We start from the raw sequence: 72089 nt of genomic DNA, 5'->3' as shown, positions 1-72089 counted from the left end.
GTCAGCTAGAGATTTATTGCATGGCGGTTGTTTAGGGTTTCTGGCCGTGGTGGTGGACACCACTCGGCCAGATACCATTCGGCCAGAGGACATCAAGGTGGTTCGGGAATTTTTGGATGTTTTTCTCGAAGAACTTCCATGATTACCACCTCAACGGGAGATTGACTTCGTGATAGATTTGGCACCAGGGGTGGAACCGGTTTCCAAAGCCCCATATAGAATGGCTCCAGCTGAACTTAAGGAATTAAAGATTCAGCTCCAAGGGTTGCTTTACATAGGGTTTATTCGGCCCAGTGTGTCACCCTGGGGAGCCCCGGTTTTATTCGTCAAGAAGAAAGATGGATCTATGAGGATGTGCATCAACTACAGAGAATTGAACAAGCTGGCGATGAAGAATAAATATCCATTACCTAGGATCGATGATTTGTTCGATCAGCTTCAGGGGAAGACGGTCTTTTCTAAGATTGATCTCCGTTCGGGTTATCATCAGTTGAGAATCTAAGAGGAGGACATTCCGAAGACGGCTTTCCGCACTAGGTATGGACACTACAAATTCCTGGTTATGTCGTTCGGACTAACCAATGCTCCTGCAGCATTTATGGACTTGATGAATAGAGTATTCAAGGATTTCCTCGATATCTGTGTGATTGTGTTTATCGACGACATCCTAGTGTACTCTCAATCAGAAGAGGAGCATGAACTACATCTTCAGATGGTACTGCAACGGCTTTGGGAACACAAGCCTTATGCCAAGTTCAAGAAATGTGAATTCTGGCTATCTCAGGTGTCCTTCCTATGGCACATTGTGAGCAAAGAGGGGATCAAGGTAGATCCCGGGAAGATCGAATCCGTCAGGGATTGGCCAAGACCGAAGACAGTGACAGAGATCAGAAGCTTCTTGGGTTTAGCTGAGTACTACCGTAGGTTCGTGGAAGGGTTCTCTAAAATTTCAATGCCCCTAACCGAACTTACAAAGAAGAATCAACGGTTTGTCTGGTCAGACAAGTGCGAAGCTAGTTTTCAGGAGCTGAAACAGAGGTTGATTACTGCTCCAGTGCTAGCTTTGCCTTCAGACAGCGAGAAGTTTGTAGTTTATTGTGATGCATCCAAACAAGGTTTGGGGTGTGTGTTGATGCAAGCCGATCGGGTCATCGCTTATGCCTCTCGTCAGTTAAAGGATTATGAACAGTGATACCCGACTCATGATCTAGAGTTGGCCGCAGTGGTTTTCGCATTGAAGATTTGGCGGCATTACCTTTACGGAGAAAGGTGTGAAATCTATACCGACCATAAAAGTCTCAAGTATTTCTTTACTCATAAGGATTTGAATATGAGACAAAGGCATTGGTTGGAATTAGTGAAAGATTACGACTGTGAGATCCTCTATCATCCTGGGAAGGCCAATGTAGTGGCTGATGCCCTGAGCAGAAAGGGTCCCGGGCAGGTAGCTAGTATGGTTCAGATCTCACCTCAGCTAGCAGAGGATATGGTTAGATCCAGCATTGAGTTTGTGGTAGGTCAGCTTCACAACTTAACGCTGCAATCTGATCTGTTGGAAAGAATAAAAGTCGCTCAGATGACGGATCCAGAGTTAGTGAAGATCAGAGATGAGGTGTTGGCTGGTCAAGCCAAGGACTTTTCAGTGTCAGACAGCGGGATGCTCCTGTATAAAGCTAGGGTTTGTGTTCCGAATAGTATGGAACTCAGGAATGAGATCTTTGAGGAGGCTCATTCTACCCCGTATTCCCTGCATCCCGGCACCACTAAGATGTACCAAGATCTGAAACCGTACTTCTGGTGAAGCGGTATGAAGAAGAATTTGGTAGAATTCGTATCGAGATGCCTCACTTGTCAGCAGATTAAGGCTGAACATCAGAGACCAGCAGGGTTGTTGCAGCCTCTAACCCTGCCAGAATGGAAGTGGGAAGATATCACGATGGATTTTGTGGTCGGGTTACCTAGGACCACGGGTTTGTTTGATTCCATCTGGGTAGTGGTGGATCGATTCACGAAATCTGCTCATTTTCTGCCGGTTAGAACAACATTTACAGTGGATCAGTTGGCAGAGTTGTATGTCAGAGAGATCGTAAGACTTCACGGGGTACCGAAGTCTATAGTTTCGGACAGGGATCCGAAGTTCACCTCCAAATTTTGGCAGAGTTTGCAGCGAGCAATGGGTACAAAGCTGAAATTTAGTACAGCATTCCATCCTCAGACAGATGGTCAGTCCGAAAGGACAATTCAGATATTGGAGGACATGTTGCGAGCCTGTGTTATGGATTTTGAAGGCTCATGGAATAAGTATCTACCGTTGATAGAATTTTCTTACAACAACAGTTATCAGAGTACGATAGGGATGGCTCCCTATGAACTGTTATACGGTAGGAAATGTAGATCTCCCATTCACTGGGATGAGACAGGGGAGAGGAAATACCTAGGTCCAAAGTCAGTGCAACGGACCAATGAGGCAATAGAGAAGATAAAAGCTAGAATGCTTGCCTCACAGAGTAGACAGAAGAGTTACGCAGATCCGAAACGCAGAGATGTTGAGTTCCAAGTAGGGGACCATGTGTTTTTACGGGTATCTCCGATGAAGGGGATCAAACGTTTCGGGAAAAGAGGCAAGTTATGCCCTAGATTTACAGGACCTTTCGAGATTCTCGAGAAGATAGGTCAAGTGGCATACCGGTTAGCATTGCCTCCAGCTTTATCAGCAGTTCACAACGTATTCCATGTCTTGATGTTGAGAAAATACGTTTCAGATCCCTCTCATATACTCAGTTATGAGAGCCTTGAGCTAACGACGGACGACTTATGAAGAACAGCCAGTGCAGATCCTGGATAAAAAGGATAAAGTCCTTCGGAATAAGACCATAGCATTGGTCAAAGTTCTCTGGAGAAACAGCAAGGTGGAGGAAGCCACCTGGGAGCTAGAGTCAGATATGAGAGCTCAATATCCAGAGTTATTCAGGTTAGATTTCGGGGACGAAATCCTTTTAAGGAGGGATAGTTGTAAAGACCGCTTAGTTTAATTTGGAAATTAGCAGTTAATCACGTTTAATTATGAAATTATTTTTAGCTATTTAAATAATTTATTATACTATTATTATTGAATTCAGAGATGCATTTTTATGTCATGTAGTAGTTTGCATAATTTTGCATTCTGGTGCCCGGTATTTTGGAACTCGATGTTTGACTCAATAAAAATCACAACTTAGTATGTTAGTAGTTTGGGACGGTTTATTAGACATTGGGAATGTCGGGAATGGCCGGGAATTTAGAATTTCCCAAAAGTACCCCTTTAGTGTTATTTATGTTATTTTAGTGTGGAGGGGCAAAATGGTCTTTTTGCCCCAATGAGATTTTGTCCTTTAGTGGGCTTTATTTTATTGAATTAAGTGTTTATTTTATTTATGTGTTGGCTGAAATAGATTTTTGCTTAAGTATTCAATTTATCTCATTTTCATGCAAAGCTTAGAAAATAAAAAAAAATTTTAAAAAACCATTCTCTCTTTTCCTCTCTCTCTCGGCTGGTTGTGTGTGTGCAAGAAGCTGGATTTTTCCTTTGATTTTCAAGCCATTTCTCTTCCAATCTAAGTATTCTTCAAGCTTTGGTAAGGTCCCTAATTTCTTCCTCTTGTATTTTATGAAGAAAATGTTTAAAAGATGATTGTTGCATGTGAATTGTTGTGATACTTGCTGCTGTGTTTTGTTGTTGTTTTCAAAGGTTTAATCTTGCTATTTTAAGTAGCTTAGAGTTAGTGTATGCATGATGGTTGCTTGGATTCAAGCTTTGAAGTTTTTAGCTCTAGAACATGAAAATTGTATGTTCTGTTGCTGTGATGTTGTTGATGTTTGTAGTTGTTTCCAGAGGCTATTTTATGCATGATTATGTAGGTTTAATCTAGTATGGATGCATGTTAGTTGATTCTAACCAAGTTTGAGTTTTGGAACTCAAAGCTTGGTCTTTAATGGTGTTTTGTGATTCTGTGAGTTCTGGGTGATTTTATTGCCTTTGAATGGTTATTTGGGTTATATGGAGTAGGTCTGGAAGGTTTGAGATGATTTGGAGTTGATTTGTTTGAGTTATGAATTTTTGATGTTGCTGCCTGCGAGGAACCGGAATTCCGGTTGTGCATTCGGAATTCCGGATGAGGTTCTGAAATTTCCCAGAACCAGAATTCCGGTTGGGCAACCGGTCTACCGGTTGGAGAAATTTCAGGAACCCTAGATTTCCTCGATTTTATGTTTTAGGGGGTATTGCCATGCTTTTTATCGATAGGGAAACTTTTAGTTCCTAGTTTAAGTCCCCGGGAAGTGATTTAGCGTGTCACTTATAGTGTTGTGATTTTTATGGTTTAGGAGCCTGTAATCCGTCGCGCAGATAAGTTCCAGTCAGGTTGACCGGCACACCTAAATTCAGAATCCAGGTAAGATTAGTATAACAGTATGCATATGTAGATTACATGTTTAGCGTGCATGTAGGAAGCCTGTTAGATTACATTAGTTATGTATGTTGGCTTCGAACCATCCAACCATGTCACGTCGGTACAGCGGAGTATGACCAAGAACCTGAGTATGACCGGTTCGACCGATCAGGCTGACACTTAGGTTGGTGGTTCCGTACTATTGACGTATCCCGTCGGTACAGGCTGGAGTATGACCAGCAGCCGGAGTATGACCGGTTCGACCGATCAGGCGGATACTGTAACACGTCGGTACAGGCTGGAGTATGACCAGCAGCCGGAGTATGACCGGTTCGACCGATCAGGCTGTTACTTGTCAATAGTACGGTCCCTATGAACGTTCAGAACTCAATACCGTGTTGGACACGGCAGTTAGGGGGACTCAGTATCGTGTTGGACACGGCAGTTAGGGTTATGATCAGGGGTATGGGCGTCTGATCATGACCGGGATTTATGTATGAGTATTATTATGCTTTTCTTACTGAGTCTGTCGACTCACAGTGCTACGTTTATGTGTAGGTAAAGGCAAGGCTAAAGCTGATGGACCCTGAACGAGCTTATGAAGATTGTACATGTCGGGGCGGTTAGGCCTGGAGCGTACGATCCTCGGGACAGCAAGGCTAATTTTTGTAACTAGTCGCTAGGCGACAATTATTTTGTATGAACAGTAAACTTTTGTAAATGATTTTGTAATCGGGATCCCGAGTCTTTTGTATAAATATTTTATAAGTTTAATTAAAAAGCAAAAATTTTAATTAATCACGTTTTCCATAAACCTCGTTGATTAGCAACGAGCTGCACAGTATGTTTAAAAATCACGTAGTACGCCTATGTTAGTTAGGGTGTTACAATAAACGACCTTGAATTTAAACTATGCGACCATCATGGTCTTTTATGTTCTTCGATAAAAACATAACTTTGCTCTTAACGACCATGAACAACCTTGAATTTATACTTGTATATTGTGTACTCTAATTCCTTAAATAGTTAAAAATTTTCTTATACCATGTAATTCAATGATTGAGTTATGTTAAATATGTAAGTATATAGTCACCAAGACTTATACAATGTACTTTAATGGTGAAATCTCTATACAATTATAAAATATACTTTAATTATAATCTATAGATTATACTTAAATGGTTATACATACATATTTTATAAAATAATCTTATTTATATATTGAATCTCAAATATATAATGTAATTAAATAGTCATCTAGACTTATACAATGTACTTTAATGGTGAATCACTATACAACTATAAAATATACTTTATTTATAATCTATAGATTATACTTAAATGGTTATACATACATAATTTATAAAATAATTTAATTTATATATTGAATCTCATATATATATAATGTAATTAAATAATCACATAGACTTATATAATTATATAATATACTTTAATTATAATTTATAAATTATACTAACTGATTATACTCGTAGATACTTAATGAAATAACTTAGAAAATATAGTTAAATAATTTATTGTCATATATATATAATGTATTAAATGATTATATTGAAATATACTATGGTCGCACATAGTCGCATAGACCAATATTAGGATATATTTTGAAATATATTATGGTCGTACATAGTCGCACATGGTCGCACAGAAGCGCATAGACTAATATTAGGATATATTTTAAAATATACTATGGTCGCACATAGTCGCACATGGTCGCATAGGGTCGCATAGACCAATATTAGGATATATTTTGAAATATACTATGGTCGCATATAGTCGCACATGGTCGCATATAGTCGCACATGGTCGCATAGACCAATATCAAAATAAAGTTTTAAATATACTATGGTCGCACATGGTCGCACATGGTCGCACAGGATCGCACAGACCAATATTAGAATACAGTTTTAAATATACTTGGTCGCACAGAGTCGCACAAGACCAATATTAGAATACAGTTTTAAATATACTTGGTCGCACAGAGTCGCACAAGATCCATAATAAGTACTTTAATTAGCATAAATTTTACAAATAGATATAAATAAAAGTTTGCATATATCAAACACAAGAAACATTAAATATATAATTTAGAGAACTAAATAATAATAAATCACACATGAGTTGTGCTTCTACCATCTGATGGCACTTGTGGACATGTTTGCGAATTATGTCCTGACTGTCCACATGCTCCACAATTATATTGTTTCTTAAGAAATTCACCTTTGGAAGGTATGCGATTGGTTCTTGGTCTTCCTATAGTCTTGTCTTCAGGAGGTTCTATCACTTGTATTGCAAGAATATCTTCAGGAATCAGTGGCGGAACTAGACAAAGACCCAAGGAGGGGCCAAACATGAAGGTCAAGAAAATTGTAATTTTACCTTTTTTCTTTTTAGAAAATAATAATAAAATTAGGCTATTTAAAAATTTTATAACCTTGAATTATTACAATGATCAATGATCGTATCATACCCCTTAAAAAATTTTCTACTAAAACATGTCAATGTATTTGATATATTATTGTCAGTGTCACATATTTAATTTAAAATTTTAAAAAATATTTTCTTATTACCTATAAATTATAGGATAAATACTATTTCGGACCCTATGTTTGTTAAATGACAAAATAGACCCTATATTTTCTAAAATGGTAAAATAGGACCTGAACTCTTTTAACAATTTTATTTTTTAATATAATTAACTTTAAGATAATTTCTAACACAAACAGATACAAAAAATGTAACTAGATTTGTTATAACATATTTAGATTAGATTATTATTAAGTTTTATTTTGACAAAAAATCAATTCAGGGTTCTATTTGTACATTTTTCAAAAAATATAGGGTCCATTTTATCATTTAATAAAATAGAAAGTCCAATTAGTAACTTTTTACAAAATACAAGATCCAAAATAGTATTTACCCTAAATTATATGAATAAAAATAAATTAATCTTAAATTTTCTTAAAAATTATTGATAAGAAAATAAATTTCTTAAATTTTAAATTATTTTTTATTTAAATTATACTTCTGGCACTTATGTGACAATAACACACAATTCTCATTACTATTTTATTAGCAACATTGGATAAAACTTATTAGAAGACTTATATTTCAGCATTGTGACATAGTTCAAAGGGAATAGTAAAAAAATTTAAAAGACGATTTGATAACCGTATTAATTCGAGGGACAAATTCTACACATAGCCTTTAAATTAATATAAGAAATAAAATACACCTATACAACCCTATATAATAATACACCATCTATTTATGTACATTGAGGTAAACTAAACTAATTGTATTTCTTTAATAACTAAATTTAATTTTTATAAATTATAAATATATAAAAAATGATTCCCCAAAATATTAGGGGGGGCCATGGCCACCCCATACAATAACATAGTTCTGCCACTGTCAGGAATGTCAGTCCATTGTGAGTTTGGAGGTACAGGATAAATAGTTTCAGCATATGCTAACAACCAATAGTCTGATGTGTAGTACTGTGAACCCATAGAATATATGAGTTCCCCAATATTTTGGGATTGTGCCTTTCGTGCTGCTGCTATTGCATGGATACATGGAAGTTTCTCAATATCAAAAACTTTGCACGTGCAACTCTTTGACCTTAAATTTACTATTGCATCGAGTTCTCCACACATCACATTGTACTCATTCTCATTTAACTGGAGAGTTATCAATGAACCGGCTTCATCCCATCTCTTGTGTAATATTTCTTCCCTCTTTGGTGTTAATGGAGTTGTAACTACACATGCTTCTCGTCGATGTTCAAAAAACCATTGTCCCATCGTGCTAATGATAAAATTAATCATAGTAATAATTGGATACTCTCTGGCCTTTCGCATCTTATTGTTCACTGACTCAACTATGTTAGTGGTCATGACTTCATATCGGTTACCAACAAAATGTGCTCTAGACCACTTTCTGAACTCGACATCATTCTCAAGATACTTAGCGACACGTGGATATGTTTTGCGAAGTTGGTCGAAGTGTTTATTAAACTCTTTGATACGGTATGCTATTGCAGCTTTCTTATACAATTTAGTCCTAGCAGCACTTTTGAAACGGTATTTTATATTTTGCTTTACATGCCAATAACATGCCCCATGAGAAGCCATAACATAAACACGATGAACTGCATGTTCAATACTTTGATGTCTATCAGAAACAAGACATAAGTCTGAGCTATCAGGTATCAAGTCCATGAAGTGTTATTCTCACTATCAACCAAACCCCATCCAATGGGGTAACTATGGTATTCACTATCTTGTGTAGTTGCTACTGATAACACACCTTTATGCTTAGTCTTGATCAAGCTGCATCTATACCAATTACTTTTCTCATGTAAGTGAACCCTCTTATGGCAACACCTAAAGCCATAAAAAAATACTTGAATTTATTTTCTAAATCAAGTTCAATGTGGGTAATTGTACCTGGATTTGCCCGCTTCAACATGTAACAATACGAAGGGAGCAATGCAAAATTTTCTTTAGCTGTTCCTCTAATCAAATTTTAAGCCCATTGTTTTCCTTTCCATGCTTTCCAATAACTGACTTGAACTTTCATTTCCTCACGCATGAATCCTGCAAGGCTTCTTGGGTTAAGTGGGTCCTTACTATTCTTAAAGTGTCCCTGTACACGAGAACCAATAACGCGACTGGATGCTTGTCTATGATTGGCATTTCGGTTCATTAATGAGCAACTGTGAAGACTATGGTATTGTCGAATGACAAAGAAATGTGAATCTTTCATCTTTGTAGCACGCACTCTCCGTGAGCAATTTTCACTGACATAACGAACCTCCTTTATAGACTTGTTTGATTTGGTTGTTCGCATTTCATATCTCCCATTAATGACAATGATGCTAAGATAATAACTCAATTCATCCTTACTCACAAAGTGTTGACCCACTTTCAAATTCGATCCATGTTTGCCACTATTCTGACTTGCTTCTCTATTACATTGTGCAACATTTCCCATAAACATATCATAATGTTGATAAGGGATAATTTGACCTCCTCCGACTACAATGTCATTCTCAATTACATCATTATTTTCTTCAACTGCTTTATCACATTCCTGAAGTTCATTATCACCGCTCTCATGTACAATATCATCTGGTGTGAGATTGGAACCAATGATGCCTTCACCACTCTCTCTGAGGTATATCTTCATTCAGGACATAACTTGGATCATTCGGAACTTGATCTATTATATGACACTCAAAATAGTTATCGTAAAAGCTTCCATTATCAAAAACATCATCATCACAATCAAATTCAACATCATTACCAGTGAGTTCATTACCATCACCATCATCATCATTGACAAACTTTGTCTTTCCTTTATCATTATTCTTTTTTACGCACACATATAAAGGAATAACTTCTTTAACTTTGTACAACTCCTTCAATAGATCCTCCACATCAGAATCACCACAAATCTTACTTGGTGCCATCTTGTTGAATGTTTCACCTACCACCTTATAAGTTATTTCAATTTCATACAAATTTCGATCAACACCTATTTTTTCATAGACTTTATTCACTAGTTGGTGAAACTTGATACTACGATCAACCACAAATCCCTTGTTGCAACCAGTACCAAATCATTCCCAAATACGATTATCGGTAATCTTCCACTCACCATTATAGTCCATGCATATAAAGATATGATCCATACCTGTCATAAAGTTAAAGTTTCAAATTAACAAGTGTAAAGTAAGAATATTGAATCACTTAGCTTATAGTTATTTTGAAGCCATTTAGATGCATTTAGAAATACATGTTGGAATCCAAAAATTAGTAGAAAGCGACCATGTTAGACCATGTGCGACCATGTACGACCTACATGGTCGCATAGTATAATTTTCTAGTTACATCGAGCGACCATGTACGACCATGTACCACCTACATGGTCGCATAGTGTAGTTTTCTAGTTACACTGAGCGACCATGTGCGACCTACATGGTCGCGCATGGTCGCATAGTATTTTTTTTTGTTTTCACTAAACGACCATATGCGACCAAAGGCGACCAAAATTGGTCGCACATGGTCGCATATCACAGGTCATCTTCAACCTCGAACTGGAGTTATTTTCACACCAATTTTTTTTTTAGAATAACCTAAATTTATGCTTTATATTGTTATATAACTGTAAAATAACAAATACCCAATCATTAACTTGCGAGTAAAGTTAGTTACTTACATTTACAATTGTTGGATGGAATTCTCACTTCTTCTTTAAGGGTTTCTTGAATTTTTTAGGTCAAATGTGCATGAAAACCATTGAAGAAGAAATACTTGAGTAGTGCTATGAAGATGAAGATAAAAACTCATATGGTAATGAAGAACTCAATTGAAGATGAAGATGAAGATGAAGATGATGAGAGGTTATGGGAGTCCAACCAAATCTATATTTTTAATGATAAAAAAAAAATTAATATTAATTGTATTTATTAGATTAATTATTATATCAATTTTTAAAAAAAAAAGCTATTTTGCTAATTAAAATATTTGAAAAGTCATTTTCCTAATAAAAGTTTTCACAAAGCCTATTTTGCCAATTCACTCCAAATTGGAGGGTGATTATATTAGCTGATTCATTTTACTTCAATTTCCAAAAATTACAAATGACAATAAATATGAATTTTATTATAGATAACATAATATAATTTTGTGTATAAATTATAAATGTGTAGATTTTGTAATCAATGTGAGGTGGAGACATTAATAGTGAATTGGGAATATTTTGTTTGTTTTATAATTGGAAAATATTGAAATAAATGGGCAGTTACTAAAGGCTAATGAAATATTGAATTTTTTGTTTTTTAGTTGAATAGGAAGATACAAATTTAAATGGTTTTTATAATAAATCGAATGAATTTAATATTTAGGAGATTTGCCAACCCATCTATTTAAATAATAAATAAGGAATTATTATGTCAAAAAACCGAATTGGATTATGATTTATTAATTAATATTAATTTAGTTTGTATTGACTATAAATAAGATTTTTACTAAAATCAATATCTTTATATATTAAAAGTGCCTATTTAACGAAAATTCTTGGTTTAACGGCAATTCTTGGTTTAACGATTATTTTAACGATTCTTTTTTTTTTTTATTTTGAAAAGTTAACGTGAAGTTAACGGAACATCAAAACAAAATCTATTTCTTTAGCCCTAACCGATTTACTAAAATTATGGGATCTAGAGAAAAATCAACCGAACTGTTAACTTAAAGGAAAACAAAATCTATTTTTTTAGCCCTAACCGATTTTACTAAAATTATGGGATCCAGAGAAAAATTAGAGTTTAATTAATCAACGCCAACGATTAAGAAGCTTCTCCTTCGCAACAATTTTGAGTTAATCAGTGCGGGAACAAAGTTAAGAAAATAAAGGGCGAGGACTCTCCATCTGAACATGAACACGATGATGCACAGGGCAAGAGGTCTGGATTCTATTTGATAGCTTATTACATAGTTAATTGTCTTTAATTAAGAAGTTTCTTTCTGTTTGAGGCTTACATTCTTCTCCAATATTAATTTAACAGTGAGAGCAAGAAATTAGATACCTCATTGAAGAAGATGGCCAAGAAACATAATATGGATGTGAAAACATGCCAACAGAAAACGTACTCAATTAAGAAGAAATCGGATGAAACAGTTGGAGAATGGCCAAAAAGAAGGAGGTGTGAAAAGAAATATACAACAAAGAGTGCGTGATATATCTTCTTTGCTTTCTGTCTTTTTTCTGTAAAAACATTTTTTCTTTCTGACACTGTTTACGAAACAGAGAATGTATTATGAGCCGAAGATGGAGAAACGAATTGTACGCACCAGCCCTTTGGGTAAAGACAAATATTATAAAAGATTATAATAGGTATTGGTGGTTTCAGCGTGAAGAGAGAATAATATCTGTGGAGAGTTCTGATTCCAAGTAGTGGGGATACTACAGTAGCAAGGATGAGGTATTAAGGGTATTAAAATATGTTGTGATTTGTTTATGTATTTATGATCCTTACTGCACTTGATATTTTTGGAACAGCTTGATGCATTGATGCATGGGTTTGCTAAATTGTAAGGGCGAGAGAGAGTGTGTGCTAAAAATTGAAGGATTTGATGAGGCTCTTAAGGCGCGATGACCCACAAAATGGAGATGTGTTTAAGCAATACCTATAATCAGAGAAGAGAAGAAAAAGTATCTCCGGCTAGAAAATTGACAAAATGGAGTTGATTCTGTTCAATCACCGGTGGCGAAAGCAGTTGGAATGGTTGTTGCACTGTGTAAATTTCAACTTCTTCTTCTTATAATAATAATAATAATTCTCATGGGGCGGCTATTTTGATTGCTGTGCTACCGCCGGCGGGAGCCATACAGCAACCACCACCACCGCAACAACAACCTCCTCTGCGGTCTCAAACATCCACAGTACAATCTCTTCCTATTGCTACTACTACTACTACTTCCTCCTCCAATCTTTGCTCAATGATGTCTACTAAATAATATATTGTTATTTATTTATTGTACAATTTAAAGTAATGATTTCTTGAAAAATTTAGTTCATTTTCCATTAGTTCACATGTAATACATACACAGTAGTTTAAGCATTACACGCAAGCCTATTTTCACCTGGTAGTGATATATATATATGTTATATAATTTTTTGCAAGCTTATGATATATTCATCAACACTAAAAACACACACATATATATTATATATATGTATATAAATTGCATATTTCAGAGTTTTTTTTTTTCCTTTTGCTTCCCTGTTATTTTACTTTTGAAATTATGTTAGTAGTGTGTAATAATGCTTATTAATTTCTACAAAGTTTGGGTTTTGAGTTAGGGAGGACAGGAAAATTAATAGGGTTATCAGTTGGTCCTATTCCCATGTGGCCTTATTTGGAATAGAGCTTCTTTGAAATCGGTATTGCCAATTTGGGAGTCAGATGCATTGTGGTATTGGGATGAAATGATGTTTGTATTGGGATGATACAAAAATAGTTAGTTTCGCAATTTTTTATTTTAAATTTTATTGAATTGTCGATTATTTAAACTCATAATAATTTTTTTCTCTTTTTTTTGTTAATTTTTTTTATGAAGCTACTGCATATTGAAGAAATTCTCGTCTTTTCTTCCTTCTCTAGCATTGAATATAAGCTTTTAACTAATATATAACTAAATATATGTGATTGCACGTAACTTCAAACTAGTATATTTATATATATATATAAAGGAAAGTTTAAAGAGAGTGAAGTGACTAATTTAAGAGCTTTTTTCTATTTTTTTTTATTTTATCATTTTTTTCACAATTATATCAATTTTTGTTATTATTTTATTATTTAAATCACTTAATTAATAATAATAATGTAAAACATTCAAAAACAAACTTTTAACATGTAATAATTTAATAATAATCACTTTCTAACTCTTTGCATTCTATACAAATTATTCATAAATTACTTTGTAAAAAATCTCAATTAGAAAAGTTACTAGGAATATTAAAAAATTTAATTTGGTTATTTAAAAAGACAATTCAATTATAGATTTTGTAACTTTTCATCTTTCAATTTTTTTTTATCTAAACATCTCTCAACCTTTCAAAAGTCTCTACTCTATATAAATATTATTCACTCTCCATTTAATTTCCCAGCACCTCACTCTCTCAATCATTTTTCATCCTCTCATTTTTTTAAAAAAAAAAACAAAACAAGTTGCTGTAACAATGGCATTGCACAATGAAAAAAAGGATCAAGTATCTTCTCCTTCATCTTATATAATTCATATTAATATTTATTTTGAACAAAGAATATATCTTATATAATTTAATTTCTCATTTAATTTCAAGATATTTATATATTTTTTTTGAAGGGACTATGACAAAGTAGCCCCAAATTATGAAAATATATTTATATATATTTATATAAAATTGTGATAGTTAGGAACGAAAACAGGTGACCATGCAAACTAAAGACCAACAAAGATGGTGTTAATCGACGATGAACGATGCTGTTATGATAGATTTTGGGAAGCGGGCAATGAAAAATAATTTTAGAGAGTAACATTGACTAGCAAACGACAACCAACGACTACAAACAATGAACAGTGATGTGATTGGTAGATTTAAATTTTCTAATTTTAGTTTTATTTTTTTTCTTTTCCTTTTTATGTTTTTTATTCATTTATTTTTCCAGTTTAATTTATTTTTATTAACTATTTACTTACTTCAATTTTATTATTAATAATTAAAAATAAAAGTGATATAGTATATGTTCCTTAGATCTAATATCCTTTAATATAAAGTGCAAAATTAACGGTTTACCATCATTGAATTGTTTATTTAATTTTTTTTTTGTCATTGTTACCAATAAAATAATATTTTCGTATTACCTAATTATAAGAATATGAAAAACTACAAATTGATTACAAAAAGTAGTTTTAATTATATAACTAAAATTTTAAGTTTCTATATTGATTATTAATTGATAATGATAATATACTTTATACGAATGACAAAGGATTATACTTTAACTACAAATTAATTGCAAAGGTCATAAGGGCTTCATTATACTACAACTGAAGTAACAACTAACAAGTAATCAAGTATGTTCGATAAAATTTTTATTTCATAAACAATTTAACTGTTTAATTGTTATAATATGTATCTACTAACAAATTTACTATTTTTTAATTCATTTTTTAAATATCATATAACTACACTATAAATATTATTTTTTTCTTTCTAATTTTATACTACTTTTTTTCTCTTCATTTTTATACTTTCACTATAAATGTTTAGATTGTTCATCTACAACACATATACTTAGTACTTTTAGTATTAATTTACTATATGTATTTTTTTTTCTCTAGATGGTTCATTTATAATTTACATGTATACTGATTTGATTTATATCAACTTATCCGTACATTGATTTGATTTACTATGTCAACTATATGTGTTATATAGTTGTTAGTAGATGGTTCAATAAATTTTGCAAAATATTTTATATGTTTAAATTTATAGGGAAACTTTTAAAAATATTGGAATTTGGATTGATTTTTACAAAAATACTGTGTTTTTATAAAACACCAGTAAAACACAAAGTAGAACAGCTCAAAACAACAGTAGAACACCAGTAAAATACCAGTAGAACACAGTGAAAACAGTATACTGCAGTATAAAACTTATAAAAAAACACAGTAAAAAAGTAAAAAAATACCACCTGACAGTATTTTTGTAAAAAAATGGCAAAAATTAGTATACCATGTAAATTTCTCAATTTATATTGTTCTTTTGTAAAATAAAAAAAATTACAAATAAAAATAAATTAGTAGTAACGACAGAGCCTCTTAATTTGAAATAATTTTATATTTACATTTGTTCAAAAGCAAAACTCAATTTGTTTGACAAATGATATTGTAAATATTTATATTTATTAATTATAATTAAAAATATTAAAATTATTTTTATACAAACTGTAAATTATTTTTATTGAAAAAATTCCTAAAAAATTATAGTATATCACGATTACAATATCACACCAACAATAAATATTTATATAACCTCACAATGTAATTATTTTAGATTAATTTACAACCTAAATGTCTTATTATATTAATAATTAATTTGACAATATAAATTTCTAATTCATTAAATGTATTGATAACATAATGTCTCTTCAAATAATAATGAAGAAATTAACTTTGATCATAAGTTATTATTTTTTTTATCAATGATGTAAAGGTTATAATTAATTTATTTTTTGACTAAATAATTTTCACAAATTTCTATTAATTAATTATATATATAGTTTGTTTTCTAAATTTATGATTGAAAAATAAATCATAAAAATAAACAATTTTATTATGTTAAATATCAATTAGTTTTTTAAAAAGAATTATATGACCGCACGATGTGCGGTTTTGTTTTCTAGTTAGATACATAAAATAATTTTAGCTTTGATGTATAAATTATAAATATGGAGATTCAGTAATCAATGGGAGATGGGATATTAAATATGTATTAAAAAGTTTGATTTATTCCATTCTTATGAAGATTTTGAAATAAATGGGTAATTAAAGTTTAAGGGTGATTCTACAATGCACCCTCTTAAAAGGGATATATTGATGCACCCCCTACTTGTTTCGGCATCTAACAAAAATTTTACCCTAATTTTTTTTCATATTCATGTACGTGATATTTATTTAAGATATCCTACAAAATTTTGAGAAATTCAAAATAATTTACAATATAGAAAACGATGTTCAAACAGTCTATTTTACACGCGTATAAAATAAAATAGTCACGCGTGCAACACACTGTTTGAACGTAATTTTCGGCGTGTTAAACTTTTCTGAATTTTTTAAAATTTTGCAGGATGTGTTAAATAACTATAATTTACATGACTATGAGAAAAAATTTGACTAAAAAATTATTTCGGATACTAAAACAGATAGAGATGTATCGGTGTATCCCTTTTAAGGGGTGCATTATAGAATTTTCCAAAGTTTAATATGTATGAGGTTTATGATTTTCTTAGTATTGAAAGATACTAATATGAATAGCTATATATAGTACTGCTAAAGCACTAAGACATACACTATTATTTTTCTCTGACATCTATCTATCTAATATTAATTAAATTTAGATTATTAATAAATGTATGATTAAGTGGTACTTATGAATGAGTAATGTTGAATGTGGAGATTGTAATATTAAGTTTTAAAGGAGATAAACACAATTTTGGTCAAATTTAAGTTAAATAAAGATTATAGGTACTATGTTTTATGCTATAACTAAAATAGTATATAATTTGAATTAATTAAGATTTTTGACATGTTTTTTTGTCTAAAAATAAGTAAAAGGTTTTCAAAGAGAAAATGAAATAATTAGTATATAATATGTTGAGTACTTAAGGAATAATGGGTATTAAATATAAATTTTACTTATGGTTGTTTTAAAAAGGGTAATGGTAATAACAATTTAATTAAGGAATAATTACATAAGACACCATTTTTTGTAAAATATTTACATTTTTACGTTCAAAGAATGTTTTTTTTTTTACATTTTTACGGTTTTTCAAAAATTAACACGAAAACAACATAAAATCAATAAGAAAATAACATAAAAGTAACATCAAAATAACATCAAAATAACAACAAAAAAACAACAAAAAATAACATACAGATAACAAAAAAATTAACAACAAATGAACAAAATTTGAACATAAAAAGACCGTATTTTATGTAAATAAAATCAAAAAAATCGTAAAAATATTTAAAATTTCGTGAAACCGTTTTGTTATTTTTGTGTATTTGTGAAATTATCCCTTTAATTAATATTGTTTGATAGGTATCACAATTTTATTTTATAATTAATTGTATTAGTATAATAAATATAAGAAAATATTTAATATCTTGAGTACTCATGGGATAATGGGGATTAAAAGGAAATTGTAATAGAATGCTAAGAAGGTTATGAAATATATTGCTATAATTTAGTTCTTACTAGCCAAAGGGTAATCCCTTTAGCTAGTTCTAGTATTTCTACAGGGGGTCTAGTTGCGTAGTACTTGGTGTTTGGTTGATTTTGTTTAGCTTGATAATTTTCTTATTAAAGTTTTATTTTGGTTTTCTGATGTGTTTCAGGTGGAATTACAGTTTATTCAGATTTGTTAGCTTTGGTGACAGCTAGTACCAATGGGAAGATGTATGCCAAATGAGTTAGAAGCATTATTTGAAGATGTTATAGCTTTATTGTCTAAATTTTTGGGGACAGTTTTGTCCCACGTGGCCGCTTTGAGTATTTAGCGGCCTATGGTTTGGCAAAGCATGCTCTGCAGTTAGACGATGAGTTATCCTGATTCGAGGAGGTTCCAGCACCGGTGACGGACGCTCGTAAATTCATGAATGATTCTATTCACTTTGTTAAAAAAAATTGTATTAATCTAATATTTAATATATATTATGTGTGTATAAATAGACTAAAAGAAATCATTTAATATAAATATATATTTTTTTTCAAGAATTACATTTTTAATATGTACAGCATATTTTCTTCTAACATCAATACAATAAAACGATAATTTTTTTTCTAAAAAAATTCTGCATATTAAAAGAACAATAGCTAGCATCACAAAAGAGATCCTAGACCTAATTTTGAGGAAAAAAACAACTAGCATGCAGGTGGATGCAAATGGTTAATTGTGGAAGTTAAAAGTTAAAGAAAAAAAATTAATTAATGTGTACAAGTATAGGTAATGTATGAGAAAGAATGGAAAAGGCAGAGAGAATATTTGCCTTTGATTTTGTTATTATTCAATTGATCTTTTACAGAAAAGGAAAGAGCTTTATATAGCTCATAATAAAATCAAGAATGGCTGTAACAGAAAATGTACAGCTGTAATACAATATTGATGAAGGACTAAACTACCCTTAACAACCTATAACTGATTTAATACAAAGCTTATAACAGAATTCCAACTAATCCTAAGAGCCCCCCTCAAGATGGAGTGTAGATGTTGATTAAGCCCATCTTGGATACAATGTTGGAGAAGTGAGTTGGTAATAGTGCTTTGGTGAAAATATCAGCAAGGCTGTTTTGGGAAGAGACATGAAGTAGCTTGATCGAGCCTTGTTGGACCTTCTCTCGTATGAAATGGCAGTCAATTTCCACATGCTTTGTGCGTTCATGATAAACTGGATTTTCACTAATGTGGATGGCAGTGGTGTTGTCGCAATAAAGCAGTGCTGGAGTGGCAAGGTTGACGCCAAAGTCTTTGAGGAGAGCGATGATCCAAGTAAGTTCAGAAGTGGCATTAGCCATTGCTCTATATTCTGCTTCAGCAGAAGAGCGGGAAACAATTTGTTGTTTTTTTTTATTTCCATGAGACTAGAGAGTTGCCAAGGAAAAGACAATAGCCCGAAATGGAGCGCCTTGTGTCTTGACAAGCCCCCCAATCGGCATCCGAGAAGAAGGACACTTGAACATTGGACGGGGAAAGGCTTGTTTCAGCATATGCTGATATAGTAGCTATTGTATTGGAAGGAAAAAACAGCCCTTGGCCAGGGGTTGATTTGAGATATTGCAAGATGCGATGTGCAGCATGGAGATGTGGAACCCGTGGAGAAGTTAGAAATTGACTTAGATGGTTCACGGCATAGGAAATGTCGGGCCGTGTAATGGTCAAGTAGATGAGTTTGCCTATGAGACTTCTATAGGCTGTGGGATCGGGAAGAAGGTTCCCTTTATCTTTACTTAACTTGAGGTTTGTTTCCATGGGGGTGGATACGGGTTTTGCACCAGTATAGCCCGTATCTTGTAGTAATTGAAGAGTAAAAGGCCGTTGAGAGATGGAAATGCCTTTCTTTGTGCGACCAACTTCGAGACCAAGAAAGAAACGAATATTGCCAAGGTCTTTAAGTTTGAATTTGTCATGAAGATATGTTTTGAAGTGTGATATGGCATGGTCGTTGTTGCTTGCAACAACTATGTCATCCACATATATGAGAATGACCAAGAAGGTATTGTTGGTCTTCCTTATGAACAATGAATTGTCCGAGAGAGATTGAATGAAACCATCCGAAATGAGAGTTTGACTAAGTTTGCTAAACCATTGTCGTGAGGCTTGCTTGAGCCCATAAATGCTCTTGTTGAGTTTGCATACCGAGTTTGGAGGTGCTTTATAACCCGGAGGGATTTTCATGTATACTTCTTCATGGAGATCTCCATGGAGAAAAGCATTATTGATGTCTAGTTGATGGACGTTCCAATTGTACATGGCTGCTAAAGCTAAAAAAATTTTGAGGGTATTGAATTTAGCTACGGGAGCATAGGTTTCGGAATAATCAATTCCATGTCGTTGAGTGAAGCCTTTGGCTACTAGACGAGCTTTAAACCTTTCAACAGCCCCACTTTCGTTATATTTGACTTTATATACCCATTTGCAACCAATGGCTTTATGGCCGGGTGGTAGCTTGGTAATGATCCATGTTTTGTTGTTTTCAAAGGCAGTGGTTTCTTTATCCATGGCAAGAAGCCAATGGCAAAATTGAGCCGCTTCAGCATAGCTTTTAGGTTCAATTTCAGAGTAGGCTGCAAGGACAGCTGCTCGAAATTGAGGGTGTAATTTGATGTATGAGAGGAATGGCTCAATTGGATGAGATGTAGATGAAGCATGACAAACATAGTCATTGAGATGAGGAGGTTTTTGTAAAATCCTGCCAGTTTTGGTAGTTTTTGGAGCTACTGTGGTGGCAGGTTGTGTGTGGAAACCAGTATTTCTGGTTGCAGATGTGGAAGCTTGAGTGCTTTCAGTTTGTGGAAGGTGTTGAGGTTTTCTATTGGTAATGGATGCTGGTGTGTTGATGTTACCAGTTGCTGAATTGTTGAGTTGATGGTTTTCTGGTGTGGAAACCAAATTGTCGAAGCCACATCTCAATGGTTAGGATTGTGGCATAGGGTCAATAGTATCTGGTGTTACACCAGATGGTTTTATGCATGTTATTGCTGGTTTGAAACCAGATGAATATGTGCATTCGGTTGTTGGTTTGGGACATGTTGTTGCTGGTTTGAAACCAGGTGAAGGTGTGCATTCGGTTGCTGGTTTGGGGCATGTTATTGCTGGTTTTAAACCAGATGGACAAGTTGAGTTTTGGATGGATGTACTTGGACATGCTTGTTGTTGTATAGGTTTAAAAATTGGGAGTACAACATCACGGAACAACTTGTGTATTTCAGATGTGGATATTGATGAAACCAAAGGAAAAATCATTTCATGGAAGACAACGTCTCGCGAAACATAAACTTGTTTGGTTTCAATATCAAGTAAAGTATAGGCTTTCATGCCATGACGGTAACCAATGAAGATAAAAGCCCTACTTCTAGGTGTGAATTTATGTCTTTTGGAAGGAAGGGTGGAGCCATAGGCTAGGCACCCAAAACTTCGAAGGTGGTCATATTTAGGGGGTGTACCATGCAGAATTTGGTACGAAGTTAAACCTTTGAATAATTTGGAGGGTGTTCTATTCATTAGGTATGTAGCCGTTTGGGCTAGGTAGGACCAATAAACCAAGGGTAAATTGGATTGAAATTCTAGTGCTCGGGCTATATTTAGTATGTGTTGGTGTTTTCGTTCCACAACGGAGTTTTGTTGTGGTCTTTCCACACAAGAGTGGTAATTAATAATGCCCTTTGAGGCAAAAAAAGATTGTAGGTTCAATTCTTTTGCATTGTCCGAGCGAATTGCTTTAATAGACAAAGAGAATTGAGTACAAATCATATTGAAAAAATTTGGAATTATTTGTTGAACATTCGATTTGTTCTTGAGCATGTAAATCCAAGTAAATCTTGACTTGTCATCAACTATAGTAAGGAAATATTTATAGCCTTCTATAGTAGTTATATTGAAAGGACCCCAAATGTCCATGTGAACCAAATCAAATATATTTTTGGCAAAATGATTATTAGAAATAAATGGCAATCTTTTTTGCTTTGCTAAATGGCAAATGTGACAATGTAAAGAGGAATTTGGATGTGAAATGTTGTGTTCTTTATTGAAAAAACTTGAAATACACATCGATGGATGTCCAAGGCGATTATGCCATGGATTTACATTGTTTTTTATTTGACAGAAATGAAGCAGTAGTAGCAGTAGTTGTTGCTGTAGTGTCAGCCGTGACAGTAGAGGCTGCTGTAGGTGACATTTCTTGGTGAAGCAAGAATAGTTTGCCACATTTTTTAGCTATCCCAATCACCAAATTCAGAGAATGATCCTGAATAACACAACGATTTTGATGAAACAACACTGAGTTAGAAGTGGTGAGCATATAATCTGTTATAGAAAAAAGATTAAGCTGGAATTGTGGTACATAAAGCACATTCTGCAATGTTATTTTCGGGTTTATTTGGACAGTGCCAATGTTGTGGAGAGAAAGATTGTGTCCATTTGGTAAGGAAACATACTTGGGAAATGGTGTGTTAGAAAAAGATGAAAAATAACTTGGATTGCAGCACATGTGGTGAGTAGCACCACTGTCCACAATCCAATGAGTTGAATTTAAAGATTTACCTGCCAAATTTGATGCAGCAGGAGCTATAGCAGTTGGTTCTGCAGTGGTGTTGCTGCTGAGTTGTTGGCTCAACAAGGAGATTAATTGTTGGCATTGAGAGGATAGATCAATGGGACCCGAAGTGCCATCTGTGTCGTTTTTCTGGGTGTTTGCAGTAGCAATGTTTGCCTTTGCTTTGACTTTGTCTTGCTTTCTTTTGTCCCCATAACCGGGAGGAAATCCGTGTAGGAAATAACACTTGTCAACAAGATGACCGGGTTTCCCACAATTTGAACAAGATGGTCTAGGTTTCTTTGTTCTTGGAGGATTTGTAGAACTAGATGCGACAGCCAAGGGAATTGAATCAGAGTTTCCAAGCGATCTTTGGCGTTCTTCTTGAACAACCATTGCAAACACTCGGGACAGATTTGGTATGGGTTCGTTAAGCAAGATTTGAGCCCGAACCGAAGCATAGGATTCATTTAAACCGGTCAAGAATTGGAGCACTTGATTTTGGTTGTAAGAATCCAAAAAAACTTTCATTGCACCACAAGTGCAAGTGGTAATGGGTTGAAATTCTTTCAACTCATCCCAAAGAGATTTCAATTTTGTAAAATAGGTAGAAACAGAGTTATCACCCTGCTGAAGCCGAGTAAGCTGAGTTTGTAATTGAAAAATTCGAGGACCATTGCCTTCGTTGAATCGCTCAGCAAGATCACTCCACATTTCAGTGGCTAAATCAAAGTACATTATACTTTGTGCAATTTCAGGGGAAACGGAATTAACTAACCAAGACATTACCATATTATTGCACCTTAACCAAGAGTTTAGATTGGAGTTACCAGTTTCGGGACGAGGGAGAGATCCATCTATGAATGCGATCTTGTTCTTGGCCATCAACGCCATGGTGATGCCTCGTTTCCACGGCTGGTAGTTGGTTCCATTGAGGACTGTGGTTACAAGAACCAAGCCAGGGTGGTCGCCGGTGCTTAGGAAGAACGGGCTGTGAATGATCATCAGCTACCGATCGAGATTGGAGGTTCTGGTTGGGGTTGTCTGCAGCAATGGTGGAAGTGTCTTGAAACCCTTGTTCTGCATTCTGAGATGGGACTCGAACAGAGGGAACTCGACGAGGGATTGCTGAGGAAGGAGGAGCAGGCATGGAGTCGGAATTGACTTCTGCTGTAGCGTTGTTGTCGATCGTTAATGGTGCAGAGCCATCTTGGGATCGTGTGGTTGGCCGAGCCATGGAAGGTGAAGGCCTTTGTTCTGCTGATACCATATGAGAAAGAATGGAAAAGGCAGAAAGAATATTTGTCTTTGATTTTGTTATTATTCAATTGATCTTTTACAGAAAAGGAAAGAGCTTTATATAGCTCATAATAAAATCAAGAATGGCTGTAACAGAAAATGTATAGCTGTAATACAATATTGATGAAGGACTAAACTACCCTTAACAACCTATAACTGATTTAATACAAAGCTTATAACAGAATTCCAACTAATCCTAAGATAATGGTTAGTTTTTTTTATTTATTTTCCTACTATTAACAAACTTTCCTTGAAAAACTAGAAAAACAAAATATATATTAAAAAACATATATATGTGTATCCATAAAGTTGAGACATAAGATATTCCAAATAATAAGTGATCTAAAATTTATTAAATACTATCTAATTTTTTTATATATATAATTGAAGAAGAAAAAAAATAATATTTCCTTGTATAATTAAAAAATTGACTTAAAAGTTTAATTAATTTTTTTTTCTTAAATTGATTTTGGTCAATTAACTGAGATGATGATAATGAGTTTAAGTATGTTGCTAACTATAACTGAGATGCGATAATAATATTAACTTTAAATGTAGTGTCTACAAATGAAACACAATGATTAAAACGACATTTATAATGGTGAAGACAAATAAGATACGATAATGACGACGACGATTTAACTTTTTTGTCTTTCAATTTACATAGATAAAATATAATTTTTATATTAACATACATAAAACAAAAAATTATCTGAGAGTTAACTAAAATTAATATATATTTACGATATATAATCTGAATTTTATCGTATATATCAACTAAAAATATCTAATTAATTTATATACACTTAATATAGATGTGAATTAAATAAATGATTCATTCTATTAGTATTTTTGTAATATCTACACTATAAACTATTTTGTACTAAATTTTAAATAAATAATTGAAAACTTTAAAATATTTTAACTACTGCGCAAGAAAAAATAATTGCCGCGCCGCATGATGGGCGGCTTTGTTACCTAGTTATAAAATAATTTAGCTGAAGCATGAAAACAAAAGCAACTTGATTTATCAGAGTTTGTGGAAATAATCTTGAGTGAAAGCTGAACAATAAAAGTTCATTGCAAGTCCTATAGCATTTAGGTGAGAAAATACCATCATCAAGGGAGAGAGAAAGTCAATACAAAATTGAGCATATAAAAATGCAATTCACCGTGAAATCATGATTGATATCTCCATAAGAACTGCAATGTTATTTTAAGTCCAAAACGAAAAAAAAAAGAACAACAAGAAAGAATGGAAAATTATACATAATACTAAGAAGAGGGCTATGAATATGAAGACAAAGCAACCGAAATTCTATTGTGTAGCTGAATACAAAGCCCAGAAAAAAAAAACAGAAGTAAAGAAATGAAGAGACATGAAATGAGATCATTTGAAGGGGTCTCATGAGCAAATTCCAATCAAATTGACCCAACTTGTGTAGCACGTGAATTTCTGAACCTATCAAAACCATAAGTCAGTAAAAGCACATCCAATTCCATGAGAACTATTCTACCAGGCAGAACCCTCTGGGAAAGGATCTAGTGCATCTTGTTTGCCGTTAACATAGAACTCGACTACAGCTTTCATTCTTGGAAGTTTATCCGGATGGTAGTTTACATGAACAACTACTGGTTTCAACTTCCTTAAATTAGGATCTTTCCTAACTGTCTTGAATAGGACTTTACTGTTCATGAAAAGATAGAAATCCAATGTTCTCTTGGCAGCATGGAGCCCTTCATACCCAGGGTGCGAAGGGTAAAAGAGCTCTTCATTAAAAACAGCTTGATCCCAAGACTTTGGTTCTCGTGAAAGCCGTCCAGCCACACGATCCAAAAGCTCAATAGAAGCAACTGTAGGACGTATGTAAAAAAAACCAGAGTTGTAAACCCAGATTCTCATTGTATGCGCATATCGTGCCCAACCCATGGAAGGTTCATCAAAGACATCGTTATATCCATAAGCTGTCATGTTATTGTGACCATCAGTCATAGATTCAACATCTGAATCACGATGAAGATAATCAAATGGATTCTGCAAATACACTATATCGACATCTGATAGAAGAACACCGTAACCCAATTGTAAAAACTCTCTCAAAATACGAAATTTTGTTCCAGATACGGCATGGTTCCCTCCTGTTTTTGCAATCGAATCAACACCATCTTCTGGATCTCTCTTGTAGAAAGGAACGTCATTGGATTTGCAGAAATCTACAATCACGTCATCAAGTGCTACAACCAAATAATTTGTGATACCAACCTTCTTGATGCTATTAAACCAGACTTCCAACATGCTTTTAACATTTGAATTTGCAAGTGCAACTATAATCTCATTTTGAACTGAGACTTTCTCTAAAATCTTAGCCAATCTGGGATTTACAGATTCATCAGGACTTACAGTTGGATTGGTCCTCAAGGCTTTGACAGTACCCATAGGCCCAGCTTTATGAGGCTTACCAAGCACCAAAACCTGCTTCTCAGCATGATCCTTTACTTGTTCAGCTAGCCGTAGCTTCCCCGTCAGATCTCTGACCTGCTTCTGCAACTCTGAGTTCGAATTCGATAGTGATAGAATATCTAACTTCAGGGCATCAATCTTGTCCGATGACTCGCATGATGACAAACTCAGCTAAATCAAGAAAATTAAACGGTGAGATTGAAGTATGCTAGGCAAAATCTGGACTCATAAATATCCAATGCGATTAACTGAGGCTACTAAAGATAATTCAACACCCCTTTTCTCTTCAAACCATTTCATAGCAAGAAACAGGTCCACAACAAAGACCCACATTTCGATTTTTATGCTAGAGACAGATAACCACAGAAAATTAATCTATGGCGTGAGACTACATAGTTCAATGCTACAGGAAACGAGTTGTACATTCTTCAAATTCTACCGACAATATTTTACGAAACGTAAAGTTAACGTTTGGAGTTTAATACTACAATCAATTTAGATATATTTGCCAAACAAAGTTCTGAGTAGTTGCTACTCGTACTAAATGAACATTGATCACAACATTTGAAGCATTAAACATAAATCAACACTGAAAATCTAAAAGTCAACTCTCTCAAGTTAAAATCTGAATTTAAAAGGAAAGTCAAAGAGGTAAATTTAAAGAACTAGAGAAAAACAAATCAAAACCTGAAGATCCGAGTGACGGGTTTGGATAGTCGAATCTGAAACGAATAATCCATGAGGGTAGAACACAGCAAAGAGGCAGCCAAGAAGAACTCCAATCACAATTGCTATAGCAATTCGTGATCCACGGCCCGTGTGGCCCTTCTCCCTCATCAACGGTCCATCTCTACGGCCGCCCAGCATGCCTTCTCCGGACAAAGAAAAGAGACTCAGAGAGAGAGAGAGAGAGATCCCTAATTTGAAGTTGAGAAGTTGAACTTGAGCTCAGGCGAGGGATATTTTGGTAATTTTGAAAACCCCAAGCAGGGAAGAAAAGTCTCCGGACTAATTAGTCAGTAACGCAGCTGAGCTCGCACCTGTTTATACTTGTTAATATTTATTTTCAGATCAAAAAAATACTTTTTTTTTGTTTGATTAATATACTTGTTAATTATAGTTCTAAACATTAAAAAAAGATAGACAGCCTACTACTTCTGGGCGCGGATCTCCTATGGCCGAATTATCTGTCTTGATCCCTGTCCACTAAATAGCACAAAGACACGTGTCAAATGACTAATACATAATATTATTAGGGGTGGCCAAATGGATTTCGACACAGCCACACGAATACAAAATTTACGGGTTAGGGTCGAAAAAATTATGAGCGGATTGAAAATGGGTCGAAGCGTTTCACACGAAATTAAAACGGGTCAAACACGACATGATCTACTTAACACGAACATAACAAGTTTGACACGACTAATTTGCGGCGAAACTCTCTTATGTTTTAATTTTTATACACTTAACCCCCTTATTTTCTTTTTTTGTGGCAAAACCCTCTTATATTTTAATTTTTATACACTTAACCTTCTTATCTTTTTTTTTTTTGGCCAAACTCCCTTAAATTTACTTTTCTTTGCAAATTTAAAGTTTTAGTTAGATATTATATTAAATACTAACTGGATTACTACTGTATCGACTTCGAGATTTTACTGTTACATATACACAGGTGTATACAGTGGTCATCCAGTTAATATTTAACGGTAATATTTGACTGGCGTGTCAAATTTGTAAAATAAAAATAAATATAAGAGGGTTTTGCCACCAAAAAAAAGATAAGAAGGTTAACTGTATAAAAATTAAAGCATAAGAGAGTTTTGCCACAAAAAAAAAAGATAAGGAGGTTAAGTGTATAAAAATTAGAACATAAGATGGTTTTGCCACAAAAAAAAAAATAAGGGAGTCAAGTGTCTAAAAATTAAAATATAAAAGGATTTCGCCGTAAATTGCTCACTTTTTTTTAAAAAAAAAAATTAAATAAATAAAATAAACAAAAAGTTATTAATAATAGTATAACTATATAAAAATATATATTTACTGAAAAATATACAAAACTAAAAATATTTTTTCTAAAAAAAAAATACACATACATTTATAAATTTTCTAATAGAAATCTAAATTTACTTCTTTTTTTCTATAACTTAAGTTTTTGTGATAGCAAAATAGGTCAACACAATATGATACTGTTTATCGAGATTTTTGAAAAATTCAATATAATAAAATAAGAACTAATAAAATAAATCAAGTGAACAAAATAGAGATGTAGATTTTTATGTGGTTCGGGTATTGATGAACCCTAGTCCACGAGTCTATTGTATTAGGCTAAGTAGCCTTAAAGTATTACACCAATGTTCTTGACAAGCTTGAGAACCACTTTTTACTATATTGTTTGAGTAATGAATTGCCAACCATTTGCTAGAAGGAACAATGTAGTATTTGTAGGCTAGGATCCAGGTATAAGTATACCAGGGACCTGCTAGGGTTGGTGTGTAACATGGTCCACTAATAGAGTAAATACATATAATTCACTAACTTAGGGCCCACGGATTGAGGCTCAACCCGTGTGGCTATGATCTTCCGTACGACTGGGGACCATTTGATGCCGACAGGTGACATTCGTGGGTCGTCCCTGCATACTGTAGCTGTTAGAATAGTGGTCGTCGAACAATGGGTATGTTCTCTTTGTTTGTGCGCACACTCTAATGGTACGACACTAGGGACAAAGCCCTGACATTGTGGGATTCAGTGTCAAAGGATAGTCACATCAACTTATGCTTCCAGGGCGTCTCTTGAAAAGCCCTTATATTGATACCAAAAGTGGTATGTTTTTACATTTATCAACTCGCAAGCGCACGAATTTTTATTGTAGTGTAAAGATTGTGAAGAACGAGGTTGAATCCATGGGAATTGCGTGAGATCGAAGAAACTACTTTTTTAATCTAAATTATTAACATTCTAACCTAGTCCTGAAAATAGTGAAATTTTTGGTAACAAAATAAAATAAAGTGTTTAACAATAAAAATGATAAGTAATATATATATTTTTAATGGTATTTAGAGAAATTATTAACATTTCAGAATGTACCTAAGTGTAAACAAAAATATTTATCATTATATTAATTCTCATATTTTAATTAGTAATCAAACTAATTATTTTTTAACAAAAATAGATTTTTCTCCGCTTTAAAATTATAAGCATTAAATGTAAAATAAATTAATGTAAATACATAAAATCAAAAAATATCATTTTTTAAAATATAAAACCAAGCATTAATAATTTCTAACTGTAAAAAATACATGATATTAAAGATGAAAGAAATTATTTTAAGAAATAAAAATCATAAGCATATATTACACTGAAAATCAAAATAAAAATAAATATTTAATTAAATACACTATTTTTTATCATCCACCTTAATAATAAGGGAGCTATTATTGGAAATTATTTTACTAGGATCTAGATTTACTACCAAGTATGTTGGATTAACAACCTAATATGAATTCTAAAACAATGAAAATAAACACATATAAAGTTAGAAAACCTTACAGTGGGTGCAGCGGAATATTATGACTTCTTCCGTTCAGATCTCTAGCCCTTGATTCCTTTCTGTAGCAGAGCATCACCAAGATCTGAACCTGGATCTTCTTTTCTCCTTCTTTGATGCAGAATTTCCATCTTACATACTATGATTGAGGTACCACTTGATGTGTGTGGGCACTACTCTTCTCACAAGGATTTCGAAATTTTCTCTCTCTTTTCTCTCTTGAATTCGTGTGATCTGAAGCATAAAGAGAAGAGAACAAGGGCTGCTATATATAGGGAAAAGGGAGAGCACTACTTTCCAAATAAGCAGTTTCCTCTTTTACTGTGTAATTGATTAACTGTCTTATTTAGTGTGATCCACCACTTTCCTATTATTGCTAGGCTTTGATTAGCAATTACATGGCAATTAAAATTGAAAATAATAATTGGGAAACACACAAAGAGGTGGCCGGCCATAGGGTGAAATGGGCCTCACTGGGATTTTGCAGTTTTCTCAATTTTATTTCTATTTCTCCAAAAATGCTATTTTTCTAATTCTAATCATTTAAATGCCAAAACTAATTATTTAATAACTAAAATAGATTATTAAATAATATTGTCATTTAAAATAATTATTAATTAGACATACAAAGTCTCTTAATTAATAATTAAACCTAGAAACCCTTTTATTTACGATTTCATCCTTACTAAGTGAGAATTCATAAAGTAGACATAGTCTAACTTTTAGAATTATAATTGATTAATTAAAATCAATTAACTGAGTCTTACAAGCAGTATGGTCTCAACTAGTATGGGGACTACGGGTCTATATAACCGAGCTTCCAATAAGTCGAACCGAATTTACCAAGTAAATTCCGTAACTTATTAATTCCTCATTGAATCCACACTTAGAACTTGGAATTGCACTCTCAGTCATATAGAACGCTCTGTATGTTCCATGATATAGACACGTCATTAGTTATCCATTGTTATAATCCTAATGTGATCAATGATCCTCTATATAGATGATTTACATTGTAAAGGGATTAAATTACCGTAACACCCTACAATCTATTTTATCCTTAAAACACTTAACCCTGTATAAATGATATTTCAGCTAAGTGAAATGATATCTCCACCATTTATCTTCGTTTGGTTAAGCTCGAAGGAAATCATCCTTTACTTTCTATTTGCCAAATAGAAGCTATAGATTCCATATTTATGTTAGCGCTCCTACTCAATTGCATTACCGTGTTCCCAAAATGTACGTATCACCCTGACCCAAAAGTAGGCTTAACTAACAAATCAAAGAACACGAGTAACACTCTTGAGATTGAACCTAACCATATCAGGATTAAGATCATTTGATCTAGGATCAACAGGTGATATTGAATTGAATAGATATTACGGTAAACTTTGCCAATGTCCTGGAAAGGACATAACACTTTTCCAAGGTGTAAGAATACCTATCGCTGATTATACCATGTCAGTTTAAATCCAGTGTTCTGACAAATCAGGGAATAAACTTTTGAACATATAATTAAGATTATATTCCACTGTGCTGACAACACTATAATCTTAACAAATTCATATGTTCTGGACTTAAAAAGAATTCATACATTATATACATATAATCATGAAATAAATCATGTGAACCATGCAACATAAAATAACAAATGTTATTTCTGATCTTTATTAATAAGTAAATCTGATTATATTGAAATGAGTTTTATTTAGGGCATAAAACCTAACAGCTATTTACCGAGATTTTTGGAAATTAATAAATTAGAGTTTAGGAAACATATAAAACAATAAATAATAGACAAGTAATTTTTACGTGGTTCAAGCATTAATAATCCCTAGTCCATGAGTCCGTTGTATTAGTCTTGCAGGCGAGTGTTGGAATATCATAAGTATTTACAACATAAACCCTAGCTCTGTATTCCTATTGTTTCTCCCTTGAAGAAGAAAGCTAGTAGGAATTTTAGCAGAGGTTTGGTAAGTATGAGAATGTTCACCTTTTGTACATGAAAAGTAAGGGTATTTATAGGCACACATGTGGGTAAGGGCATTACTCTTTACCCACCTAGGGTTTCTTACTCAACACGCCACAAGGGCTGATACTACAACATGATGATTTGACAATTGGTTGGTAGGAAGCTTTCCCATCGTGTGGTGTACGACTGTTATAAGGCATTTCGTGGGAATGAGGACATGTGCCGCTCAAAAGTTTCAGCTTTAAAAGTTATTGCCTAAACAAGTCATTGGACAAAAAAGGGGCTTCAGCGGCGCGTACGTGCACTACCATGGTCTGACGCAAGTGACAAGATCTAATTTGGTGTCAAAATATATGTAACTGTCGCCTTGAGCTACGGGTAGGGTACAACCAAATAGGTTCCAGGATCATCTCGTCACATCTTTCTCAGATCACACTAAACTGCTACCCTTCTGGAAAAATCGTGGCGTCTGAGGACTCTAATCCTTCTTAATAGCGGACGAATAGTGGGAGTCCTAGAGTCCTTTCTGTCCTCGCTGATAGGGAGAACCTTCGACTAACTCTTGGAATATAACTCCTTTTGTGATACTAATAAATAAAAGATACATATTAATTGCAAACAATCTGGCATGGCACCTTCCGTGATTGCCATGTAACAGGCATCCGGGAATACATATAACATTTATCCCCAAGTTCTAAGCACTTGCGAGTGATGAGAGCTTGTAGCTTCCTTTCGGATGCTTGATTCACTATCTCGACATGCAAGCCATGTGTTGAAATGTGGAAGAAGTCTTCCGTATTACTTTGGGTAGCTGAAGCGTTGGTACTTTAGTCGTCTTGCTAAAGCATGGTGCTTGTTTGCAGGAGCCGTGGGGCTTACGCTCTACGCTTAAGCACGTTTCTTGTGGGAAGTGAATGACAACTAGACTTGAAAAGATGATAGATTGATGGCATGTTGGTGATGCCGCCATGAAATGATGAGTAATGAATGTCTTATTCTCTTTCCTCATGCACATTAAATGTAAACTCTTTTAGTCCCCAACCATTGGATGGAGCAAATTTTGATCAATTCAATTTGGACCGTATATTTCAAAAATGCTCTAAACTCGTACAATGTACCAATGCACTCAGTACTGCTACTATACTAGTGTCAGTAGCATACGAATCACAAACAACATGCATATATTACACATACACATATTCATATATAAATACATATTCTATGCTAGTCTTATCTCGTTTCCAAATTCAAGTGTACCAGTCGACCTAAATAGAAAATCACGCGCTGAACGGAGGCCCTATGTCACAATCACGTAAAATGGTAAACAACTTTTTAAAACCTTTTTGAGGATCTAAACTCGAAACAAAAAGTTTTCTTATCGATAAATAACATGGCAAGACCTTAAATATCGAGGAAATACGAGAAAACGATGAAATGGGGAGAAACTACCTAAAAAACGGCAGGCCATTTTCTAAAAAAAGGTAGGCCATTTTTTTGGGTCTGCACCAATAAAAACGGTAGACCATTTCTACAGAAACAACATGACATTTTCACTACAAAAAAAAATGGTTCTCCAATTCGATACAAAACAATCCCCAAACTTCACCATAAGCTCCAGAACACCTAATATCATCAATATAAACAAAATCCAAGCAACAAAACTAGATAAAACTCAAAATTACACAATTTACAATTATTTACCCAAGTTTGAATTCTTGAACTCAAACTTGCTCAACTCAAGAATCACTGATCAAAATAACCTCATGCTAGCATAAACAACCTCAAATTAAACTCAGAAAATAACTCAAGATCAGCCAGGGTTAGGACAGAACCTACCCTTAAATCTTTCACTCTAAAACTAAAAAGAAATCATCAAAACTAAGGAACCAAATTTTATGACTTTACCTTCAATTCCTTGCTGAATTCTGCTAGGATTAGGTGAATTAGGATCTGGTTCCTTTGGGTTTTGGGTGAGGCTGAAAAAGAGAAAGAGAGAGGTTGATTACTTGGTTTTTCTTTTTAATGTTTATCCTAAAATAATATATTGTCTTATTCTAACATAAATATCAGCCTTAAACAAAAGGACTAATTTAGGAAGTCTACTAAAAAAAGACTAAATCTTAATAATTAGCTGTAATGACCGCTTTAGTAATTTAGGTTAGTAAAGGCAATTAGCACTAATTTTTATTATTTTATTATTATTTGTGAATTAATTTAATTGTGGACCCCAATATTTAGAAATAAATATTAGAGTTATAATTTCTCAATTCCGGAGATTTTATTAGACTCTAGGGGTATTATTTAGCTTATATGTGAAATATGTTATTTTTGTAATTTTTGCTCGGCGACAACGGAAAATGCGATGGATGGCTAGATTGATCACATGGGTAAGTTAAGAACCTTATTTCTTAGTGGGAAATATTTTAGAGAAAATAAATTATCGGGTTTGAGCGGGGTTATGGAAATTGACCATTTTACCCCTAGCTTTAGTAATACCTAAGTTTTATGTGTAAGGGCATTTTAGTCATTTGGTTTAATGGTGGGATAGGTGGCTGCCTTAGCTTGGTGACACCTTGCAAGTCTTTTTTTTTCAACCAAGATTAAGTAATTGATTTACTTAGTTAGAAAAGAGAAATTAGAAAAATACCAAAAATTTGAAAGAGAAGCTCTTTCTTCTCTCTCTCTCTCTCTCTCTCTCTCTCTCTCTCTCTCTCTCTCTCTCTCTCTCTCTCTCTCTCTCTCTCTCTCTCTCTCTCTCTCTCTCTTCAGCCAAAGATTCAAGGGGAAATCAACCTAAGGTAAGCTCTAATGAAACCCTTCTTTAGTTTTCAAGTTTTAAGTTTAGGTTGAATATGTGGAATTGTAAATCAAGGTCTGTTAGGGTTAGAGTTGTTTGAATTTCGAATTCTAGGGTTAGTTTGAGTTAATTTAAGTTCCTAGTAGCTGGTTTTGATGGTTGTTGTTGGTTTTGTGCAACTTTGAACATTGAGTTCAAAGCTTTGAGCTTTAATGGCAAATTGATTTTGATTGGTTTATTCTGTGAAATACTGGCTGGGTTTTATTGTTTATGCATTGAATAGGAGCTCTGGAAGGTTTCATGGCAATTGGTGAAGAATTGAGCAAAAAATGAAAAGTTTGGGGAAAACTGGTGCAAACCGGTTAGCCGGTTTGCAGTGCCACAAAAACCGGCTAGCCGGTTTTGGCAGGGTTCCCCGGGCCTTTCATTTTCTCAATTTTTGCCATTTCGATGCCTCAGTTGGGTGTTTTCCCATTTCCAGAGTTAGAATAACCCATTAAGAGCATAGCAGAACCTAGGGTTTTGATTTTGGGTTTCCCAGGATTAGGGTTTTAATCATGTAAATTACCCGGTTTCAAATGTGATTAAGGCATCCATCTAGCACGAGATTTCCGTTCAGGTCGGCCATCACACTTGAATTCGGAAAACAGGTAAGAACTGAATATAATATGTGATGTGATTATCTGAATGTGTGTATATGTGTTTGTATATGCATGCTTAAATTGTGATTTGCACTACCAACACTTGTATGGATATGATACATAGTGCATTGGTATAGTGAGTATTGTTGTTGTGAGTACGATACAGTGATACCAACACGGGTACGAGAAAGTGCTAAGGTGTGTGGTATATCACTCAGTGGTACTTAAGGTACGAGATAAACCCTACCAACACTCGTACGGTGAGGTACGTTGTGTATGTGGTATAGTGGTTGTACCCTAGTATTGAACGTTCATACTCATCTGTTAAGCTCTGTAAATAGGTGTATGGGCGCCTATTTACAGGTCGGAAATTATATGATATGTTATATGCATTTCTTACTGAGTCTGTCGACTCACAGTTCTGCTTCCATGTGTAGGTAAAGGAAAGGCGAAGGCTGAACAGGAGTGAACCTGAGCTCGGGTGGGATTGTACATGTCAAAGCAGCGCGACCTGGAGTGTTCGGTCTCGGGACATCTGGGGATTGTATTTTGATAGTCGTTGTGCGACCTGTAATAAATGTATATTTTGAAAAGTTAAATTTACAAAGTTTGAAAACGGGATCCCGACATTTGTAAATATTTTAATATATTACAAAGTTTAATATTTAATGCAAAAGTTTTAATTTGACACGTTTTTCGAGAAAATTCTTTGATTAGCAAAGATTGCACTATAATTGAAAAAGCACTGTAGCGTGCCTTAGCATTAGGGCGTTACATTAGCAAAATTCCAATTTTGCCCCTTCGCTTCATAACTAAACAACTTATAGGTTTAGAGATAAATTGGTCCAAAATTATAACTCCGCCTAACCCCGATATTCTAAAATCAACATATGGATGCCCCGCTAAAATAAAAAAGGCTCTAACTTACCCATGTGACTAAATTGGCCATCCATCGCATTTTGTATCGTTGACGAGCAAAAATTATAAAAATTATAAATTTTGCTTAAAAAAAAATTGTAATATCCTAATATGGTAAATATGGTAAATAATTAGGGTTTATATTTATATTATGAGTTAATCAGGTAATAAGTGGGATTATGATCTTACTAGTCTATTTCAGTATAAATTTTAAATCTATTATAAGTAGATAAATAAGCGTAATTTATTAATTACGGAGAATTATATAGCATGTGTGAATGTAATATGAGCTATTTGTGGAATAAAAATATTTTTAAATTTGGCGACCTTAGAGACTCGATCAGGGCCCAAAAATGTCATAACGAGTTTAATTAATAAATTTGGAAGGAATATTATGATAAGTTGATAGTGTAAGTATTAGGGTAATTAAAGCTTGTAAGTGTTCCATACGTATAGTATATATATGTAAGAGTGACTACTCAATAGTTACATTTTTTTTTTGTAACCATGATGGTTACATTTTTGTTGACCTGTAATAGCAGGTTATCAACATTAAAAATTCCTTTTTTAGAGTTAAATTAACTATAATTAACTATTTCTTAAAATAATTAATTTTTTAATTTGAAAATTTAATAGACTCTTTTTAGCAATTAATATTAATAATTTTATTTTTATATTTGAGTCTCTATTATATTTTTTTTAACAATTAAGCCATTTAATTATAATATCTACAATAAAACTCTATTATTTTATAAAATTTAAACTTTCACCCTTTCTAAAAATATATTTTTGAATAATTAATCACAAAATATGAGAAAAGTGCAAAATACTAGAATATGAGAATTCATGTTTTATACATCATATCTAAACCCCCATTTCATCCGTATATCGTTTTAGACACAACTTGAAAATAAACTAACAATTTCATATATGTATATTTTTAATAGTAACACATATTCGAGATCAATAACCAGTAAATGATGTACTAACTTTGTTGATGATACATAGACAAAATCAATAATTAATAATAATCAATAACATCGGTTGCTAAGTTTATAAAGAACACATGTTCAAGATTCATAACCAATAACAATTAATATTTTTAAAATTTTCAATAATACATATTCAAGTTCAATAACCAATAACAATTATTAACTTTTAAACTTTTTCAATAACACGTATTCAAGATCAATAACCGATATCAGTTAGTAACTTTCAAACCTTTCAATAATATATTCAATAATCAAAACGATCAATATTTTTTAAACTTTTGTAATTTTTTCTTTTTTTATGATTCATCTCCGATCAAATGATACATATACAATATATTAATATGTGTGTAATATTTTTAAATTATAAGTGGCTTTATTATAAATATTTTAATAATTTAAATCTAAAAATGTTAATTTTTGAAAGATTATTATTTAGTAACAAATTGTAAAAAATTAATTAATGATTATTAGTAATTTAATTTTAAATATAATTAATTTTAATTAAGATTTTATGAGGAAATAAATTTTCAGGTTACTATCAGGTAATAAGTTATTTATTTATTTATTTATTTTAAGTTCTAAATTAATCACAACCATTCAATAGTAATCTAATGACTAAAAATAAATGTAATTATGATGGTTACATGATATAACGATTGAAACCTCTTCCTATTGTAAAAAAAAAAAAATTAAAATAGAAAATGTTTGGTCTAAACAAAGCTACGTCCCTTCTGGAAAAAAAAATTGGAGGTCCAATACATTTTTTTTTTTTTAATTTTAGTTTTAATTAAAAGTTTTCCCCACTTTTTCCCATTCAAACAAAATGACACAATAAGCTGAAAAACAAAAGTTACTACTTTTGATGGTAGTCAAAAAGCTAAGAAATATATGCTTTGAATAGTAACACACTTCACTTAAATAAGTCAATCATTTTTTTAATTTAATTTAATTTTAATTTTTAATTTTCATATTTTATTTTTCTTTCTTTTATATAATTTTTAATTTTGTTTTATTTTTTAAATAAATAATAATTTTCATACCCAAATTTACATATTAAATTATTTTTTTAGTATTTAAAGTACACCATCATATATTTTGTTTGAGATAAAACTCCTAAAGAAATATCTCTTTAGTGTTTTTGGTTTGAAAGGAGTTTCAATAATTTTTTTTTTGTGCTTTTTCTCACACGATGGCACAATAAGCTGAAATAAATAGTTACTAATTTTGATCTTAGCCAAAAAGTTGAAAAACATATGCTTTGAACAGTAACATACTTCACTTAAATTAGTCATACATACAAAAAATTCTCTCTAGATAATCAATGCGGGACTAGAGTTATCATAAAATTAAAATACATATATAAGAATCCTACATACTAAGTGTTGTAGAATCCTCACCATTGGATTGTTGAGAAGATCTGCTCTTGAGGCTCCGTCAAGCCTAGCAATGTGATCCTCTAAGGCTTTAGGGCGCCCCCTCACCTCTTGCATCTAGATTATGTGTTTTAGAATCCTGACCACCATTAGAATGCTGAGAAAATCCCAATCTTGATCTCAAGGCTCCAGTAAGCCTATCGACGTGACCCTCCAAGACTCGAAGGAGTTCCTTCACTTCCTGCATCTCCTGTGAGTAGGTGGTGGTAGTAGTGATGGAAGAAATGCGGTGTCAACATTCAAGGAAATCCTACGACCAAGTCTCAGCAGACGGCCTCGACAACACCCAAAGACCGACTCAATGAGGACAATGTCATCCTTGTCTGCCAGGTCAGTAGTACTCGAACTCAAGGAATAATATCATTGAGAGTGTAAAACTAAACAAAATGACAAACTGTACATACATTTACTTACATTACACTTATGTAAATTATGTGTATATGTATTTTCATTTTTTTTATATCAATATACATACCATAACCATTAGAAGAATTGTTTGTTCAAGGATCACACACAGTACCAATTCATAGGCATTCGCGTGAAAGAGTATTTTTGAGAAAAACTAGGACAACTTATCTTTCTCCAAGCTCACCTAAAGCATCTTAGAAAGCCACATGAGAGTTCAATATTTTCCTAAATAAGCGCATTTGTCATCTTAAATAAGGTGATGTAACATCCTAAATTTTTTGAAATATGTTTTATTTTTTTTATTATTTTAATTTTTATATTCATAAAAAATACTTACAGTAAGAATAATCAAACCAAAAGGTATCCAAATTTATTTTCATTTAAGAATAAAAACAAAGAAATAATAATAAAAAAAAATGGTTCGCTATAACATTTTTCTTATTATATATATATGGAACAATATGAAAATTAAATAAAAATTTGAATAGATATTAGTTTTATCTTATTATGTCTTTACATCATATATTAATCAACTGAAAGATTAGAAAAATTATTATTTGTTTAAAAAATTAAATTAAATTAAAACTTATGTCAATATAAATTATTCTTTTTTATCAATAATTTTTTTCCCATATAAAATCATCAACAAACCAAATAAGAGAGAATAAAAATAAGAAAAGTTTAACATGAGAAAATAGGAGACTATTTGGCTGTGTTTTTAGTTATTCAGATTTTAAAATTGCGTTTTTAAAAGTAAGAATAGAAAACAGTTTTTTGTCATTTTAAAATTTTAATGTTGTTTGGCTTAGGTTTTTTAAAACTATTTTTAAATTCTTTTTACTAAAAAAAAGTTTCAATATTCTACAGCATACCATGAGATAAACCCATCCCACCTCTGACCGGACCTCATACCTCAGACCCCAGCCCCAACCTGGATCCAGACCCAAACCCAAACCCAAACTCGGACCTGGACTCGAATCCAGACCCCGAACCCAAACCTGTACCCGATTTCGAACCCAAAACCTAGACTTGGAACTGGACCACGGACACTGACCCGAACCCCAGCCTGGACCAAGACCCCGAACTCGGACCCCAAACTCGGGGCTGAGTCCAGGTTATGGGGTCTGTCTGGGTCTGGGGTCGTGTTCGAGGTCCAGGGTCAGGGCAGAGTCCGAGGTTGAAGGCCAGGGTCGGGTACGACACCTGGGATCTCAAGGTCCATCTAGGTCCGTGGTCCAGGTCCAAGTCCGGATCCAGGTCTGGGCCAGATTCGGGTCTGAGTCCGGGTTCGGTCTAGATCCATGTTCGGGTTTGGGTCCAGGGTCTGGATTCAAGATCCAGGTCCAGGTATGTGAGCAAAAATAAAAAAAAAATTATGTTAGACAAAAAAAATATTTTTGAAAATAGTTAATAACATTTTGATGTTTTTTATTATTCTAGTTTTTTAAAACTCAGTTTTCAAAAAACAGTTTTTAAATATTTGGCCAAACGCCTCTTATTAGTTTTTGAAAGTTGTTTTCTGTTTTTAAAAATTAAAAACAGTTTTTAAGTTATGAAACCAAATAACCCCTAGAATTTTTTCCTTTCTATATTTTTTCCTCACTTTTTTCTTTCCCTATCAAATTCTTACTTCCAAACACAGCCTTAGTAATTTTGGTCACAATCTCTCTCTCACTCACTTGTTTCCTCAACACTTGTCCTAGTAGCGTTCTAGCTTCATGTTCACATGAATTGGATAAAGAAGAATATGATAACTATAAAAACTAAATCCAAACACAAATAATTTCCAACACATAATTTACAAAAGTGTAATGTAAGTAAATGATAGAATATGTATATATTTATTTAGCGTATATGTATATATTTAGACAATAGTTAATTGTATTTATTAGGTAATATTTGATTCCTCATTATCAGCCTAATATCAAGCTTGTAACCATTGGTAATTTTTGTATATTATGAACCTTTGACTATCAATGAAAGGCAGGGAATTATATTCTTTCATGGTATCACGAGACTAAGGTTTTTCTCGCTTCCGCAACCTTACCCAGTTACCTTCCTATTCATCATCCCTCTTTCTTTCCATTATATAGCTATCCACCATGGCTGAAACTTCCAAATTTCATTCAGCCTTAGCCATCACCAATGTGAAAACTCTCATCCCCATCACATTGGACTTGGAATCAGGACAGTACCATTCATGGGCAGCGTTATTCAAGGTTCAAGCAAGGGTTCATAACGTGCTTGACCATATCATCCCACCCACCGATGCAAAAGAGAAAGCTGCATATGACAAGGCCAAAGCCGAGGATCTCCCTATCTGGAAACGACTCGATGCGGCGGTCTTACAATGGATTTATGCCACGGTCTCCTCCGACATCCTCACCTCCATTCTCATAGATGATGACTCGACTGAACATGCTTGGCACAGTGTTGCGGATCTCTTTCATGATAATAAAAACTCAAGGGCCTTGTATCTCAATAAGGCATTCACCAACACAAGTCTTGCGGATTTTTCGACGACAAATGCGTATTGCAATCGTCTCAAAAGTCTTGCCGATCAACTCGCCAATGTCGGAGCTCCCGTCAATGATCAAAGTATGGTTTTGAGAATGCTACAAGGATTGACAGAACAATATTCTAACTTTGTCACTGTGATGCAAAACAAGAAAAGCCTACCTAGTTTTGCTACAGCCCGTTCCAAACTCGCCTTGGAAGAGACCACCATTTTAGAGCGAGCAAAACAAGAATCTGCTCTTGTAGCCCATTCCCAAACGTCAGATGATGATATGAATCACCAACATCCTTCTCAAGGTAATTCTAATCATAATAATCGTCATAATCGTCATAATAATAATTCTCGTGACAAAAATGGTACAAACAGAAAAAACAATAAGAATTCTGGCGGTCGAAACTCCGACAAGGGTGGTCGAAACTCTGCCAGTGGTTCAGCTGGTGGGTTCGGTAGTGGTGGCGGACGTGGAAGACACCCACAACAATGGCAGCCTGGGTCTTGGATGCAATGGGCTCCATGGACTTGCCCTCCTTCTCCATATCCTTCCTACAACAATTGGGCCAGACCCACTTTCACTCCTCCACCACCACAGCATGGTCTTCTTGGACCAAAACCTCAACAGGCAGCTTATAATGCCAATGCACCCAGTCCAACTGACATTGAAGCAGCTCTTCATACTCTCAGTCTTACTCCACCTGATCCGTCATGGTACATGGACACCGGGGCAACATCTCACATGACATCTGCGGAAGGTAATCTCTCGTCTTATTCTAATTTGAGCAAAAGTCGTGGTATAATTGTTGGAAATGGCCATTTTATTCCTATTCGTGGTTTTGGTAGTGCTAATTTACCTCATCCCCACCCTCCTTTAGTATTAAAAAATGTCCTCCATGCTCCAAATTTAATTAAAAACTTAGTTTCGGTTCGTAAATTCACCACTGATAACCAAGTTTCTGTTGAATTTGATCCTTTTGGCTTTTCTGTGAAGGACTTTCAGACGGGAATGCCACTAATGAGATGTGATAGTCAGGGAGATCTTTATCCCATCACCACCACCACCAGAAATACTCAAGCCGTTTTCCCATCCACTTTTGCAGCTTTATCCACTTCTATTTGGCATGACCGTTTAGGTCACCCAGGAGCATCTGTTTTAGACTCCCTTAGGCGAAATAAATTTATTGAATGTACTAAGACTAGAGTCTCGAGTTTTTGTCATTCTTGTCCGCTTGGTAAACATGTTAAATTGCCATTTATTGATTCTCATAATTCTACCTATATGCCTTTTGATATTTTGCATAGTGATTTGTGGACATCTCCCATTTTGAGTTCTTTAGGTCACAAATACTATGTGCTCTTTTTGGATGACTATTCGAAATTTTTGTGGACTTTCCCTATTTCAAAAAAATCTGAAGTCTATTCAACCTTTCTCAAACTTAGAGCTTACATAAAAACTCAATTTGAACGAGAAATTAAAAATATCCAATGTGATAATGGTAGAGAATATGATAATGGTCCTTTTATGAGTCTTTGTGAAGCTAATGGAATTTCTTTTCGTTTTTCTTGTCCTCACACTTCATCCCAAAATGGAAAAGCCGAACGAAAAATTCGTACCATTAATAATATCATTCGAACTTTATTAGTTCATGCTTCGCTCCCTCCCACTTTTTGGCACCATGCTTTGGAAATGGCAACATATCTTCTCAACATCTTACCAAGTAAAACTCTAAATTATCAATCGCCACTACAAATTCTCTACCAAAAAGACCCTTCATACTCACATTTACGAGTCTTTGGTTGCTTATGTTATCCTCTATTTCCTTCTACTATGATAAATAAGCTCCAACCTCGTTCCACACCTTGTGTTTTTTTGGGTTATCCATCAAATCATCGTGGTTACAAATGCTATGACTTATCCTCCAATAAAGTTATAATTTGTCGCCATGTGTTATTTGAGGAAAATGAATTTCCCTTCTCCAAATTGCATCCTTCTTCTTCCACCACCTATGATTTTCTTGACAATGGATTATCACCTTACATGATACACCATTTACAAAATCAGTCCACTCCTCCCATTCAAGTGTAAAACCACCCTTCTCTGGCCCCTACATTGTCACCTCGCCAGCCATGCTCACCTAATCATGCAACTCCCCCTTCTCCACAACCGACCCAACCGGCCTCCTCACCACTACAATCAATCCAGTCCACATCTACCAACCCCGAATCATCATCCTCAACTTTGGGTCAACCAGATCTCAACCCACATTTAGACCATACACAACATCTTCCTCTTCCTCCCATTTTCCAACCTACCTCGAGTTCAGCAAACAAACCTGTTACGAGGAGCCAACATGGTATTTATAGACCAAATACAAAATATCACCATGGATTAAATGCTAATGTCACAAAGTCTCCTCTCCCCCGTAACCCCGTGTCTGCACTCCGAGACCCGAACTGGAAAATGGCTATGGATGATGAACATATTGCTCTTATTAAGAATAAAACGTGGGTTTTAGTGCCTCGTCCCCTTGATGCTAATGTTATTCGATCTATGTGGATTTTCAAACATAAAGAAAACTCTGACGGTTCTTTTGAGCGGCATAAGGCCCGACTTGTATGTGATGGTGCAGGACAACAGGTTGGCGTGGATTGTGGAGAAACTTTTAGCCCGGTAGTTAAACCGGCAACTATTCGAACGGTGCTCAGTCTTGCTCTCTCTAAGGATTGGCCCATTCATCAGTTGGATGTTAAAAATGCCTTCTTACATGGTGAACTAAAAGAAACAGTGTACATGCATCAGCCCTTGGGTTTCAAGGATCCAGATCATCCCAATCATGTGTGTCTTCTGCGAAAATCGTTAATGGGCCCAAGCAAGCTCCTAGAGCTTGGTACAAACGATTCTCCGACTATGTTTCTTCTATTGGGTTCTCTCAGAGCAAGTCTGACAACTCTCTTTTCATATACAAGAAAGGTATGGAGATGGCTTATATTCTACTTTATGTGGATGATATCATCCTCACTACTTCTTCTGTTGCTCTTCGCAAATCTATCATGCTACTTCTCAGCACCGAATTCGCTATGAAAGACTTGGGTCCACTGAGTTCTTTTTTGGGAATCGCAGTCACTCAACATGCTAGCGGTCTATTTTTGTCTCAGAAAAAGTATGCTCAAAAAATTATTGAACGCGCTGGCATGTCATCTTGTAAACCTTGTCCAACTCCGGTTGATACTAAACCAAAACTTAGTGCTAAAACAAGCACTCCATATGAGGATCCCTCTCAATACCGCAGCCTAGCCGGAGCCCTCCAATATCTCACGTTCACAAGACCTGACATATCTTATGGCGTACAACAGATCTGTTTATTTATGCATAATCCAATGGATGCTCATATGCATGCTCTAAAGCGCATCCTGCGCTACGTTCAGGGGACTCTTCATTTGGATTGCATCATTATCCCTCATCAACCACTTCTTTGATTTCGTATACAGATGCAGATTGGGGTGGTTGCCCCGATACCAGAAAATCTACTTCTGGTTATTGTGTGTTTCTTGGAGACAACCTGCTCTCTTGGTCTTCTAAACGACAACCCACACTCTCTCGCTCCAGTGCCGAGGCCGAATACCGAGGCGTTGCCAATGTGGTTTCTGAGTCATGTTGGTTACGCAATCTTCTTTTGGAGTTACATTGTCCTATCAATCAAGCTACATTAGTCTACTGTGATAATGTTAGCGCAATATATCTTGCTGGAAATCCAGTTCAACATCAACGCACTAAACACATCGAGATGGATATTCACTTTGTGCGTGAGAAAGTTGCTCGTGGTCAAGTACGCGTCCTCCATGTTCCTTCGCGCTATCAAATTGCAGATATCTTCACGAAAGGTCTTCCTTTGGTGCTATTTGAAGATTTCAGGGACAGTCTCAGCGTACGACAACCTCCCGCTTCAACTGCGGGGGTGTGATAGAATATGTATATATTTATTTAGCGTATATGTATATATTTAGACAATAGTTAATTGTATTTATTAGGTAATATTTGATTCCTCATTATCAGCCTAATATCAAGCTTGTAACCGTTGGTAATTTTTGTATATTATGAACCTTTGACTATCAATGAAAGGCAGGGAATTATATTCTTTCAGTAAACGTATGTACTGTACTTTATGAGTTTGTCATTTTGTTTAGTTTTACACTCTCAATGATATTATTCCTTGAGTCCGAGTACTATTGACCCAGCAGACAAGGATGACACTGTCCTCTTGAGTCGGTCTTTGGGAGTCGTCGAGGCCATCTGCCGGGACTTGGTCGTAGGATTTGCTTGAATGCTGACACCGCATTTCCTCCATCACTACTACCACCATCTACTATCACACAGGAGATGCATGAAGTGAAGGAGCTCCTTCGAGTCTTGGAGGGTCACGTCACTAGGCTTATTGGAGCCTCGAGATCAAGATTGAAATTTTCTCAGCAATCCAATGGTAGTCAGGATTCTAAAACACATAGTCTAGATACAGGAGGTGAGGCTGCGCCCTAAAGCCTTAGAGGTTCACATTGCTAGGCTTGACAGAGCCTCAAGAGCAGATCTTCTCAACAATCCAATGGTGAGGATTCTACAACACTTAGTATGTAGGATTCTTATCTATGTATTTTAATTTTATGACAACTCTAGTCCCACATTGACTATCTAGAGAGACCTTCTTGTATGTGTGACTAATTTAAGTGAAGTGTGTTTCTATTCAAAGCATATGTTTTTGAGTTCTTTGGCTAAGATCAAAAGTATTAATTGTTTCTTTCAGCTTATTGTGCCATCATGTGAGAAAAAGCACAAGCAAAAAATTGTTGAAACTCCTTTCAAACCACCCAAACCATACACGACTCACAACCAAAAACACTAGGAGATATTTCTTTATTTACGATAATATGAAAATGAAATAAAAATTTGAATATATAGGAGTTTTATCTCAAACAAAATATATGATTGTGTACTTCAAAGACTAAAAAAAGAATTTAATATGTAAATTTGGATATGAAAAATTATTATTTATTTAAAAAATAAAATAAAATTAAAAATTATATAAGAGAAAGAAAAATAAAATGTGAAAATTAAAAATTAAATTAAATTAAATTAAATAAATGTGTGTGATTTAAGTGAAATGTGTTACTATTCAATGTTATATTATTTTATAATATAATAAGTGTAGATTAAAATGTAGTAATATATATTATTATGTGAATAATATGTATTAAGTGTTTGGTAAATAAATTGTGTACCATATAATTTATTTAACCTAAAATTGTAACCTACACTTTATAACATGGAGAGGAGTTACAAAGTTAATTGCTTTTGTAACTTCTTTTGGTTGATCATAATATTGTGTAATAAAAGAGATGTTACACAATTTGATGATAGGATTCAAATGGTTTGAAATATAGTTGTTACAAACTATATTAATGCTCATTATATGAGAGAAATGAGATGGTGAGTTTGAATTCTAAGTGTGATCACTTTAACACTATATAAAGGAGTCTAATGTGCTCATTTGGAAGAGAGGAAGTTTTCTATCAAGAAAGCACTTTGCTAGAAAACCCTAAAAGGCTTGATAATTCCCAAAGCTATTTCCTAGAGAGTTCCCTTAGTGCTTAGAGATAGGGGGAAATAAGCTTTTGGACAAAGGTGTAATACCTTGTTCAAGTCATGGTGATCTCCACTAATCTACACTCAAGGTTGTGAGTGAGTGTTTATATATATATTATTCTCTTGTTATATATAGTGTAACACGTGTGTAATACATGTGTTGTAATCTTCTCTTCTACCTTTCATATATATATATGTAATATATATAGTGTATATATATGTATTGTAACATATATTTAATCAATCTCTTATTTTAGTCCTTGTATTATTTTATAATAGAGTTGTAATAAATCTTGATTTTCTTCCATTGTTATAAAATCTCTAACATTCAAAGCATATATTATTCAATTTTTTGGCTACGATCAAAAGTAGTAACTAATTATTTTTTTTTTCAGCTTATTGTGTCATTTTGTTTGAATGGGAAAAATTGGGAAATTTTTTTAATTAAAACACAATTTTTTTTTAAAAAAAAATGTATTGAACCTCCAAAACTCCTTTCGAGAAGGGACATAACTTTGTTTAGACCAAACCTTTTCTACTTTAATTTATTTTTTGAACTATTTACGCCTACAGACACAAATCTCAACTTATTTACAGAAATGTGGTGAGACAATTTATTATTGGAAGTGCGGTATATTACTTTTTTCCCTGTAAGGGGAAATTTTTTTCTCTTTTAATTTATTCTTTTATGTTATTTCCATCAGACTCTTTTATTTTTCCATTTTATTTTTTTAAGAGAGTTTCTCTTCTTTGTTTATTATTTTTTATCTATGCTAGACTAATGATAGTTTATGCTTTAAAATGATTGCATTCTACTATTTTTAAATGACTATAAGGAAAGTTTATGTTTTTTTACTTTTGCTATAGAAGATGATACCTATTAGTTTCTAGCTAATCTCTTTAGTCTATTAAACGTTACACTAAAAAAATTAATCACATCCCAACACATAAATATCAAATTATTTAAAAAATTATTATTAGTTATTAAAATATCAACTATTATGTAATCATTTTACACCCGCATACGGATAGTTTGTTTTGAAAATTGTTAATTTTTTTTTAAAATAGGCTGATACATATATCAATATATTTAGTGGCTCTCTTCTAGGCTTCAACATTTACATTTTTTTTCTTTTTTATTGATTACTTTTTTTTTTTTTCTTTATATGACTCATAATATATACAGTGTATTTTTATAATGATGATAAACTTGTCAAACATTTTCTTTTTTCTTCGTCTTTTTTATTAAATATTTTAAGTTTCTTATACATTTTGTTAATAAATAAATAATATTTAAAATTTAAATAAAATTTAATATATCAAACAACTTCATAAGTTACTAATTTTTTTTTATTTTTTATATTTAAACATTACAAAATTAAATAAAAATAAATCTATTTTTATAAAACTATTTTAATAAGTTTATAAATAATTTGTAAATAAATTGAATAGTATCTGAAACATCATATAACTTACACTAAAGAAAAGGAAAAAGTAACATCAAAGTATCTTAAACAATAAAATAACATAATATAGCCTAAAAATATAAAAAAAAAATCAAAAAAATTTCTTTAATATTAGTCGTCCTTTTTGTAAAAAGGAGACAGAAAAATATAATTATTTTATTATTTATATGTGTGTAAAATTATATAATAATTTTTTTTATAGAAAAGAAACCAATTAATATCTTATTTACATCAAAAGTAACTAAATGGTTGCTTTTTTCAAAACTCCCAAAAAGCGAAAATTTCTGGAAACGAGATTTTTTCAGTTTTTTCTATTTTTGGTAATTATTTTGAATTTCAGTATATATACTGACGTGGCATAACGGTATTTGTGCAAATAATTTTTTTAAAGGTTTTTTTATAAATAAAATCAATTTTAAGTATAATATTAAAAAAACCCTTATTTTTTTTACAATAATATGAAAATTAAATAAAAATTTGAATAAATATGAGTTTAACTTATTATCTGCTTTACATCATATATTAATCAATTGAAGGATTAGAAAAGTTATTATTTTTTTAAAAAATAAAATTAAATTAAAAATTATGTCAATATAAATTTTATCAATAATTTTTTTCCCATATAAAATCATCAACAAACCATATAAGAGAGAATAAAAATAAGAAAAGTTTTTTTCCTACAATATTTATTTCCTTACCAAACATGAGAAAATAAGAGGCTATTTGGTTGTGTTTTTAGTTTTTCAGTTTTCAGAATTGTATTTTTAAAAGTTAGAATAGAAAATATTTTTTTGTTATTTTAAAATTTTAATGTTATTTGGCTCAGGTTTTTTAAAACTATTTTTAGATTTTTGTTACTAAGAAAAGGTTTCAATATTCTACACCATACCACGAGATGAACCTATCCCACATTTGACCGGACCTCAGACATAGATCCGGACCCCAGCCCTAACTCGGATTCGGACCCAAACTCAGACCCGGACCTGGACCCAGATTTGGACCCCGAACCTAGATCCGGACCCGAACTCGAACCCAGACCCTAGACCTGGAACTGGACAACAGACCCTGACCCGAACGCTAGCCCAAACCCCAGACTCGGGGCCGAGTCTGGGTTTTGGGGTCTGTTTGAGTCTGGTGTCGTGTTCGAGGTCTAGGGCCGGGGCAGAGTCCAAGGTTTAGGGCTAGGGTTGTGTACGACAAATGGGATCTCGAGGTCCATCCGGGTCCGTGGTCCAGGTCCAGGTTCAAGTCCGGATCTTGGTCTGAGCCATATTCGGGTCCTAGTCCGGGTTCGGTCTAGATCCATGTTCAGTTCGAGTTCGGGTCCAGGGTTTGGATTTGAGATCCAGGTCTAGGTATGTGAGCAAAATTGTAAGAAAAAAATTTGTTAGGCAATTTTTTTTTTTTTTTGAAAATAGAAAATAACACTCCGTTTTCAAAAAACAGTTTTTAAATATTTGGCCAAATGCCTCTTATTATTTTTTGAAAGTTATTTTCTATTTTAAAAAATTGAAAACGGTTTTAAGTTATAAAGCCAAATAGCCTTTAAAAAAATTTCCTTCCACATTTTTCTCCTCACTTTTTTCTTTCCTTATCAAATTCTTACTTCCAAACACAGCCTTAGTAATTTTGGTCACAATCTCTCTTTCATTCACTTGTTTCCTCAACACTTGTCCTAATGGCGTTCCAGCTTCATGTTCACATGAATTGGATAAAGAAGAATATGATAATTATAAAAACTGAATCCAAACACAAATTCCCTTAAAAGCAACTTAAGATACTGATAATTCATTTCTTTTATAATTAAGTCCACTCCAATGTCTCAGCTTATTAATTTTGACATGTGTGTAAGTAAGTTCCATGAAACGAATTGTCTTCATAAACAAGATGGTATCCTCATGTTGTTGCAGCAGCACTCAGTAGTAACGAGAATATGTGTTTTAACTCAATCTTTTTTCTTAAAACTGTCCAAAAGTTTCTAGGCTAAAAAAATTACCAACCAGCAGCTACCTTTGATCTGATCAAACTAGTACATTGATTGAATTTCATTATGTGACCATTATATATATTACATATAAGTTGTCTGTGGTTAAGCTATCTACATTGAAGCAATAAGCTAAAATGAAAGAAAGAGCTAAACCAAAAGTTACAAAATCAGAAGAAAACTCAAAGAGAGTTCATTTTTTTTACATATAAATAAAAAGTGAATCACGTGATGCAGATTCCTTCTCCATCCCTTCAGTAGCTTCCGTCAGTTGTTCTATTCTTCACTTGGCTTTTCATAAAGGAGATCTGTCTTCCAAACATATACTTCTGTTCCAATCTGCTGCACTTCTTATTAAGAATATAGAAGAGATTGCACTATATTGCACTATATTTACTCTGTTTTTTTTACTCTGTAACTCTTATATTCTGCTTCTTATTTCCGAAGCTTTAGGACCCTTGTCATAGTTTGTTAGAGTAGGTTAGTTAGTTAAATAATGTTTAGTTAGTTAGTTAATGGTTTTTGGTCCAACCGACCTTGCTGTGTATTTAAAGGGTCTCTTTCCCTTTCCTTTTCAACTCAGTACAGTATTTTTCAAATACAATAAAAAACTCTTTTTCTCTTTTTCTCAATATGGTATCAGAGCGGGAAACTTAGGTTTTTCCCGTCTGATCTGTTCTCTTCCAGTTTGTTGCATCTTCATCTCTGTCTAAGCTGTGTCTTTGTCTTCTTCATTCGATCCTTTCGTTCTCCCTGTTCTTTTCATTCTGGCCATGGCAGCAGATGGAGACCAATCCGAAGTTCAGACCGCCATTTTTGGTGTTGGAATCAATCCTGAACAATCTAATCGAGGACTTCAAGTTGTTCCTGTCAAGAACCCTCTCGAGGATCCAGCGAGTCCATATTTTCTTCACCATGGAGACAATCTAGGAAACTCTCTTGTTTCTCAACCTCTCACAGGGCAAGACAATTATGTCTCCTGGTGCAGAGCAATGCAGCTCGCCATTTCGGTGAAAAATAAAATCGGTTTTCTTGACGGTTCTATTCCTAAACCCTATACTTCTGATCAAAATCTTTATAATGCTTGGTATAGGAATAACAATATTGTGATTTCTTGGATTCTAAACTCTGTGTCAAAGGAAATTTCCTCTAGTATTCTATATGATGAATGTGCTTCTGCTATATGGAATGATTTAAAGGTTAGGTTTCATCAGAAAAATGGGCCACATATATACAATCTAAGGAAAGATCTTATGAACCTTAAGCAAGAAAATCAAACCATTAGTATGCATTTTACTAAACTGAAAACGATTTGGGAAGAACTAACAAATTACAGGCCATCATGCACTTGTAATGGATGTACATGTGGTGGAGTCAAGAAGCTTCAAGACCATTATCACATGGAGTACATCATGTCTTTCCTAATGGGACTTTCGGACTCTTTTTCTCAAGTTAGAGGAAGCATCTTGCTTATGGATCCTCTACCCGAAGTCAATAGAGTTTTTCACCTAGTTACTCAAGAAGAGCATCAAAGAGGTACTAACTCAGCAGCTAATCCCAACAATTCCAGCCATGCTATGGCTTTTGCCTTTCAAAATGACAAGAAAGGGAATCAAAAGGATGACACTCAAGCCTCTCGGTCACATCCCCCCAAAAGAAATCGCCCATTTTGCACCCATTGTAACATTCTTGGACACACAATCGAGAAGTGCTACAAAATCCACAGTTATCCCCCCGGTTTCAACAAGCAAAATAAATCCAAAGAAGCTGGTGCAAATCAGGTACAAACTGGAACAGAAGAAGACACTACTGCCTCAGAAAATCATGCTATGCTTCCGCAACTAACCAATGTTCAATACCAGCAGTTATTGAACTTGCTCGCTTCACAGCAAACCGGTAACAACGTCAATGAACCTGGCTCTTCCTCTGGAAATTCAAGTATTATCCTATCACATAATTATATACTTCCATTACACAACTCTTGGATCATTGATACCGGAGCAACAAGACATATTTGCTCTAATATCAAACTTTTCCAATGCATATGTAAGATCTCTCCAACCAAACTCATACTTCCAAATAATAATTTCCTTATGGTTAATCAAAGTGGGACTGTAAATCTTGGTAATAACATGACACTTGACAATGTATTATATGCTCCTACATTCAAGTATAATATTATTTATGTCCGTTTTCTTACCAAGAACACTCCCATCTCTATAAAATTCACATCTGACAAGTTCATTATGCAGGACAATACCAGCAACAAGATGATTGGAAGAGGGAATGAAATCAATGACCTTTATGTTCTTTAGACTGCATCTGAAATCCCTCAAGTGCTCTCGGTTTCTGCTGAAACCTGGCATTCTAGGCTTGGGCACATGTCTCTTAAAAGATTAGATTTGCTTCGAAATATTTTGGATTGTAATTTTTCTGCTTTACATAAAAAAGAACCTTGTTACATATGTCCTATTGCTAAACAAAAGAAGCTCCCATTCAATAATAATGTCAAGTTTGCTGCCAAGATTTTTGATCTAATTCATTGTGACATTTGGGGACCATATCACATTACATCTCACTCTAATTTCAAATATTTTCTTACTTTGGTTGATGATAAATCTAGATTTACTTGGATTTTTTTAATGCAACATAAATCTGATGTATCTTTTATCATTCCTCAATTTTTATCATATGTTAAAACTCAGTTTAATGTTGTCTTTAAAACTTTCAGATCTGACAATGCCCCGGAGTTATTTTTCAAAGATCTTTTCTCTAAGCATGGCATCTTGCATGATTTCACATGTGTTGAAACTCCCGAACAAAATGCCATCGCTGAGAGAAAACATCAGCATTTATTAAATGTTGCCCGAGCTTTGTTCTTTCAAGCCAAGATGCCAACTAAATTTTGGTCCGAATGCATCCTTACTTCAGCATATTTGATAAATAGAACACCAACACCCCTATTGGAAAATAAAACTCCATATGAAATTTTATTTGGAAAAGAACCAGATTATCATCATCTTCGATCCTTTGGTTGTCTTGCTTTTGCTTCTACTTTAATGGCTCATAGGACTAAATTTTCTCCTAGAGCCCGAGTATGTGTTTTTACAGGATACTCTCAAGGTGTCAAAGTGTATAAGCTTTTTGATTTAAATACCAATCAATTTTTTATTTTAAGAAATGTTGTGTTTCATGAAAATATTTTTCCTTTTCATAAACTTAACACTAATGACAGCAATATTGATCCTTTTACACAAATTGTTCTGCCACATTCTACAATTAATGACACCTCTATGTGTGAGTATCCTACAGATTCTACCAAACATTCACCAGCTATCCCACATGTGCACAATCTGTATGAACAGAATTTGGAAGAACAACCAAATCCCACAACAACTACTGTTGCAGAAACCCGAGATACTGCTGCTCACAATCAGACCACTGCTGCTGCAGAAACTCGGGACACTGCTGCTCAAAATAATACAGCAACACAAGGCTCTTCACAAGAGGCACCTAGAAGATCTCAAAGACAAACAAGGCCACCATCTCACCTAAGAGATTTTGAGTGTTATTCACTCATTCAGGACACTTCTTCAACACCACATCCTATCAATAAATTTCTATCATATTCGAATTTGTCTAACACATACAAAGATTTTATCCTTGCATTGTCTTCTGTCAAAGAGCCAAGATCATACTTTGAAGCTATTCAAATTGTGGGTTGGCTAAAAGCTATGCAATGTGAACTTAAGGCTCTCACCGACAACAAAACATGGACTATAGTTCCATTACCACCAAATAAAAGAGCCATAGGATGTCGATGGGTATACAAGATTAAGTATAATAGCGATGGCAGCGTTGAAAGGTTAAAAGCTCGGCTTGTTGCTCAAGGGTACACGCAACAAGAAGGGCTAGATTTCTTTTATACTTTTTCTCCTGTCGCTAAAATGGTTACCCTTAAATTGCTTTTAGCTGTCTCTACTATCAAAAATTGGCATATTTTACAAATCGATATAAACAATGCCTTCCTTAATGGAGACCTCAATGAAGAGGTCTACATGTGTATACCACAAGGACTAACTCTCCCTTCTACTCTTAATGCAGAAAATAACTTGGTATGCAAATTACACAAGTCAATATACGGACTCAAACAATCTTCTAGGAAATGGTACAAGAAGTTATCCGAGGCTCTTTTATAAGAGGGATTCAAACAATCTCAGGCAGATTACACTCTTTTCACTAGAGGAACGGAGGAGACCTTCATAACCTTACTCGTATACGTAGATGACATTGTAATCACTGGACCCAACATCAGTATTTTACATGATCTGCAAACATCATTACACCAGAAATTCAAGCTCAAAGCCTTGGGAAAACTGAAGTATTTTCTCGGTTTTGAGGTGGCTCGTTCTCAAGAAGGACTATTCCTTTCCCAAAGAAAATATACTCTTCAATTGCTTGAAGACTCCGGTTATTTGAGCAGTAAACCCAGCAAAACACCAATGGACCCCAAAGTGAAACTCGATAATGAAAACGGAGAAGCCTTGGACAACCCCTCGCATTATCGACAACTTGTTGGGAAACTTTTATACTTAACACTGTCTTGGCCAGATATTACCTTTGCCGTGAACTCTCTTAGCCAATTCATGGCAAATCCTCGGACAACACATTTACAGGCAGTGCATCATCTTCTTCAATATCTTAAGGGTTGTCCTAGACAAGGACTCCTCTACTCGAAGAACTCCACACTCCACCTCCGCGGTTTCTCAGATTCTGATTGGGCTTCTTGCCCCATTACGAGACGATCTACCACAGGCTTTTGCATCTTCTTAGGAGACTGTCTCATTTCATGGCGTACAAAGAAACAACCAACTATCTCCAAGAGTTCAGCCGAGGCTGAATATCGGGTCGTAGCTGCCACTACTAGTGAAGTGACTTGGCTACAATATCTCTTACAAGATTTTCAAATTGCTCAACCACACCCTGCCTTTATTTACTGCGATAACAACTCAGCCATTCACATTGCCAACAACCCTACCTTCCATGAGAGAACTAAACATATAGAACTAAACTGCCACTTCATCAGAGACAAGATCAACAACTCTTCTATAAGGCTCATTCCCATCTCAAGCAAACTTCAACTGGCTGATGCTTTCACCAAGCCTGTTACTGCTCCTATACTCAGCTCTCATGTTTCCAAAATGTCCGTTTTCGACATATACGCTCCATCTTGAGGAGGGGGTATTAAGAATATAGAAGAGATTGCACTATATTGCACTATATTTACTCTGTTTTTTGTTTTACTCTGTAACTCTTATATTCTGCTTCTTATTTCCGAAGCTTTAGGACCCTTGTCAGAGTTTGTTAGAGTAGGTTAGTTAGTTAAATAATGTTTAGTTAGTTAGTTAATGGTTTTTGGTCCAACCGACCTTGCTGTGTATTTAAAGGGTCTCTTTCCCTTTCCTTTGCAACTCAGTACAGTATTTTTCAAATACAATAAAAAACTCTTTTTCTCTTTTTCTCAATACTTCTTCATCACACTTCTCAACACAAGTCTAAACAGCCTTTATTTAGCTCATCTTATATATGGTACACTCATGAGTCAGACTTGAAGAACTCAAAATGAATAAATTCTAGACACAAAAAAAATCCCTTAAGATTGTTTGTGAAAGAGTTTGTCAATTTCTTCCTCCTCATCACTCAGCCTTTTCGATTACAACAACAACCTCCTTCACAATCTTTCTTCTCAGCTTTGAAAAGTTTGCAAATTAGTAAATATTTGTTGATAGAGACTTTCCCTAAAGGTGGTCGACCTGTTAGTTTCTCTGAACTTGGTATATCATGTGGTGAACTTTTAAATTTTTTTTTAATTATAATCTATTTTGTATTTCTTTTATTAATATTCATTTACTTTTATTTTATCTGTCGTCATTTCCTATCACTTTCCTTTTTTTATACTAACTTCTAAATAAAAAATAAATAAATAAATAAGAGTTACCAAACATATTTTTTATTTTTAAAATATGTTTTGGATTTTTTTTTTAAAAACGCATTTTCAATCATTTAAAAAAAAAACACTCTTATTTGAAATATAGCAACAAACAAAGATTATAATTGGTGATTAAATTTTTTATTTTTTTTGTCCATAATAATAATGATTACTATTATTTTAGTATCATCAAGGCTGATTAGATTTCTTAGTACATCTCCAATACAGAGCTATAAATGAAATGTGGTGTATTGCTATTTTTTTAAAACATTTTGGTAAAATTTGACTCTAATGGTAATGCAAAATGTATATCAAATTTGATCTGAGCTAAAAATTGTGTCAAATTTAATACAAAAGATAGTATGTGTCAAATTTTAGCTCATAATAAATACCATATTTTTTAGTTATCTCTTTGTCACTTATTAATACTATTCATTAATAAAAAAGATTTTTATATTTATAAGATATTAAAATAATATAAATAAATTAATTATTTTGTATATTTTCAACAAGCATTCATGATAAGATTGACTTTTATAACTAATTTTCACTTAGTGCATTAGAATACAAATATAAAAATTAGACCAAATATAATTTTATAATATATCTAGTTCAAATTTAACATAAAATATATTATCCATTGGAGATAGCCTTAAACCACTCTTCATAGTTCTCATCCCATTTTATTTTTATTTTCTAGATTTTATGCTATTGCAATCATCACTGAGAGACTATTATCTTTTCACTTTATTATTTTCTAGGTAAAAACAAGTTGCTTTCTACTCATCTAGCCCCACATCGATTATATAGAGAAGCCTTTTGTATGTGTAACTTATTTAAGTGAAATTATTTCATTATTTCAAAACATATGTTTCTTGTCCTTTGGCTAAAGCATCTATTTTATTAATTAACTTACAAATCTTACAAGCCCTCTTGGGCCAATGCTCAGAATTTTTAATTTCCAGTTTTTTCTAACAACGAGTTAGGTTAACAATATTGATCTAAATGAATATTAAAAAAAATCACTAAGTATGAAAAAGTAAATTATTTATGTTATAACTAATTTAGGATGCATTAGTTTTTTTTTAAGATCTAGATATCTGAATCTGAATGCACATCTTAATAATAAGATGTTAATAAGATGTCATATCTAAATTTAAATACTGGACAATTTATGTTTTCACATCTGAATATATTTTATAATGTTTTTAATTATATAATATTAACAAATTAAGTAAATTATATATTTGAAAAAAAAATATTTAAATTTAAATATAAAACATAATTAATTTATTAACTTTAAGAAATTTTATGCTTTAAGTACTCTAAATACATTTAAGTTCTATATAAATAAAATTGCTAACAAAATAATTATATATTAAAAAATAAACTATTAATATTTAAATTAAAGATAAATATAACTAAATTGTTAACATTTGTTTTGGGTGGTATGCTACACAACACTAATATAAACCAAATGTTGTGTAATATTGTATATAATATCAAATTATGGCACAATTTTTTTAATATTTTAATATTATATAAAAAGATAGATAAGGGTAATGACTTGATTTGATGTGGTTCACATGAATTGGATAAAGAAGAATATGATAACTATAAAAACTGATACTGATAATTCATTTCTTTTATAATTAAGTCCTATCCAATGTCTCGGCTTATTGATTTTGACATGTGTGTGAGTAAGTTCCATGAAACGAATGGTCTTCATAAACAAGATGGTATCTTCATGTTGTTTCAGCAGCATTCAGTAGTAACGAGAATATGTGTTTAACTCAATCTTTTTTCTTAAAATTGTCCAAAAGTTTCTAGGCTAAACACTATTCCCCACCCATTATGGTGTTGGGAATAAATGACAGTATTCCAATTCCCCTTCAGGATCAATATTTGCGGGAAAATACAATGGGGACTCTAAAATTCCTTTCTGATGTGAAAGATCAGTCAAATCTGCAATCACAGAGCACATTTAGAATTTTTGGATATCTTCCAATGTAAATAGTACTTTACGAATAATAATCAAAAAACTAAATGCACGCCAAGAAGTTATCTCGTGGCTAATAAAAACTACGGTAAATCTTCCACTATAACAATACTAATGGGTACACAATATTACACTCTCAAGTTTTGACAAATACTTGAGGAATACACTCAAATCTCTCACACTCACTAGTGCGCAATCTCACCATCTCTCTACAAAATATTTCTCATAATTTTGTAGGAACTCTCTTTTTCTCACTCTCTTAGATTTCTCTTACTAAGAGGTATTCTCACTATTTTTCTCTCAAGAGCCTCACTCTTCAGTCTTGAAATAGCTTGTGATGGCTGTAATGGGATGAACAAATGAAAGGGATGGAGCTCTATTTATAGGCCTCCTTGGATGTATGAACAAGACACAAAAAATCAATCTTGCATTAAATGCATAGTTGAAAATGTGCATATGCCTCAAGTCAAAAATTACCATTGTAATTTTTTCACATGGTTGAAAAATACAACCATATTTTCACATGGTTGAAAAACAACCATTACCCATCATATGGCACCCTCGAAAGAAAGTTGAATATAACTACATTAAGGGTACGAAGCTAAACATATTACCAACCAGCAGCTACCTTTGATCTGAATCTGATCAAACCAGTACATTGATTGAATTTCATTATGTGACCATTATATTACATATAAGTTGTCTGTGGTTAAGCTGTCTACATTGAAGCAATAAGCTAAAATGAAAGAAATAACTAAACCAAAAGTTACAAAATCAGAAGAAAACTCAAAAAGAGTTTATATATATATATAACTAAAAAGGGAATTACGTGATGCAGATTCCTTCTCCATCCCTTCAGTAGCTTCCGTTAGTTGTTCTATTCCTCACTTGGCTTTTCATAAAGGAAATTGGTCTTCCAAGCATATACTTCTGTTCCAATCTGCTGCACTTCTTCATCACACTTCTCAACGCATGTGTAAATAGCCTTTATTTAGTTCATCTTATATGTGGCACACTCATTAGTTAGACTTGGAGAACTCAAAATGGATTCTAGACACAGACAATTCCCTTAAGATTGTGTAGTGGAATAAACCACTCTCAAGAACACAATGCAGCAATCAAAAGAAAAATAAAAATAACCAAAACAGTTTGATCACAAACTGTGATGATGAAACCAACAACTTAATGAACAAAACAAAGAGAAAAATTAATACTAAGAGTAGATAAACATAGACCTTTTATTGATGTTGAAATCAGTACAAGAGTGTCTTGGATACAATAGAGAATGGATGAGTATAAATTACACAAGAACCTCACCAATGGGGAACCAAGATCAAATACACTTGATTCCCTTATACATCCCTCATTTTCACTCTCTTTCTTACTAAAATTCTGAATTATTCAACATAACTAAAAAGGTGTGTTACAAGGTCTATTTATAGTAGGTATAATTGGTTGTTTGTTTAGACAACAAACTCGGGTACCAACTGTCAAAACAGTTAGTGACACATCAGCTAAGATAAAACATAAAATGGCTGAACTAAAACACCACAAATCCACCTTAGTTTAGTCATTTTAGATTTTAGAAGGAATATGATGTGTGTAGCACATTTGAACATATAGATAGGAATCAACTCTTGCAGATGTTGAGTAGACTTAAATAATGTTTAAGCTTGGTCAAGTTGACACTTTTTTGTCAACATATTAGTAGGGTTGTCATCACTGCTGATTTTCTTGGCTTGAACCTCTCCTTTAGCTACAATTTTTCTAATAAAGTAAAAATTTATGTCTATATGTTTAGAACTTTCATGTAGCATAGGATTTTAAATCAAGTGGAGTGCACTTTGATTAGCACAGTATATGGTTATGTTGTTGGAGTTTAAGCCAAGTTCTGCTGTCAAACCTTTCAACCAGAGTGCTTCTTTGAAGGCTTCAGCAGCTGCCATGTACTCTGCTTCTGTTGTTGAAAGAGCAACTACCTTTTGTAGGTTTGATTTCCAGATGACTGCTCCACCAAAAACAGTGAACACCAGTCTAGTTAGAGATCTTCTTGTGTGTATGTTGGCAGCATAGTCACTGTCACCATATCCTACAACTTCTTCAGCAGTTTCTATTTGGTTGTTGTAGAATATTCCCATGTTTAGTGTGCCTTTAATATACCTAAGTATCTATTTAACCGCTGTCCATTGAGCATTTCCTGGGTTAGCCATAAATCTGCTCACTACACTTAGAGCATGAGCCAGGTTTGGTCTGGTACAAACTATGGCATACATCAAGCTCCCAACAATGCTGATGTATAATACTTTCTCCATGAGCTTCTTTTCAGCATTAGTTTGGGGATTCTGAGATTGAGAGAGCTTGAAGTGAGGAGCCAGGGGTGTAGATACTACCTTTGAGTTGTCCATCCCAAACTTTTCAAGTATTTTCTTCAAGTAGTCAGTTTGTGATAACTTGATCATTCTATTCTGGCTTTGATCAATTTCTATCCCCAAGATTTTCTTAGCCTTGCCAAGATCTTTCATATCAAATTCCTCACTGAGCTTGCCCTTGATCTTCTTGATCTCACTCTTTTCTTTTCCAAGAATCAGTATGTCATCAACATATAGAAGCAAATATACATGTTGATTCATATACACACAGGGATCATACTGACTTTTAGTGAAACCAATGTTAGTGATAAAGCTGTCAAACCTGATATTTCATTGCCTTGGTGCCTATTTTGAGCCATACAGGGACCTTTCAAGCAAGCATACTTGGTCTGGATCTCCATGTTCATATCCTTGTGGTTGTTCCATATAGGTTTCTTAATCTAATTCTCTATGAAGAAATGTTGTCTTCACATCTATTTGGTCTACCTTAAAGTTGTCTTTGGCTGCTTTGGCAAGCATGACTCTAGTAGATGTTTGTTTGACAACAGGGTAAAAAATCTCATAAACAATAGAAGCTAAACAACAGAAAATGGAAGAAAAAAACAGAATAGAATAGAATAAATTTCATGCAACTCCTCCAATCAACTACCAGAGGGCAGCTCCTCGAATCAACTCACATTGTCTCCTTGTAAATTATAACAACAACATAAAATAGTGTTTGAAATTTAATCAACCCCAGCCATTCCATCTCTGTGAAAACTCCATATCGATTCCCAATTAAAGCTTGTAAGTGTTTCATATTTATAGTATATAAATATATATTTATATAGGTCCTATATTGATGTACAACATGAATCCCATGAGGATTATTTACACTATCTACATAAATCAAACCAAAGTAATTAAATAAATATTACTAAGAAACACTAACAAAAATATTCAAACACCATTTTGCTTGATTGATGAAAATTACACTCCCAACCTTGAGCACTATAAAAAGAATGAGAAACCTTCTATTATATTAGAAAATGAACATTGAATGTAGGACATTGAAACTATGAAATTAGCATGTACACATCTCTCTCATCAAGCTTGAGTGTTAATCTGAAAAACAGAGTTACCAAATCTACAAATAACCAAGAAAACATTAATAAGCAGAGAAACATATATATTTATTCAAGCATATAATGTAAAAAAAATGAAAAGTTACTAAATTTTTTGAATAATTAAATGTGAAATGAAAGAAGCCAAATAATTTATTTTTTAATGGAAGTTATGAGAATGAAAAGTCATTAAATTTTTTTAAGTGAATAATACTCAAAATTAACAAAAATCTAAATAATGTAAAAAATTGAGAGAATAGAAAAATGGAAGGAAAGCTCATACAAGATGCCATATCACATACCTTAACAACACAATTATATAAATATATAAATTGGAGAATTATAATTTAGATAAACAATGCCTTCCTTAATGGAGACCTCAATGAAGAGGTCTACATGTGTATACCACAAGGACTAACTCTCCCTTCTACTCTTAATGCAGAAAATAACTTGGTATGCAAATTACACAAGTCAATATACGGACTCAAACAATCTTCTAGGAAATGGTACAAGAAGTTATCCGAGGCTCTTTTACAAGAGGGATTCAAACAATCTAGGCAGATTACACTCTTTTCACTAGAGGAACGGAGGAGACCTTCATAACCTTACTCGTATACGTAGATGACATTGTAATCACTGGACCCAACATCAGTATTTTACATGATCTGCAAATATCATTACACCAGAAATTCAAGCTCAAAGCCTTGGGAAAACTGAAGTATTTTCTCGGTTTTGAGGTGGCTCGTTCTCAAGAAAGACTATTCCTTTCCCAAAGAAAATATACTCTTCAATTGCTTGAAGACTTCGGTTATTTGAGCAGTAAACCCAGCAAAATACCAATGGACCCCAAAGTGAAACTCGATAATGAAAACGGAGAAGCCTTGGACAACCCCTCGCATTATCGACAACTTGTTGGGAAACTTTTATACTTAACACTGTCTCGGCCAGATATTACCTTTGCCGTGAACTCTCTTAGCCAATTCATGGCAAATCCTCGGACAACACATTTACAGGCAGTGCATCATCTTCTTCAATATCTTAAGGGCTGTCCTGGACAAGGACTCCTCTACTCGAAGAAATCCACACTCCACCTCCGCGGTTTCTCAAATTCTGATTGGGCTTCTTGCCCCATTACGAGACGATCTACCACAGGCTTTTGCATCTTCTTAGGAGACTGTCTCATTTCATGGCGTACAAAGAAACAACCAACTATCTCCAAGAGTTCAGCCGAGGCTGAATATCGGGTCGTAGCTGCCACTACTAGTGAAGTGACTTGGCTACAATATCTCTTACAAGATTTTCAAATTGCTCAACCACACCCTGCCTTTATTTACTGCGATAACAACTCAGCCATTCACATTGCCAACAACCCTACCTTCCATGAGAGAACTAAACATATAGAACTAAACTGCCACTTCATCAGAGACAAGATCAACAACTCTTCTATAAGGCTCATTCCCATCTCAAGCAAACTTCAACTGGCTGATGCTTTCACCAAGCCTGTTACTGCTCCTATACTCAGCTCTCATGTTTCCAAAATGTCCGTTTTCGACATATACGCTCCATCTTGAGGAGGGGGTATTAAGAATATAGAAGAGATTGCACTATATTGCACTATATTTACTCTGTTTTTTCTTTACTCTGTAACTCTTATATTCTGCTTCTTATTTCCGAAGCTTTAGGACCCTTGTCAGAGTTTGTTAGAGTAGGTTAGTTAGTAAAATAATGTTTAGTTAGTTAGTTAATGGTTTTTGGTCCAACCGACCTTGCTGTGTATTTAAAGGGTCTCTTTCCCTTTCCTTTGCAACTCAGTACAGTATTTTTCAAATACAATAAAAAACTCTTTTTCTCTTTTTCTCAATACTTCTTCATCACACTTCTCAACACAAGTCTAAACAGCCTTTATTTAGCTCATCTTATATATGGTACACTCATGAGTCAGACTTGAAGAACTCAAAATGAATAAATTCTAGACACAAAAAAATTCCCTTAAGATTGTTTGTGAAAGAGTTTGTCAATTTCTTCCTCCTCATCACTCAGCCTTTTCGATTACAGCAACAACCTCCTTCACAATCTTTCTTCTCAGCTTTGAAAAGTTTGCAAATCAGTAAATGTTTGTTGATAGAGACTTTCCCTAAAGGTGGTCTACCTGTTAGTTTCTCTGAACTTGGTATATCATGTGGTGAACTTTTAAAATTTTTTTTAATTATAATCTATTTTGTATTTCTTTTATTAATATTCATTTACTTTTATTTTATCTGTCGTCATTTCCTATCACTTTACTTTTTTTATACTAACTTCTAAATAAAAAATAAATAAATAAATAACAGTTACCAAACATATTTTTTATTTTTAAAATATGTTTTGGATTTTTTTTTTCTTAAAAACGCATTTTCAATCATTTAAAAAAAAAAAACACTCTTATTTGAAATATAGCAATAAACAAAGATTATAATTGGTGATTAAATTTTTTATTTTTTTTGTCCATAATAATAATGATTACTATTATTTTAGTATCATCAAGGCTGATTAGATTTCTTAGTACATCTCCAATACAGAGCTATAAATGAAATGTGGTGTATTGCTATTTTTTTTAAAACATTTTGGTAAAATTTGACTCTAATGGTGATGCAAAATGTATATCAAATTTGATCTGAGCTAAAAATTGTGTCAAATTTAATACAAAAGATAGTATGTGTCAAATTTTAGCTCATAATAAATACCATATTTTTTAATTATCTCTTTATCACTTATTAATACTATTCATTAATAAAAAAGATTTTTATATTTATAAGATATTAAAATAATATAAATAAATTAATTATTTTGTATATTTTCAACAAGCATTCATGATAAGATTGACTTTTATAACTAATTTTCACTTAGTGCATTAGAATACAAACATAAAAATTGGACCAAATATAATTTTATAATATATCTAGTTCAAATTTAACATAAAATATATTATCCATTGGAGATAGCCTTAAACCACTCTTCATAGTTCTCATCCCATTTTATTTTTATTTTCTAGATTTTATGCTATTGCAATCATCACTGAGAGACTATTATCTTTTCACTTTATTATTTTCTAGGTAAAAACAAGTTGCTTTCTACTCATCTAGCCCCACATCGATTATATAGAGAAGCCTTTTGTATGTGTAACTTATTTGAGTGAAATTATTTCATTATTTCAAAACATATGTTTCTTGTCCTTTGGCTAAAGCATCTATTTTATTAATTAACTTACAAATCTTACAAGCCCTCTTGGGCCAATGCTCAGAATTTTTAATTTCCAGTTTTTTCTAACAACGAGTTAGGTTAACAATATTGATCTAAATGAATATTAAAAAAAATCACTACATTTGAATATGAAAAAGTAAATTATTTATGTTATAACTAATTTAGGATGCATTAGTTTTTTTTTAAGATCTAGATATCTGAATCTGAATGCACATCTTAATAATAAGATGTTAATAGAATGTCAAATCTAAATTTAAATACTGGACAATTTATGTTTTCACATCTGAATATATTTTATAATGTTTTTAATTATATAATATTAACAAATTAAGTAAATTATATATTTGAAAAAAAAATATTTAAATTTAAATATAAAACATAATTAATTTATTAACTTTAAGAAATTTTATGCTTTAAGTACTCTAAATACATTTAAGTTCTATATAAATAAAATTGCTAACAAAATAATTATATATTAAAAAATAAACTATTAATATTTAAATTAAAGATAAATATAACTAAATTGTTAATATTTGTTTTGGGTGGTATGCTACACAACACTAATATAAACCAAATGTCGTGTAATATTGTATATAATATCAAATTATGGCACAATTTTTTTAATATTTTAATATTATATAAAAAGATAGATAAGGGTAATGACTTGATTTGATGTTGCAACAATGAAAAATAAACATCATATATATGTATTTAGACAATCTTTCAATTGGAGATGTAAAAATTGTGTTATATTTAGCACAAAAAGTAGTTTTGTAGTAAATTTACACCAAATTTTAGCTTTATGCTCCAATGCATAATTACAAAATTTTGATGTAAAATTTAATATCTAATTAAGATTTTATTAAAAAAAATAAAATCTAAAAACTTTATAATCAATTTTATTATTTTTTTTTTTTTGAAAAGAAGTGCTCTTTATTAACTCGAGCAATCGCTCGTAAGAATAGACATCAACTCCAAAGAAACACTATTAATAGAGAACATACGCTCAGCTAAAGAAATAGAATGCCGGGCAACAAAGTGTGCAGCACAATTCCCAGAACGTTTAACAAAAAATACCGAAACATTTAACAAATTTTTAAGAATATTCTTGCAATCTTCCACCACCAAACCGAAAGTTGAAGCAAAGATTTTTGCACTCCAAATGGCTTCAGCACAGACTAGGCTGTCTGTCTCAACAATAGCCTGTGTGTAAGTGTGATTTTTCAGCCAACTTAAAGCCTCCCTAATGCCCATGATTTCAGCCAAATCAGGGGACACTTTGCCATGTTTGACCCCAGCAAAGGCAGCAACCAGATCTCCATTCGTGTTTCAAACAACACACCCGAAGCCATGTTTGAAGAAATGATCGAAAATGGTTGCATCTACGTTAAGCTTGATACCTGAAGTCGACTTAACCCACTGCTCCGATCCATCTCCATCTTTGAGAGGAGACAACAAGGGAATGTTACCCTTTCCATGAGCTTTCAACCATTGATCAAGACTCGAATTGGCAAAAGTAACCACATCCCTCACACTTCGAACATGCTGCTTCCATAAAAGATCATTTCTTGCTGACCAAATGGCCCAACACAACATCACCACTCTGCCCATGGACTCACCATCTACTAGCCTGAAGGTATCGTCCAGCCAAGACCGAAGAGATGAAGATTCTCTACTAACAGCAGCCAAACCAGCATACTCCCAACATGACCATGCAAAGTTGCAGGACACCAGAATATGCCATTCCGTCTCAGCAAACACACCACACAAAGGACAAGTTTTTTCAACCAAGACCTTCTTGATGCACAAATTTCCTTTAGTAGCAAGACAGTTAGAGGCTGCCCTCCAAACAAGGTCTTTAGCTTTAGGAGGCACTTTGAGTGACCACAGCTTCTTCCAAAGCTCATTGGTTCCTGAATTGTCTGAGATATGCTTCATACCTTGAAGCAAATTATATGCACTTCGGACCAAGTAAAAACCATTTTTCTCAGCAACCCAATACCAGGAGTCACTTCCACCAGAGGGATTTATAGGTATACCAAGAATGATTGCAGCATCTTCGGGTAAGAAAAAATCTCGCACAATTTCACCATCCCAGCTACTGTTATTAGCTTGAAAGAGGCTGCTGACAGTGAAATTTTCAAGACCATGAACAGTAGGAACAGGTGTAGAGCGATCGATAATTGGTAGCCATGGATCTGTGGTAATTTGCACAGTCGTACCCGCACCAATTCTTTTCCTCAAACCCAATTTGACAGTATCCCTTGCAGCAAAAATACTGCTCCAAATAAAACACGGGTTCAACCCAAGTACAGCAGAGAGATAATCACCTTGTGGGTAATATCTAGCTTTAAAAACTTTGCTAACCATGGAATCATGTCTCAACAAAAGCCTCCAACCTTGTTTACCAAGCATAGCTAGATTAAAGTCCCTCAAACTACGAAATCCCATGCCACCATCAAACTTATGCTTTGTCATTCTATCACAATTCATCCAAATAATGCCACTTCCATTACCATTAGAATTATTCGATTTCCACCAAAAGCTTGCCAACATTCGCTCGATTTCTTTACAAGTTCCAATCGGAAAAAGGAAGACATTCATAGCATACGAGGGAAGAGCTTGGGCTACGGTCTTGATAAGGATCTCTTTCCCAGCCCGAAATAGAAATTTACCCTCCCAACCATTAATTCTCTTTCTCATTTTCTCTTTAAGAAACCCCAAAACAGCGTTCTTATTACGTCCGACAATACTTGGAAGCCCCAAATACATGTTATCCACCCCAGCTTCTTGAACTCGCATCAAGCCACAAATGCGGTTCCTAATATCCATCCTAGTGTTGGAACTGAAGAAAGCTGAAGATTTATGGAGGTTGACTTTTTGACTCGAGGCATCTTCAAAGGTCTGAAGGAGTGATAGAACACGATTAGCTTCTTCTCCCGATGCTTGGCAATAGACGTAGCTATCATCCGCAAATAGCATATGGGAGATAGTAGGTGCACTCCTAGCTACCTTAGAGCCGGTAAGCAGTCTAGTAGCCTCATAATCCCTAATCAAGGAGGACAAACCTTCCATGCACACAATAAATAAATATGGGGATAAAGGACAACCTTGGCGAATACCTCTAGTGGGGATAATCGTCCCCAATTTCTTACCACTGTTGATGACATGGTACCGAACAGAGTTGACACAACTAAGTGTTAATCCAATCCAACGTTCGTTGAATCCCATCACCCGAAGTATAGCTTCCAAGAAACCCCACTCAACACGATCATAGGCTTTGCTCATGTCGATCTTGAGCGCCATATAACCCTTCCTTCCATTAGTCTTCCTTTTCAAGTAGTGCATTACTTTGAAAGCCACCATAACGTTGTCCGATATCAACCTCCCCGACACAAAAGCGCTCTGAGTTTCAAAGATAGCTTGGTTCAAAACACCCTTCATTCTATTAGCAACAACCTTCGAGGCTATTTTGTATAGTACATTACAAAGTGAAATCGGCCTCAAATCACTCATCTGGGACGGGTGTTTCTTCTTTGTGATAAGGACTATATTGAATCCGGAAGCTTACCCTTATCAAAGAAGTCACGAACAAATTGAATCACATCCGCCCCAACAATATTCCAATGTTTCTGGTAAAATGCTGGGGTCATACCTTCGGGTCCTGGAGACTTATCCGGATGCATTTGGAAGATAGCATTCCTAACTTCATCCTCAGAAATAGTCACCAAGAGATCTTCATTTTGCTCACGGGTTATAGACGGTCGGATTCCCTCCAAAATTGCTCCCAGATTTATGCTAGAAGTTCGAAACATGTCTTGGAAATAGCTTGTTATGACATTTGGCAACCCCAACTCCCAATTAACCCAAACTCTGTTGCTATCTTGAAGCTGAATGATACTGTTATTTCTCTTTCTAGAGCTTGCAATGGAATGGAAATACTTACTATTCGTGTCACTCAAATTAAGACAAAATTGTTTCAATCTTTGTTTCCAAAAGATTTCTCGTTGAGCCAGAACTTCAGACAACTTATCCTTCCCTTCCTTATGTTGTTGAATTGAAATCGGATCTCTACCCCATTTAGAGTTTTGAATTTGGCTTTTACAATGGTTGATTCGCTTACGAAAATTTCCTGTAATATCCCGACCCCACTTTCCCAACACTTCCCCACACTTTTGAATTTTCTCTTGAATGTTAATAATACCCGAACCCATCCAACACCCCTCAACAAGCTGCTTACAAAGAGGTTCTCGGAGCCAAGCGTTTTCAAAACAAAAAGAGTGATGAGATATAGTTGGAATATTACCTTTGAAGACCAAAAGCAACGGGCAATGATCAGAGGTTGAGAATTCTGGATTGAAAAGAACCGGTTGTGCAAATAAAGACAGCCACTCATTAGTCACCAAAGCTCTATCAAGCCTTTCTTCAATCCAATCACTGATGTTTCTCCCTTTCTCCCAAGTGTACGGGTATCCAACTAGAGGCAAATCAATCAAATTACAATCACCCAAGGCCCTAATAAACCCTTCAATTAATCGGTCAGGGTATTTCCTACCACCTTTCTTCTCAAAGTGAGAACCCAAATTATTCATATCTCCCATAAGGCACCATGGAAGGTTGCTGTCATTTTTGAGAGAGCGAAAAAGATCCCATGTCTGACACCGAACCTCCCTTTTTGGCTCTCCATAGACTCCTGTAAAACGCCAACGGGGAGACCCCAGCAGTTGAACCGTAGCATCAATGTGGTTAAAGGAGAACCCTTGAATTGCTACCTTGCTCGCATCCCTCCATAACAAAGCTAAACCGCCACTGTGCCCACGTGCATCCACCACAAAACAACCTTCAAAGCCCAAGTGGGCTCTAATACTCTCCATACTAGTCTTAGTACATAAAGTTTCACAAAGAAATAACAAGTTGGGCTTCTTTCGGGACACGAGGTCCATTAAGAATTGTTTGGCCCGCGGGTTCCCAAGCCCACGACAATTCCAACTTAAGCAACTCATGGCTCTGGGTGGGCCTAGAAACCAGAACCCACCAAAGATCCATTTTTTGGAAGCCCCACAATATCTTGTTCCATATCATCTATTATATCAGAATATTCCTTTTCAAGTGGTCCCACAAGATCCCCCAAATTGGTGTCTGGCCTTCTCCTTTTTGAGTCAACCATTGTAGTAATGGTAGAATCAAAGAAATTTCCATTACTATTGACATTTAAAGTCAAATCTTCATCATTGACTCCCAAAGTCTTCTTTATACTGTTGCGCCTCTCATTCAGCATATAATTATGGTTAATATCATGACCATGATTCTTGCAAATTAATCCCCTTGTTTTCTCCGGAATCCTAGGAATTAAAATGGCCCCCTGTTCAGCCCTGCTACCGTGAGTCTCATGCTGAGATCCATCACGCACCGCCGCCCCTGACCGGAGCCACTGTGCCCTGAAAGTCGATTGCCTCCTTTGTGTCGATGCCCTCAATTCCAGGCTATATGGCTTCTCTTGCAGATGCAAAGGCTTCAAGAAAATTCTAGGACAAAACTTCTCCGAATGTCCTATGATTCCACATTTGAAACAAAACGTTGGTATTTTTTCATATTTGAAATTCACCCAATACCATGAGGAGTTGTCAATGCTTATCATCATTGTTCGTTTGATTGGTTTGTTAACATTTATCCGAACTTGAACACGAAGGTAATCCCTCCAAACTCCCACAAAATTGTTAGGATCTAATTCGATGAACGTACCGATATAATTTCCGAGCGCCATCACAACACTAAGAGTCATATTACCCGTTTGTAAATCATGAAGTTGAACCCACATATCGAGATGGTTGATTTCTACAAGCCGTGGGTTGTCACCATCCTTCAGCCTAGTGAAAATGAATGGCTTTCGGTCGTAGGTCCACGGACTCCCATCAATGAGCCTTTGTAAATCGATCTCATGGTAGAATTGGAAAAGAAACAAATTTGGACTGAGTTCCTTAACGTACATTCTCATCCCCGGCTGCCATAGGAACGCCATCATATTTTGAAAAACATTGAAATCTGAAACTCGGCCCGTTAATAGCTTACCCACCAAACACCATCTGGTGTCTATCGCCACCTCTTCTATATTACTCATCGGGATGCTTAACACTGCTGCCTCTTCCTCCTCCAGGCTAATAGGTTCTCTTCTGACCTCCAGGACTCTCCCTTCACCACTACTTGATGCCATAGCAAGACCAAACACAGCCAAAATCAAACAAACTCTCAAAATAGAGAGACAGCAAACGTATCAGGGGATACGACTCTACTCAAATAATTTAGATTTGTCCTCTAATTAGGGATGCAAAAAGTACTAATCAATTTTATTATTATTTTAACATACAAGACAATAAAAAAATCATATAAATGTTTCATAATTTAATGTGATAGTTAAATATACTAATAAAATAATAGAAATGACATAAATGTAAATGAAAAAGTAGTGCATTTATTGTGGTGTAAATTTTACATCATAGCAAATATTATGTCAAATTTGGCACAAAATTTTCTATGTGCCAAATTTACATCACTTTTTGGCACACCATTAGAGCACATTAAATGAGCTATATTTTAATTTTTCACCACTTATTTGCACCTCAATTGAAGATGCTCTTAGGAAAGAAAATATACACTTCTAATTCATTCATACATATTAAGAGTAAAAAAGTGGTTGGAAAAAGTAAAAAACAAATAATCTTAATGGCTCTATATCTGAACGAATCAGATTCAGACTCTCATTAAGTGCAAACAAAATTAATAATTTGTAAT

General features: G+C 33.9%; 4 protein-coding genes across 4 annotated transcripts; 1 reads left to right on the top strand and 3 right to left on the bottom strand.

Moving 5' to 3' along the window:
- Positions 1–6555: 6555 nt before the first annotated feature.
- On the bottom strand, positions 6556–8668 carry LOC133032139 (uncharacterized). Its single transcript, XM_061105988.1, has 2 exons — positions 7858–8668; positions 6556–6767 (listed from the first exon to the last, which is right to left on the bottom strand). Exons 1-2 carry the CDS (start codon positions 8666–8668, stop codon positions 6556–6558), a joined length of 1023 nt encoding a protein of 340 aa, XP_060961971.1.
- Positions 8669–24978: 16310 nt separating this feature from the next.
- On the bottom strand, positions 24979–27472 carry LOC115711397 (arabinosyltransferase RRA3). Its single transcript, XM_030639732.2, has 2 exons — positions 26980–27472; positions 24979–26463 (listed from the first exon to the last, which is right to left on the bottom strand). The coding sequence occupies exons 1-2, from the start codon at positions 27157–27159 to the stop codon at positions 25345–25347; spliced, it is 1299 nt and encodes a 432-aa protein (XP_030495592.1). The 5' UTR covers positions 27160–27472; the 3' UTR covers positions 24979–25344.
- A 23901-nt stretch (positions 27473–51373) lies between these two features.
- On the top strand, positions 51374–52915 carry LOC133032138 (uncharacterized). Its single transcript, XM_061105987.1, has one exon. It carries the CDS (start codon positions 51374–51376, stop codon positions 52913–52915), a length of 1542 nt encoding a protein of 513 aa, XP_060961970.1.
- Positions 52916–60411: 7496 nt separating this feature from the next.
- LOC133032137 (secreted RxLR effector protein 161-like) lies at positions 60412–60726 on the bottom strand. Its single transcript, XM_061105986.1, has one exon. The coding sequence runs from the start codon at positions 60724–60726 to the stop codon at positions 60412–60414; it is 315 nt and encodes a 104-aa protein (XP_060961969.1).
- Positions 60727–72089: the final 11363 nt, after the last annotated feature.

The sequence above is a fragment of the Cannabis sativa genome, chromosome X (genome assembly GCF_029168945.1).
Source record: "Cannabis sativa cultivar Pink pepper isolate KNU-18-1 chromosome X, ASM2916894v1, whole genome shotgun sequence".
NCBI classification, from domain to species: Eukaryota; Viridiplantae; Streptophyta; class Magnoliopsida; order Rosales; family Cannabaceae; genus Cannabis; species Cannabis sativa.
Note: the sequence above shows the minus strand (reverse complement) of the source record. Positions and strands in the feature narration are given on the sequence as shown.

Bases quoted from the DNA above. Each gene is read 5' to 3' on its own strand.
- LOC133032139 (XM_061105988.1), bottom strand. From the start codon at position 8,668: ATGGACTTGATACCTGATAGCTCAGACTTATGTCTTGTTTCTGATAGA. The intron at 6,768-7,857 runs GTGGCAGAACTA...GTCTTTGTCTAG, and splicing joins ATGGACTGACATTCCTGACA to TTCCGCCACTGATTCCTGAA.
- LOC115711397 (XM_030639732.2), bottom strand. From the start codon at position 27,159: ATGCTGGGCGGCCGTAGAGATGGACCGTTGATGAGGGAGAAGGGCCAC. The intron at 26,464-26,979 runs GTTTTGATTTGT...TTCTTGATTTAG, and splicing joins CCCGTCACTCGGATCTTCAG to CTGAGTTTGTCATCATGCGA.
- LOC133032138 (XM_061105987.1), top strand. From the start codon at position 51,374: ATGGCAGCAGATGGAGACCAATCCGAAGTTCAGACCGCCATTTTTGGT.
- LOC133032137 (XM_061105986.1), bottom strand. From the start codon at position 60,726: ATGGGAATATTCTACAACAACCAAATAGAAACTGCTGAAGAAGTTGTA.